This window comes from Marmota flaviventris, chromosome 3, assembly GCF_047511675.1.
Source record: "Marmota flaviventris isolate mMarFla1 chromosome 3, mMarFla1.hap1, whole genome shotgun sequence".
Classification (NCBI taxonomy): domain Eukaryota; kingdom Metazoa; phylum Chordata; class Mammalia; order Rodentia; family Sciuridae; genus Marmota; species Marmota flaviventris.
This window is the reverse complement of record NC_092500.1, coordinates 139,700,142-139,772,230: the sequence shown is the minus strand read 5'-3', so window position 1 is coordinate 139,772,230 and position 72,089 is coordinate 139,700,142.

Here is a 72,089-nt window from a genome sequence, read left to right as displayed (position 1 = left end):
CAGACAGCCTCTAAAACTCTAGACCAGAGATTATATGCATACATAGGCATATACATATGTGTATGTATATATAATCTCCATGTTTGTATATATGCATATGTGTATGTACATGTATACATACAAATATGAATATATATTTATATATATATGGATATATATACATATTGAGTGATACTTTATGCACACATACACATAAGTGTCACTCAATATTTTTATATTGATAAAGATGGTCACAAACAATATAATTATATGATTTGTTTGTTACCTGACATAGGAGTTAAGATAATCCCATTATTAGTGATATAAATTAGACAAGACTTTGGAGAATTATTTCAGGTTGAAGTTCAGGAAATCACAGAATGTGTGCACTCACTGAGAAATGCATGATGCCTTGGAAAATTTCACACTGTGCCTTCAGACCCAGGAAGAATGATACTCCAGCCAAATCTACAGTTCTCAGGCCAGAGTGTAACTAGTTTCACTTCTTCTCTTTCTTTAATTTAATAATTGATTTTCCCATTGATTTCTCATTTCTTAAGAAATATAAGGGTACAACAGGACTGTAGAATGCTAACAAATCTATTTGTTTGCAAAAAGACATTTATTGATATAACAGAATCACTGTGGTTTGGGTTTTGTGTTGTTTTTACTTGGTCTCAATCCATTTGGGTCTCTTGTTTAATCTTTTTTCAAATATCCAAACTCTGAATATGATGACATCCTGGTGGTAGATATTGGAGCTGCTTGGGGAACTGTTCCCATTCTCTATCTCTACTTTTTTTTCTGACAATAGCTATGCTCAGCTCCTTTCTTTATTATGGCCATGAAAAAATAAAGTTTGTGGTAGATGATTATTCGATAATGATCATTGATAAAAAAAAAACCACATCATTCTTAGGCTATTAGAAACATAAAATTTAGCCAATCCTGAAATCATTGCCAAACACAAATTTTTAAAAATCCAAAATTTACCTCCATAAGACTCAAAATTACATGAAATTTAAGTGTATACTCAAATTATTTACCTTCTGGTAACAAAAGCAATTCCTGCTGTATAAAGATATTTTATATAAAATATCCAAAAATTAAGAATATAAAATTTTAAGTATTAAACAATGACCTTTAACATAGCTACTGGGTAAATTCTTAAATAGTTAAAAGCTTAGAAAAACTTTTAAAAATAGTGTACATGAAGACATAACAATGAAAAAACATATTCCATGACTGCATTTTGAAAAATTTATTATTTACAAATTTGTGAAAGTGAAACATCTATTGGTCAGTGAACTTAAGAATTTTATCATTATTGTTATGTATTAATTTTGTTACTCCACTGACTTCAGAAAGAGGAAACAAGAACAGTACCCTCTTTACATAAGGTTTCTTTCTAATAAAGGAAGTTAGGCAGGGAGAATTTGAGTTCTCCTTTACTAGTGAAGACATTCATGTCATTTTGTATTAGAGATCTTGAATTTGTCTTCTCATCTGCATAAAGTAATCTGGCATTGATTCAAGTTATTGTTTGTCTCCTTTCAGTACAAGGTATATTAAGTAGTATGTAAATAAACATGTCAAGCAAAACCTATTTATCCTCACAAGAAAGTCATTTGGTAGACAGACTGTTAGAGACTGAAAAATTAGCATCTTTCCCAAATACTCTTTCTTCTCAACAGGTTGAACATTTAAGACAAATATATAACATATATTATATAGCATAACCTAATTTTACTAAAGGTCTAACTATGATTCCTGTATCTGAAGATTAGTAGAAAGTACTTAAACAAATTTCAAATTTTGTTAGCGCTCTGACACCAAAGAATGTTGTCTTTTAACTTTGATGAATTTAATCATCTCATAATATGTGTTCATGCCAGTTTTTCATTACTATACAATACAGAAATTAAACCTTGAAAAGACTTGTCCAAATCACAGAAAGAGAGAAAGATATCTGCAGGAACTATTCCCACCTTTACTTTTCATTTATTTGGCTACCTACTCCTCTTGTTCTGCTCCAGGAAGGCAGCAGAAAGAGAGGACTTGTTTCAGAGAAGCACCTGCAAAATATCTCCTGGACTGAAACTTTTGGGATATCTTCTAATGATTTGAGAAAGGAGCTAAAAGTTAATTATTTAGTCCATTACCCATTGTCCTATAGTTAATAATAGCAGTAACAGGGCTGGGAATGTGGCTTGGTGGTAGAGTTCCTAGCATGTGTGAGGCACTGGGTTCAATTCTCAGCACCAAATAAAAAAGAGTAAATAAAATAAAAGTATAGTGTCCATCTACAACTAAAAAAAATAATAGCAGTACCAATAAAGACACCAGTAGTAAATACAGAGAACAATGAAGGATAATTTCAGAACATCCAAATTTTTGTCATTCCAAAAGCTTAAAAAATTCTCTTAAGGTAACGTCTATCTTAAGGTAAAGCCCAAGACAAAGAAAATCTTTATTCAACATTTAGTCACATAATACTCACAGTTGCATAATAATGCTGACAGATGCATTGAAGTACTAAAAACCCAGTAGTAAATCTCAAGATATTGCTCTGAGATGATGATGATGATGATGATGATAATGATGATGATGATTGGAAGTATAGTAGAAACAGTTTTGGATTTGGGATAATTCATCAGCACCAGTTTATATAGTCCAGTTTTACATCTACATACAGAAAAGCTCAGGGAACTTAGCAAAAGTTGACTTAATTTCCTCAGAGAACAATTGCGGATTTTCCTCAAAAGAATATGTGCTAAACTAACAAGGAACTCTCTGCTCAAGAACTTCAATCATTTCCCTTTTTCTAACAAATTAAATGCAAAATCTTTAACCTCTGTTGTGGCCTGATCTAAGTCATTTTGGCTTTTCATTCATTAGGGTTTTTGGGGGAAATGATAATCCATATCCAGTAGATAGACATTTCGAGAACTACAGGATGTCTCTCTCCATCTCTATCACTTGGATATAAAATCAAGTCTCAGACCTACTACACACACACACACACACACACACACACACACATTTATGCATGCACAACCTGTCATACATAATCTGTTGGTATTCAATTCTGCTATTACCTAATCGATAATATCTCAAATCTTTCTTACCTCTTAGCACTCGAGCTATGGTCTTATTTATGAGATACACTTCAGGCAAATGGAACACTTTGCAGTTTGCAGAACTTGGCTCTTTCTCATGGGAATTAAGGGGCCGAACAGGCAAAGTAGGATGGAGCCTCAAGCCAGGAATGTGCTGCTGAGCTCCCTAGACTGTCATGCCTTGTCTGTGCAAGCCAATCGACATTTCACTAGTGATAAAGTATTTTCAGCAATCCTTATGTTGCATAAAAGAAGTGAACAGTATTGATCAAAAGAGGAGACAGTGGAACAACTGATGGCAACTCTGCTTATAGAGTGGAATCCATATTAAAGTCTTAAGTGCCAAATAACATCCTCTGCATTGTGTGTATTCATGGTTATTTTCCAGCATTTCAAATATTACTAATATTACTAAGGTTTAGATGAAAGCTAACATCTTTCTAGCACACATTGCCTGTGCTAAAACTGTGTTTGGTTTTGTTTAATCAAAGAAAATATAACATAATCAAAGCTCTCCATGATTGGTTCTCCTTACTTTCTTTACCTTAACTTCTTCCCCTGTGTGTTCCCATTTAATAACTCGCTGAACTTGAACATATCCTGTGCCATTGTTTGTGCTACTTTCACTATGTGCAAAATTTATTTCTCTTCATCTTCATTCCAAAATTGTTATTCATCTTTGAAATCTCACTTTTAAAACAAGTTTAATATCTTTATTTACTAAGCATTTAATAATATTTACTAATAAACTTAATAAGAAATTGCACTAACTGTAATTTTGCTATCTATTCATTAAACACAGATTATATGCTAAGTAATGGGACCATATGACACGTTTTGTCCCTGGATTCAGGGAGCTTTCCAGCCTGCAAGCAAAGCAGGGGATAACAGTGTGATGAGTACTCCAGCTGAGAAATATAAAGGCAGATTTGCTGCTAATACAGCCTGCAGAAGGGATCCTCTAAGTTCGTTTCAGAGCATCTCAAAGGCTTTTTTGAGCAAATACTGCTTGAGGTGAGATTAAAGAAAAAAATAAAAGCTGTTCCATCGAAAAAGGCAAAGCAGAGAAGCAGGGGAGAGAGCAACATCTGACATTACAAGAACAGATTGTACAACTGTTTTTCTGCCTGGTTGCTACTACATAAGTGTGCCATGGTAGGAAGTTTGAGTCTTGTATTGTAGACTGTGGCAGCTCTTGAGATTGGAAATGTCAGGGATGGTTTCAAATAACCATTTTAGAAAGCTCACTCCTACTGATATGTAGAAGATGGATCGGAGAGGGCAGGACAGGAGAGAGGGCAGTGAGAATCATGATTCAAATGAGTAATGATGGGGGGCCTGAAGGAAGGTATTGCCAATGTGGAGAGAGGACAAAAATGTGACCAAATATGACATGTCAGTAAAAATCATTAACAGTAGGACTCACAGCAAAAGTACAAGGGAGAATCAAGAGTCAGTAGCTAAGAAGAATCTCAGGCTCATTGTATATATGGCTGGGCCACAAAATGAGAGAAGAAAGACAGGAGCATCATCTCAGTGGAAGGGGAAATCAAGTTATCCAGATTTTAAATACGCTGATTCTGAAGGGTATATGTAATATCTAAAAGGCAGGTTTATATGTAGTTCTAGAACCATGAGGCTATCGTTATAAAGTAGAAGATGAAAAGAACATGAACAAGGATACCCGAGTAAAACAAATGAATATATGTGTGTATGTTATTATATATATATATATATATGGTCTAGGCTTTGATTCTTGGGAATGGAATATTTAAGAGGTGGGTGAAGAGAAATTAATCTATTGAAGACATATGGGATATATGGGAAGGAGTAGTCAGCAAATAGTTGAACCAAGAGAAATTGAGGAAATGAGAAGAAAGAAAAGAGTTTCAAGACTGAGTGGGCACACTGTCAAATTTTTTTTCAAGAGAATAAGTAAAAAGAGAAGAAAAAAAAACAGAGAAGACATCATAGAAGCATACCATAATTAAAATATGTTCAGTGAATTAGTGAGATGTTATATAGATTTAGTGCTTTTACTCATTTTATTAATAAGTCATAGTGACTAACCTTGGTGCGATGGAGTGAACTGTGATTCCTATGTGGATAGCCCAAACTCTGTGAGACTGCATTAGTATAAAGAGCCTTTAGATAGTAATTAAGGTTAAATGAGGTCATTAGGGTGGATCCCTAATCCCACTAGGATTAGTGCCCTGATAAAAAGAGGAAGAGAGAAGAAGGGAGAGATACAGGGACAGAGCTTCTTTCTCAGCGGGAACACTTAAGAACAGGTCACCTGGGCATGCAGCAAGATGGCAGCAGCCTAAAAGCCAAGAGAAGAAAGCACAGAATGAAATCTCTCTTGCTGGCAACTTTTCTGTAGTTCCCAGCCTCCAGAACTGTGATAAATAAAGTTCCATTGTTTGAGCCACCCCATCTATAGTATTTTGTTATGGCAGCCCAAGCTGATACACTTGGCTTCCACCATAGCACCTGGGGCTATACCTTGTTAAAAAAAAAAAAAAAACACTTCTTTGATTTATTTTGACCTTGTGCATGATATTCAAAACAATAAACTTGTGCAGAAGCCCAAATGGAAAAATTCATCTCCAAAAATATTCTCCTATATATAAAGCCCATGAATTATATTTTCTAGAGAAAAGAAATATAAAAGCTTCATAACCATAATAGGGCTGCTCATATAGTTTGTATTTATACAGAGAAAAAGTCCTGATATAAAGGCCTACTATACCAGGAGGGAATGTGAATCTTGAGTATTCCTTATGGATAAAACTAAAATATTTTAAATTCTTCTATTGTAGGTTTCATAACCTCAGGGACATATAGGAGGCCTGAGGAGTCACAGATTCAGCAGGAGGAGCTAGTGATGGCTCCATGAGCAATTTGAGACAAGAGAAAGAAACGAGGGAGCCAGTTCAATTGCAGTTGTGGTCTGTTATTGACAATAACTGTCTTTGGCTCACTGATGGACTTTGGCTTCTAAGAGCAGATTGAAAAAAAATGCTTTCTCATGACCAAATTACAAAGCATTAGTCTTCTGGCATCCAGACAGCTTAAAATTCAAGACCCTGTAACAATCAGCTGCACAGTTTGCAGTGATTCTCCCAAGAGCCATCTGGAGCCTTTCGGCCACTTTCTACACTGTGTTTGCTGCTCTTATAATTTTATGCCTCTGGACCAGAATGAGAATATACCACCCGTGACTCTGGACCTGAACTAGATAAATAATTAATTCTAAACTCAGCCAGAAGCTACTACTGCTGGCTTCAGTTGACAAAAAGCAACGATTACCCCGACTCCAATGCTGAGTGCACAGCCTGGGAAAAAAGCCCTAGAGTGTCATGATATTTGCAATATGTGTGAATGACGATCTCCTTTTAATATAGTTTCTTACTTTCTGTTTTCCCCAGTGATATCTTAGAAACCAAGAACAGCCTGAGAGAGTCTACCATTCTCTCTTTTTTTTCTTCCTTACTCTTTTATAGAATGATTTATACTGTTCATGTTATGTATTCTTTATTGGTTTTAAAATCAAGGGAACTGTTTTAAATGTATTAAATATTCGAGATTGGCAGAAATTTAGAACTCACTTCCTTAAAACCAACTTAAAATGCAAATCTTTGTATCTAGCCTTAGAGATTCCACCGTATTCAGAGGACTGATAAGACAAGCAGGTCAATGTAAAAATGTCTAGTCCAAGTGTAAAATTGAGAACTTCTCCTTTAAAACTCCAAAACCATGGAATTGATGACTCATTTACATGTTTTTTCCTAGTACACAAAATGTGGTAATTTATGTTAGCAAAATAACCAAAAAGTAATCTGTTGTTTATGATGAACTATCCTCCCCCACATGGATTAGACAACTACATCTGTATAGGTCAAGAATAACAGAAAAGTCTATATTTCCTTATAATTCCTTATTTTTTTTTAGAGCAACGATTTTGACTAAAGTAAAGACAAAAAAAGTCAGGACAACTGATTCAAATAATATAGAGGTTGGAATAATACAGATAGGTAACATGAAATTCACTAAGCATCCATCCAACATATCCACTGATGACATCCTCAGTCACCAAGGCCATAGTGGTCACTTGAAGTACGCAGTGTGCTTTTACTTTCACTCCAGGAATATGTACAAAGTCTGTGAATATCAGGGTCATGGGTCCAACAATCTTAATTTTACCAAAATCACCCCCATGGAAGTCTGGCCACCATTTTCAAATATGCTCTGGAGCTAAGAGCAAGCCCTTAATAGGTCTGGAATCTACCAACAATCTTCCCCTCACCAGCACCTGGGAAAATCTCTACTCCTGCTATACTTAGAAATGTTTTCTTCTCTCTCCTTATGTACAGCTGATTTCTTCAATGTCTATCTTTTCACAAGAGGGGAAAGAAAACCACAAAAGAGCTGTGTCTTTCTGGAATTTTGATTGAGGGAGTAAAGGTTCCCTGAGACATATTTGTTAAATAAATATAAAATACATCTTTTAGAAAAATTAATGTTTTAGTATAAGGTGTATAACCTTAACCCTGTGCATTATGATTAAAATGGTCCAATTGACACATGATAAAGAAAATGATGATCTACCTTACACAAGCAAGAAATCAATTTCATAAATGCATTTCACTCTTACACAGTAAACTTAATGTGTAAGTTTTAAGTTTTATTAAAATAAAACTTAAAAATATATGTATATATACACACACACTTACAGTGATTGAATCCATCATTTTTCTTGTTGTTTTACACATCCTATGTTACTTTAAACAATCTTTAAATTTTGTTCAAGTTCATATGCATTTTCTAAATAAACATTATTAATTTGAAAAAAGTAAACTTAATACAGTTGCAAATCTCTGATTCAAATAGGTGTAGATTGAATTTTAGAAATATATCCTTATTAAAGAGAATGTATGCAGAAGAAATGAACTGCCATCAGATTAAAGTGGTTTACTCCATATCAAAAAGGGCATGAGATCAACATTAAGAATCCTGTTTCATTCATCACTATTTCATGGAATTGATTTTTTGTCCTTTCAACCCAGATGCCCTTCAATAGACGAATGGATTAAAAAAATGTGGCATTTATACACAATGGAGTATTACTCTGCATTAAAAAATGACAAAATCATAGAATTTGCAGGGAAATGGATGGCACTAGAGCAGATTATGCTGAGTGAAGCTAGCCAATCCCTAAAAAACAAATGCCAAATGTCTTCTTTGATATAAGGAGAGTAACTAAGAACAGAGTAGGGACGAAGAGCATGAGAAGAAGATTAACATTAAACAGAGATGAGAGGTGGGAGGGAAAGGGAGAGAAAAAGGAAATTGCATGGAAATGGAAGGAGACCCTCAGGGTTATACAAAAGAACATACAAGAGGAAATGAGGGGAGAGGGAAAAATAATACAAGGGGGAGAAATGAAGGTCAGTAGAGGGGGTAGAGAGAGAAGAGGGGTGGGGAGGGGAGGGGAGGGGGGATAGTAGAGGATAGGAAATGTAGCAGAATACAACAGACACTAGTATGGCAATATGTAAATCAATGGATGTGTAATTGATGTGATTCTGCAATCTGTATATGGGCTAAAAATGGGAGTTCATAACCCACTTGAAGAAAAGTGTGAAAGATGATATATCAAGAACTATGTAATGTTTTGAACAACCAACAATAAAAAAAAATAAAAAAAAAAAAAAGAAATGTGTCCTCTGGCAAGGCACATGCACACAGACTACCTCATGCATGGAATTTCTGAGATTGCACGTATGTGCCTGTAGATATGCATTTGGAAATAAAGGAACTTCCACTCCAAAAAAAAAAAAAAAAAAAAACAAAAGACAGAAGATAAACAGTACTTCTATTTAAGAACCAAAGGGATGGAAGCTCATGAATACTAAATAATTGAATCCACTTTAAGGAGGAAATATGATTTTCCATCAAATAAATGCAAACTCTAAAAATCAAAAAAAAAAAAAAAAAAAAAAAAAAAAAAAAAAAAGAAAAGAGGACATTTGGCAACTGAGCCACCAGAAGGCAACAAGACTTGACTCCAAACACATTTTTATAAAGGAAAAGAATGAAAAAAAGCAGAAAAATTTTCTCCAACTTAAATGAATAATGTTTAGATTAGAACAAAATTTCATGTAAACTTTATGACCTATTGTTTTCTTATTTTCTGTTTATTATTGAACACCTATTAAATGGTCACTTTAATTTTCTAAAAATCTTTACACTTCCCTTATACTTTATGTTTTTGGATATTCAATGATATTGTATAGCCATTTATATCAGAAGACTCAATATCCAACAATTTAGATTTTTATATTTAAAACAAATGCCATAATCCCCAACAATACTTAATTTCAAAGGTATGAAATTGGGAAAATGTTTAATCAACAAACTTGAAAGCATATTGTGTCAAGTTCATAAGTGTCCGTTACAGAAGGTAATTCTCCAAAGTGAAACTCCAATAACTATGAACTATATTGAAAGCCCAAATTTGCAAAGAAAAGCAGCAGCACATATTTGGCAAGCATCCTGTTGTTTGAGGAGATTTGTTATTATGTAACTGGGAGAAAATATTTGGACTCCTTCAGAGAGTAGGCAACATTGTGCCTGGGAATTTTTGCTATAAAACTCATTTAGGTTATTGGACAGGGTGCTGGTTCATGAGCAGGCTCACTATAGAGTCAGATGAGCCTCAGAAGAGCATCACTCATGTGTTCTACTGGGGCCATCTTGAAATTCTCAACAGCTGTTTGAAGAAGGAGCCTCCATTTTTCTTTTGTACTGGGCCTGGCACTTCATATAGTCTATTCTGATTAGAGTGCTGTTCAGTACCCCAGTTCTCTTTTCAATATATATATATACATTCAGTGGGCACCAAGCCATTTATTTCCCTCATGACCATCAGAAAAAAACTCCTGAGCCTGTGTAAATGAGCTACATGCTTTGGTCCTAGTCTCTCTGTGTCACCTGGCACTGTTGTTTATTATTTATTTATTGTCGATGATGTATTTTTTTCTGTATCTTGAGATTCACCCTCCTCCACACTAGTTTACTTTCAAGTAAAACATGTCCGAATGTTGTCCACATTTAGGAAAAATGTGTCTTTTATTAAATGTTTTTCTCTTCAACCTAGAAGCCTATCATTTTACAGCCAAGAATGTGAGGCATGATTTTCTTTTTTGTGAAAGTAATACTCACAGTAAAACATTGGGGAAAAAAAACACAAAATATTTTTAAGACATAAAAATTCATCCAAAATTTTACCACCATGAGAAAATGTTGTTTAGAAATATTATATTTCTTTTCATTTTCCTATATTTTTAACATAGCTAAGCCTATGCTCCAAATCAGTTGGTCCCAAAGTTTATGTAATCCATGAGAGGAACAAAGGGGGTCTTCAAGATTCATAGAATTCATGAAGTCAAAATTATTTTTTTTAATTTTAAGATATTATTTTTTTTTTCAACATGCTTACATTTGCACACATGGTGCAATATCAGGGGTAAGTGAAACTACAGTCTTCTTTTCTTGAGCTCAGCAGTAGCACTTAACCATAGTAGTGCTCACTGTAGTATTTACTGTCACACTCTCAGATAGAAGAAGTCCATTTTTACTCAAGAATGCCCTTGATGAAGCAGTGATTTTTATTAATTCAATTACATTTTAACCCTTAAGTATACATCTTCTAATATTTTGTGTGTTGAAATGAGAAATAGTCACAAAGTACTTACTCTGCTTGGGAAGAGTACTTCTATTGCTTGAAGTATGAACTGAACCAATTATCTTTTTCATAGAGCACCATGACTGACAGGAAACTGTACATTTTTAGACTTGAGCATTTGACATAGTATTTTAAAAAATTGAACACAGTAATTCTATCATGTTAAGTGCAGCTTTCAATTGAAAATTAGCATTTTGAAGAACACATATCACCACTCTGAGCATTAAGGCTTCAGAGTACAGACTTTTCTGATGAGACTGGTGATGTTATTCATAAATGAAATATATTGATACTGTGTGATTAAATGCATTATTTGGAATATATGCATAATTCAATAAACAATATTTTCCAAAATCATGCATGGGTAAATGATCCACTCAAAGTAAAAGATAGAACAATGAATTTTTATATACTAGCATAAAAATAATTCATATGATTTCATATTACATATTGTAACTAACCTCTCAGAAACTATAATTTTAGTTATAATGTAGAATCAACAAAAAGTAATTGAAAATTATCTTCAAATATTACTTACATATTTATCTAATTTCCACATACATATATGTTTGAGGCTAATTTTCTTTATATTTTTCAATACAAAAACAAATTGCAACAGACTAATAAAAAAGCCAAAATAAGAATTTGCATAAGCAAAAGCAATTTGGGCTCCTCAGTAATTTTGATGAATATATATGTTTCTTAAAATGAAATATATTGAGAAAATTTTTAAAAATTTGCTGCTCTATATAATATTTTGAGTGCTGGATTTAATTTTAGTAGAATATGTTAACTAACATTTCTTAATTTTAATTGTGCTTTCTCCAAATTAGACTGGCAATTATTTGAGTCTGAGCCTTATTCATATTCTGAATTTCTAGCTTAGTGATTGTATATATATATATATTCAATAATTTTCATCGAATATATCAGCTACATTGAGTTCCATTAAACTTTAATTAATTTATTATTAATTATTTGGGGTAACCTCAGAATTCAGAAATGATTATTATACCTTTTAAATACTCACCACATTTATGAATTACTCTTTGAGAAACACCCAGACAAATCATTTGGCCACAAGTAATTTTATTGAGGGAAGAGCTCTAATTGGAACATCTATATTTATAATCATTTTTGTGGCAATACTGATTTGAGATATACTCATAAAAACTTTATTCACTTACAGAGTTCTTATACATCACACATGGATATTTTGAGATAACAATATTTAAAAAGCATTATTATAAGACAAAAAGCCACATAGGAGACATCAGTGTGCAATCTTGTACATGAATATGTTGGGGTTATATTTTTATTTTGCTTTCAGGGTAGGTGTTATTAGATCAGAAAGTTAATGACAGAAATTTCAATAACTATCAAAGGGTAGCAATTATTTACAAAGGAACCATAAACAGATTCTATATAGAGTTCTGTAAATAACAGGTGTGGGATATTGTCAACATTCCAGAAATGAATTCAAAACTCACTTTCAAAGAGTATGAACTAAAGTTATTTTTAGACATTTAGAGGCAAAATTTTATTATAGATAGGTCTTTGTTAAAAATAATACGAAAGGAGGTTTTGACCGAAATGGATAGAGTAGAATAGAAAAATTATGAAAAACTTAAGAAATAAGAAAAAATTAATAAGTCTAAGTTGTTATTAATTATAAAATCAGAAAACAATAATAATAAAATTATAAAAAATTAATTGGGGAAATAAAATCTGGGCCAAATTAAAATATATGACTAATAACAAAGATAGGCAAAAAGGATTCCATATAGTGTGTGGAAATTTTATCATCTTTTACACATTAAGAAAATTTAACTTTAAGTCTGTATTTTTAAATGTGAGTAATAATAAAACTAATGTGCAAAGAATGCACAAACTTTGGTAGTAGCACAAGAAATTAAGTTACATAAAAATCATCAAATACTTGTAATAAAAGGCATAAAATGAGAAACAAGAAGAAAAACAGGACTAAATAATATAAAATTTAGTTAAAACAAACCAAAGCCTCCTAAAAATTCCTTGGTTTGTTTCAACTATTTTTTATGTTATTTAGTCCTGCTTTTCTTCTTGTTTCTCATTAGATAGATAGGAAAAAGAAGGAAAGAGAGATATTGATTATAAGTAATTGGCTTACATGATTATGGAAGGTGAAAAGTCACAAAGCTGCAGTCAACAAGTAGGAAATGTAGGACAGCCCCTGGTACAATTCCAAACACCCGAGAAATAAGAGATTCAGTGATAAAATTGAATTGAATGATAAAACTCAATTCAGTGAGTTTTTGCCAAACTCCAAGTCCAAAGACAAGAGAAGACCAATGTCCCAGCTCAAAGATTTCAGGCAGAGGCAAAGAGTTCTCTCAATTAACATTTTATATGATTCAGACCTTCAGAGGATTTGATGAAGCCCACATGCACTAGGAAGAAAAAAATCTGCTTTTCTCCATCTACTAATTCAATTATTAATCACATCCAGATATACCCACACAGACATGCCCAGAAATCATGATCAACCAAATATATGGTCATACTATGACCTGATCAAGTTTATATCTAAAATTAGCCACCCCAATTATGATTAAGGTAATTTAATTAAATTTATCCCTTAAGCAAGAATCTCTGTTAATGATATATCACACACACACACACACACACACACACAAAAAAAAAACAGAAGTAAACAAAAACAAACAAAAAGGCTACCTAGTCATCATTTACAAGTTTTTCACCCTAAAATAATGGCACAAACTGAATATGTGAAGATACTCCATATAATATTAAACAAATGAAAGCATATTTAGTACTATTGATATTAGGGAAAAGGGCATAAAATTAAAGGATATATTATGAACAATTTTATGAAAATTTTAGAAATTTGTCTCAAGTAAAAATGAACTACAGATGCATTTTTCAAAATGTCAAAAGATAGATAAACTTCTATTAGAAGTTAATTCTGATTATTTAAGTTTCAAGTTCTCCAGATTTCCAGATGTTATAGAGCATCAATCTAAATTAACTAAAAACAAAAACCATGACAATTTATCCTTCTAGGAGATGTCACAGTACTACATCATCATTATCATCATAATCATCTTTAAATCAAAACCAATTAATAAAAATTTATCTTTAAATAGCATAAAATAATATCAGGAATTATTAATCTATGCCTTTTGGGTTCAAACTAAAAAGCTTCTTCTCAGCAAAAGAAACAATAAGTGCAGAGAGAGCCTACAGATTGGGAGAAAATCTTTACCACATGCACCTCAGATACAGCAATAGTCTCTAGTATATGTAAAGAATTCAAAAAACTTAACACCAAAAAAACTCAAAAAAACAAATAACCCAATCAATAAATGGGCTAAGGAACTGAACACACACTTCTCAGAAGAAGAAATACAATTGATAAACAAATATATATAAAAAATGTTCAACATCTCTAGCAATTAGAGAAATGCAAACCAAAACTACTCTAACATTCTATCTCACTCCAGTCAGAATGGCAATTATCAAGAATACAAACAACAATAAAAGTTGGTCAGGGTGTGGGGAAAAAGGTACTCTCATACATTGCTGGTGGGAATGCAAATTGGTGCAGCCATTATGGAAAGTGATATGGATATGCCTTAGAAAACTCGGAATCACCACTTGACCCAGCTATTCTACTTCTCGGTTTATACCCAAAGGACTTAAAATCAGCATAGTACAGTTTTGTGTTTCCATCAGCTCAATTCACAATAGCTAAACTATGGAACCAATCTAGGTGCCCTTCAACAGATAAACAAAATGTGGTAAATATACACAATAGAATATTAACTCAGCTTTAAAGAAGAATGAAATTATGCCATTTACGGGTAAATGAATGGAAATGGAGAATATCATGCTAAGTGAAATAAGCCAATCTCAAAAAACCAAACGTCAAATATTTTCTCTGATACATAGATGCTAATTCACAAGGGTAGGGGGGAGCTCCAAGGGAAGAATAAGGTTACCTTAGATTAAATAGAGGGGAATGAAAGGAGGGGAGACGGTATGAGGGTAGGAAGAATAGTAGAGTGAATAGACATTATTACCCTATGTACATATACAACCGCATGACAAATGTGATTCTACAACATGTACAACTGGAAAAAATGAGAAATTACACTCCATATATGTATGATGTATCAAAGTGCATAAATACATTCCACTGTCATGTATAGCTAATTAGAACAGACAAAATCAGTATTTATTTACATTGAATAGTTTACCAAAGATAACGGAAGGTTTTTTGTTTGTTTTATTGGCATCAGGGATTAAACCCAGGGGTGCTCAACCCCTGGTTTGAGCACATCTCCAGCCCTTTTGAGATTTCTTTCTTTCTTTCTTCTTCTTCTTTTTTTTTTTTTTTTTTTTTGGTGTGTGTGTGTCAGGGTTTCACTAAGTTGCTTAGGGCCTCATTAAGTTGCTGAGTCTGGCTTTGAATTTGCTTTCAGTCCTCCTGCCTCAGCCTCGTGAGCTACTGGGATGATAGGCATGTGCCAATGTGTCCCGCAATAATGGAAGTTTAACATGATAAATCTGTAAAAACATCACCATTTCCATTACTAGTCTAGGTTTATTTCCACCCAGGAAAAGGTAACTGGCAATAATTTAGAGTACAATTTGATTAATAATGAAGAGGCCAAGGATTAAATGCATTTAATGATTCTCAAAATGTATTTTCTCCTCCATAAAATAATATATTAAGTAATTGTATTTTTAAATTAGCCATAATGAAAATAATGTATTAGAAGCAACATAAAAGATTTATACAAATTTGGCAGGGACAATTGGACTCTTGTCCACATATATCCCTCCCATGGGACAACCAGGCAGCACAAGGAATTTAGGAGAGAAAATAGAAACCTGGAAATTCAGCATCAGTAGGGTGCATACTCTCGAAGGGTATTGGTGGAGAGCAGAGAAAATTTGTGGAACTTGTAGCTATTATTGTAACCAATTACACAACAGTGTTCACATTCTATGTTCATGTATTACACATAGATTTGCAATAATTTGTCAATAATTTTAAGATGTGACCAATAATTTGAGATATTATCAACCTTTTTGATAAAAGCTCAAAGCCTGTTCTTTGAGTAAATGTTTTCTGACCTAAATTTGTTTTGTTTTATTTTTCCTTAAGCTACATTCACAAAGTGCCCTCTCTTTTCAAGTTTTAAATTAAATTTGATTTTTAAACTGACATATTAAAATGAAAAATTTTGTTCTACCAACTGAGCTATATCCCCAGCCCCTGTGTGATGTTTTGATACCTATATACATTGTATAATGAGCTTAGACATATCTATTTCCTTGAACATTTATCATTACTTTATGGCAAAAACATTAAAATCCTTTCTTCTATTGTTTTGATATGTGTTACACAATCATTATATATATATATATATATATATATATATATAGGTCCCCTATGGCATAATAACACATCAGAAATTTTTACTCTATTTAATTGTAACTAGGTACCCATTGATGAACTTTTCCCATTCCCCCTGTTTTCTACTCTCCCAAGCCTCTGGTAAACACCATTCTATTTTCAACTTTTATGTCAGTTTTTTAAATTCCACGTATGATTGAGATCATGTGATAACTTGTTTTTCTGTATGTGACTTATTTCACTTTACATAATAATTGTTAGTTCTAGCTATGTTGTCACAAACGACAGGATTTCAATAATTTTAATGACTAAATAGTACTCTACTGTGTAAATGTGTGTAAATGTGTGTGTATACACATACTTATATACAGAGAATAAAATTAAAATTATATATATGTATGTGTGTATATATATATATATATATATATATATATATATATATATATATATATATAATCTTTCTTGCTCATTTATCAGTTGATGAATACAGGTTGTTTCCATCTTTTGGCTGTTATGAACAGTGCTATGAAAAACATGGAGTGCAGAAGTATTTTCAACATACTGACTTTATTTCCTTTAGATATATACCCAGTAATAGAATTAAGGTATCATATGGTAGCTCTACTTTTAAATTTTGAGGAAACTCTATTTGTTTTTCACAATGACTCCACTAAACTATATTCCTACCAACTGTGTGAAATAATTTATTTTTCTCCTCAATTTCACCAGCTCTTGTTATCTTTTTCCTCACTAGTATGAAGTGATATGTCATAGTGATATTAATTTGCATTCCCCTAATGATTAGTAATATTGAGCATTTTTTTCATATATCTGTTGCCTATTTGTATGTCTTCTTTGAGATATGTCTATTTAGATCTATTGCCCTTTGTCCAATGTATTTGGTTTTTTATTTTTCTTTTTTTTTTTTTAGTTCTTTATATATTCTGGATACTAACCCCTTTTCAGATGAATAGTTTGCCAATATTTTCTACCAACCTGTGGGTTGTCTCTTCACTCTGATAATTAATTGTCTCCTTTCCTATTCAGAAGCTTTTTGGCTTGATGTAATTTCCATTTGTCTATTTTTGCTTTTGCTTTTGTGTTTGGGATATTTTCTTTTTCTTTCTTTTTTTTTTTTTTTTTGTGTAGCTGGGGAGGGATGAGTTCTAGCTTCACTCATCTTCAGTTGGATACCAAGTTTTCCCAACACCATTTCCCAGCATAATGTTTCATCTCTGACTTCCAATTTTGCTATATTAGGAGAGATAACATAAAGACAGTTAAAAATTTAACAGCCCTAGCACGCATATGAACTTTGCAGATTTTTATTGTTATCTTTTTCTTAATCATCTCCTGGAGATGTTTAAGATCAATTAGCCTTTTTAAGCATTGAACCAGTTCAATTATTTATTTATTTTCTCAGATTTATCAGCTTATGCATTATTAGAAATTACATAATTTTAAATATTAAATGGCAAATACAGGCCTGTAACTGCAAACACAAAGATGGATATTCCTTAGTGCATACTCCACCGACATGAATTGAAGTGCTAAGGTACAAATTAAAAAAAAAGAAGCATGCCTCCTGGCTGTTGGCATGCAAGGATGAAAGTATCAGCCAGTGCACTCACTGAGGAAATGGGAGCTACAAAAAAGTTCAGTGAGTTAATTAAATCAGTTAATAGATCTTTCCACGCATTCATGAAAGCATAAAACATACAGAGAGGAGAACAGATTGATGAACTTCCAATACCCAGGAGGAACCTAAGAATGGAAACCCTGCAGAAAGACTGTCAGAGATTCCCACAAACCCATCGCTCATTCTGTCTCAAAGCTCAGACCCTGCATGATAAGCCAGTCGGTGCTAAGCAGACACTGCCTCTGAAGATGCCACTTCTGCCTACCTACCACAGAGTGATTTCATTAATGTATAATGAGTGTCACAATCAATGATAAAGTGGAGGCATTTTGGAATTAGGATAGAAATCTCGAGTTTGAGAAAACTGAAAGGATAGAATTCTTGGTGCTGCAGATTTAGTCTGTAATTGATACCAGGGGAAGCAAACAACCATGTAAAATAAGTTATTTGCCATTCAGTAAGCCTAAAAGGAAGCAGCACCTGGAACTTCCTCCTCCATTCATTTTAGAGAAGTGGCTGCCACACAATAGAAAGTACCATGGGAGTAATACACATCTTCAAAGTACTAGTTCACCATCCGAGAAAAGGATGCTAAAATTAATCAGGCATAGGAGAATCCATCTCCTCTTTCAGTGAGCAAACACTTGCTGACTATAGACTTTTCCATGTTCAAGGGAAATAATCATAAAATAAATAAAAGCACAGAGCATGGTTATGGGCATGTTGTTGAATGGCATTTCCCAAATTCTTAGCCTAAGAATTTATTCCAAAGCTACTAACAGGAAATATAAGGGGATACAGCTCTATTATAAAGTGTTTTTACAATTTTAACTTAAATATTAAAATTTCTGTATTTTTGATCTCTTGGTACTTTATTTATTCATTACACATCTATGATTAGTGAATATTTGCTGAGAATTCTTCATGGAATTGGTCTTCTCTGGTACAGCTTGGAAAATGTTTCTGTGGTAGTACTTCCATTGATACATAAATATCTGCAACATCTTTTATGTTATTATAAAATCCAGCTGTGAAATTAGTCATACAATAATTTTTCCCTCAGATAGATAGCTAGAGATATACCCCATTTGGTAAGAAAGCACACACAAGTATATACATATATCAATCTGTGTAAGAGAAGGATAGGCCAATGGACCGTTTACATGCACCATTATGAATGGTAGGGCCAGATAGCACATGGCTTACTGTATCCATGGGAGGGTATCTCGCTTAGAGAGGCTTATCAAAAAGTCTTTTGGAAAGAAGAGGACTCTAAGATAAGACTATCAAATTGGTATATGTTTGATAGGGGAAAATAGCAAGGAAAGAGAGGCTGGAAATCTGGAGATAATTTAATTTTACATTCCAGACTAAAAGAAGATATGGTCATTGAACAACAATGATACTTGTTCAATAATGCAGAATATAATCATCTCTCCAATCAACAATAGACAATATCAGCAAAAAAATTACATACAGTATAACAATTAGTCACACAGTATTTGCATTGTATTCAGTATTATAAGTTATCCAGAGATGATATAAAGTATTTGGGAAGAGGTGCATAGATGATATACAACTACCATACCATTTTATTTAATGGGATTGAGTAACTATGGATTCTTGTATCCACGGAATGACTTGGAACCCATTTCCCATGGATCCAAGGGCTGACTACATTTTAGTATGGTTGGAGTTTTGAAGTATGTCGTAAGGAGCAGCAAGATAGCCTCTGGAAAGATAAGAAATTGTGACATTATAAAAAGTCCACAAAAGGTACATAAGTAATGTAAATTTCATTCCAGGGTCAATGGAAAACTAAGAAAAAAGTTACATAGGTGAGAAACCAAATCCCACTTTAAAAAGATTATGCTCCATTATGAAACATAATGAAATGGGACAAGAATGGAGGAAAGAAAACCATTTTGAAAGATGAATAAAATGATAACAGAAAATTCAAAACAGAACTGAAGGATCTCAGAAATGAAAATTAGGAAGGGCATAGATTTGATCAGCTTCACTAAAAATGAAGCATCAATAAGACATCTGGGTTTTCAAGAGGTTTGGAAAATCTGTTGAATTCACTCAGTACCCTGGATAGCAGAAAGCAAGGACACAGCATGGGCCAGTGATGTGGTGGGTCCCATTTTGATTATGCTACATTTTCTGAAAAGTTCTTGGAACTGCAAGTGGATTAGTAGTTAAGAGATCTGGGCTGAGATGAAGATTTGGTTATCCTCTGTGTATAATTACAGTCTTTCAAATATTCAAAAAATAGATAATATCTTTTCCACAGAAATTATTCTAATGTGCACAGAAAGATGACTTTTACCTTATGAACTTTATGAAGCTTGCCCAATGTTTGCTCTGAACCTTAGAAATGCAGCAAAATAAAAGAAAAATCACAAATAAGTCTATCTTATAATCAAAGAAGGAAATATTTTAACCTTAGCACTCTATTGGACCAAATACTGGAAAAGTTTAGAGTAACCTGATTCTAGAGATTCTAGAGGAAACATTATGTGCAAGTTTGTGATGTTTCCAAGTGCATTGTTAGGAACTTGAAGCTGGAGGTTCTCAGGTGCCTTGCTCACAGAGCACAAATATTAATAGGAAAGAAAAAAATGAAAAAGATTTGACATCCCACACATGATCAAAGCAAATAGTGAGAATACATGGGAAATGTTATCACTTAGGCCAAATGTCTAGAGTCTTCGGGGAAAAATAATAACAAAATCAACAGAATATAAAATAAGCACAAGCATAAATGTACTTAAACCAAAAAGATACAACAAGCAAGAGTCTGAAGGTATTAAGGTTTCAAATTACAGCAACTTGCAATTTACCTTGAGAAGAACTAAAAAGATGGGAATAGAGAATTGATTGGCGAGGGTGTGGGGAAAGGGTACACTCATGCATTGCTGGTGGGACTGCAAATTGGTGCAGCCAATATGGAAAGCAATATGGAGATTCCTTGGAAATCTAGGAATGGAACCACTATTTGACCCAGCTATCCCTCTCCTCTGACTATACCCAAAGGACTTAAAAACAGCATACTAAAGGGACACAGCCACATCAATGTTTATAGCAGCATAATTCACAATAGCTAAACTGTGGAGCCAACCTAGATGCCCTTCAGGGGAGGAATGGATTTAAAACACATGGCATACATACACAATGGAATTTTACTCAGCAATAAAAGAGAATAAAATCATGGCATTTGCAGGTAAATGGATGGCCTTAGAGAAGATAATGCTAAGTGAAGTTAGCCAATCCCCAAAAAACAAATACCGAATGTTTTCTCTGATATAAGAAGGATGATAGTGGGGTACGGAGGGGGAGCATGGGAGGAATAGATAAATTCTAGATAGGGAAGAAGGGTGGGAGGTAAAGGGAGGGGGCAGGGGATTAGCAAGGATGGTGGAATGTGATAGACATCATTATCTAGAGTACATTTATGAAGACTCAAATTGGGTATCAAAATACTTTATATACAGAGATATGAAAATTTGTGGTATGTATGTGTAATAAGAAATGTAATGCATTCTGCTGTCATTTATTTTTTAAAAATCAATAAAAAAGAGAGAATTGATCTCCCAAAATCTGTAACATGATTTAAAAGAATTATAGAAAAAGGGAACATGAAGTAACAAAACTCTACCTCCCTAAAATTGCAGAAGTTCTTTCTCTCCACAACACCCAGATGGTTTTTTGAACAAAACTGAAGCCAATAGCAATCAGACTGCTCTATCTCTGTAATAAAGAATCAAAAAGTGAATGGCTAAACTGGATAAGGACAATATTTTCCTGATAATTTGAGGAGTGAATCCAAAACCTAGAGGAAAAATATACAGTTGTAAGAATATACAGAAATAACCTGATAAGTGCAAAATATCTGAAACAAAATTGGCCCCTTAAATTTGTGTGTATATGTATCATAGGACTGTGTGTGAGTGTGTGTGTGCACATATATACAATATAAGATAGAAATATTAAAAAAGGACTGTGTTAGTAAGACAACTACATCAACCTACAGATGTGGAAAATATAGAGATTCACACAGGGTTTTAAATTTTAATTAATTTGTTTTTAATTGACACAAAATTATGCATTTGTGGAATAGCATGTGATGATTTGATACACATATCTTAATGTAATATTTAAATTTGGATAACTATCTCCTCAAATATTCATCATTCTTTTCTTTGTGGTAAAAACATTCAAAAATATTTTTTCTAGCTTTTTTTTGAAAACTAGAGTACAGGCCAGGTGCTGTGGCATATGCTTTATTATCCCAGCAACTCAAGTAGGAGGATCAGATGTTCGAAGCCAGCCTTAACAACTTAGCTAGACCCTGTTTCAAAATAAAAAATAGAAAGGGCTGGGGATGTAGCTCAGTGGTAAAGTGCCCCTGGGTTCAATCCCCAGTACAAAAAAAAAATACAATATAATATCATTACTCCTGGTTACCTTCTCTGTAGTAAAACATCAGAACTTATTTTTCCATATTTTAACTACATAGAACTTTTAACTAATGTTTTTGGATGATGAGACTATACATTTTTCATTTCATTGTTACATTATTTATGCTTCCCGAATTTCTATAATAAATTAATTAAAAGCTTAATTTAACTAAAGTTGGTTAGAACCTTCTATGGATCAGGCACTGCACTAAATAGACACTATGGATGTAACAGTAAGCTCACTGAATAAGGTCCTCACCCTTCAGACACTCAGTAGAAAGCGCTGAGAATTAGAGAAGTATAAGGGAGTATGATAAAGTGTTATCATACACAAAATTGTATAAGGGAAAAAGTAAAATACACAAAGAACCGTTGAGGGTTTGAGAGCAAGAGATAACTAGGCACAGAATACTTTACATAGGAAAACAGTTGTGATAAAGTGAGTTGTTATTTAAACAATAGAGAAACAGAATATACCTATTTAAAATTTGTTATATATGATATGGACTTTTGCAAATAAGGAAGTAGAATGCTACCTGAAGAGCAACATAGAATTTTGTGTATTACATGGATTGTGCAAGAGTGTATTGATTAAAAGAATAAGAGGGAGAAAGAGAGAGAGAGAGAGAGAGAGAGAGAGAGAGAGAGAGAAACCAAGAGACAAGGAAAAAGTGAACACTTTGGTAGTATAAGGGTCTAGGTACTCTCATTTTTTTTTTTTCTGTTCAACTTAATTTGATTTGCTAATGTCTGTCTCACTGAAACACACTTTATCCCAACTTCTTGGGTCTGTTTCTTTTGCCATTTCAATTCACAAGCAAGCTGCCCCTAGTGATTTGTCATTTAGGTCACATAATGTTTCTGCAGTCTTTACCTGGCTAAATTTAACTGCTAATGGCTCTCATTATGGCACAGCCTTTACCTGTGACAATTACACCTGAACAAAGGGACTCTAAATATAGTAGTTTCTTATTTAGTTACATTGAATATTATTTTATATTAATCTCTTATTGACTATGTTGAAAATACAATAACATTTTGAATCAAATATATATTCTGAAATTACAGGATAGTAGAAAAAAAGGAAAAAAAATAATATGTGGTTATATTCAAAGTCTTTTTTTTTTCCTTCTATTTTCTTTCTTTTTTTTTAACAAATGGAATAGGGGTGTCATTTGAAAACAAGTCTCTGTGATATTTTTACCCTCTTTGCAAGGATATTGGTTTTGAGAGCTGAAAGGAGTTTTTAATATGTTCCCAAACCAAAAATTCAAAACTCTAAAAGGATTTCTTGTCCTTTATGATTGCAATTTTAGAACAACAGTCTATGGAACTATTCATTATCTGGTGATCCACAATGATGGTGTTTTGAGCCAGATTCTTGACAATATCAATAAACACAATTTCTATCACCACACTTTTCACTGCCTTGGACATTATGACATAAACACCAGTTGGTTAAACTCGTCTCAGCAATTCTCTGAGAATGTCAAACTTAAACCATGATTATGTGTACACTTACAACACTGCCCCCAGGGATTTGAGTCATTGCACCGCCATGCGGATCCTACTGCAGTTCAAGGATGCTACCAGCAGTGTAGACACAGAGGAGCAGAGAAAGGAGATAACCATTCTAGCTTCCTTCTAGTTTAATGACATTTTATTTTCAAATAAACAGAGATATTTTCTTCTACAATAATATGTTGCCTGTTAACTATTTAATGATAACTTACTAAAATATTAAAACTTATTTATAGAATATAAAACTTCATAAACATGAGTTGGGGGATAGAGAAAAGGAAGAAAGGAAGGGAGGAAAGGAGGGAGGGAGGAAGGAGGGACATCAAGCTGGCCTTATCCTCATAAAAAATCAAATGTTCAAATGCTATTTATCACTTTTTTTTTTACTTTCAATAATATCCTTAAGAAATGTACAATTCTAAAACCCTGAAATAATTTGCATTGTTGTGGTTAAGCACAGCAGTGAGAACTCTTTAAATAAATCATAAGGGCTTTGTAACTGGGACTGTAATATCCAGGTTGTGCTTGATCATTAAAGAGGGTTTCAACTGTGGTTTGTGGGCTCCTGTAAAGGAAACCTCCTGGAGAGAGCCCCTGTTTACAGCTCATTTGTGAGCCTTGAGGATAGAATGCATCAAACTGGCTTTGCTGCTGCATGAAAACACTCTTCTGATTCTTAAATCATCTCTTCCACACATACACCCCATGTATAGGAACATAAAGGCATCCAAAACACCCAATTCTCTGCAAGCTATTTCTGCCATGTAAACTCAGGGATGTGAGCCAAAGTCTCCAATGGAGCTCTCTGGCCTCGGTTCCACGAGCCCGCCTACCTTCTGCCCTGTGTCAGGCCACATTTCTCTCCACCTCCCTCTGCACTTACCCTCTTACCCAGACCTTCTGGCTAGTCCTCAGTCCCTGTTCATTTTTTTTTTTTTTTTTATTTATTTTTCAAAACCTCTGCACTTACTGTTCCTTTGGCCTGGAGGAGGCAGGATACCTGGCTTCTTCTCATCTAACAAGTCAAGGCTTACAAAACACTGCAAACAGGCCAAACAGGCTATTTTTTTTTTTTCTTCATGGAACCTCCAACAAGCAGCAACTACTTAAGATTCCCTTCTACTCATTTCCTTGTTTATGATGGTTTTCCCTCTCTAAACTATAAACTTGACCAAGACAGCCATCTTAACTGTCTTATTTACCATTTTATGTCCAGCATATAGTACCATGTTTGAGGGAGAAGTGGGTTAAATGAGTATTTCTAGAATGCTCAGATGAATATTCCCATATCCATCAAACTATATACTGTGTCTGAGCTTTTTTTTAAAAAAAAATATTTTTGATAGACATAAACACATGTAAATAACTTGATTTTATCATTCTAGCACCATCTGCTAAGTGGCAACTAATGGGCTATAAAGGGATAGAAAAAGTAACTACTAAATGTTATAAGTTTGGTGAATAATATTCTTACAGACAAAGGTTTGAAACTTTCCCTGAAGTTCTCTGTCACTGAAGAATAAGTGAAAGAAAAATACCAAATGGAAAATGTTTGAAGTGACTCAATACTTGGCTAACTGAATCTACTAGTCTAGGTATATAACAATCCCACAAGATCTTGATACTCTGTTCTTTTTAAACATGGACCAAATAAAATTGGAATGACTTAAACTTTCATTCTTACTCCTCTGTAACTATGACTGTGTAGTTACTGTGTAATCCAAAGAAATAAATATTTCTTGAATATTGTATTCAAACTTCTTTGTTACCAACTTTATGTCAATTTTTTATGTCCTGTAATTACCAAGACTTTCTCACTGAAACAGTAACCAATTAGTTTCAATTAGGATTGTTTATTTACAAAAATTATCTAACTGCAACTCTCAGAGGTGCCACCAAGAAGGAGTCTACAGATTGGTTGGACAGAAATAGTTTCTCATGGAAGAATGAAAGTGAGACATTGTTTGCTAGAAAAACAATTATGGAGAGACAGCTAGTGAGAAAGAAATCCAAAATCACAAATGTAAAAGGAAACAGATTTTTCGCTCCCTAGGAACATTAATTGTCTTCTAGACCATGGTGAAATTAGAAACATGAGGAGATAAATATAGATAAGGACTTTGACATTAGGAGAGAAGAATTGTTCGATTTAAATTTTAGTATTCTAACTTTAAAAATTAAAAATGAGATAGCATTGTCTTGACATTCTAATTTCTTTTTCTGAAACTTGACTGAATTTAAATCCCCAAATCTAGGAACAAATTGATGCTAAAATAGGTAGAAATAATAAATAAATGAAAACTGAGGCAGAGATATCAGGGAGATACATCATCAGTTAATAGCCAATGACACAGCATCAGAAGACTGACCACCTGTTTAATCTCCTTAAATCCTGAAACAGCCAGTGGAGACAGAGTGTGACATCATAGGAAAGTCACCTTTGCTAAATTTGCTGCCAACCATTAAATCAGTGTTGGCCTTCAAGAGTTAATTGGGTTAATATTACTCCAGCAAGAGGGTTAATTAAGCAAGAGGATCAGTTAACTGACTAAATATTACTCTAGCAGTTGTTCATATATTCCAGGAAATTTTAGAAGGTAAATGTTTCAAACCAGAAATATTCTATAAACTATCACTAAGGAATGTCACATCAAGTTGAAACAATATAACCCTTTTCCAACAGTGATATTTCAAAATCATTCAAGAATTTTTATAATTCAGGTTCATGGATGTAGAACCTTATAATGAATTTTTAAAAATATTGTTTATAATTCTATTTAACTAATATTCACAGATCAAGGGAAAAGTAGGAAAATATATTTATAATGTGTGCTTAAAAGCTTGGATTTTCATGTTTTTAAGGGACACATAATAGTAAAAAAAAAATATAAATATTCTGGAAATAAGAATAATAAAAGCCTGAATTTCCAAATAGCCATGTTCAGTTGACTTGATTAAAAGGCCATTTAAAGAAATCAAAAGTAGATGGTTCAGTACACAGAGATAAAAACTCCTTAGACTTATTTAGAATTAAGAAAAAAAAAACAGAACGGAAGGGAGGAATGGAGAAATAAATCACAAGAGACAACACTCTCTGGAGCAACAGTAAGTTAATTTGGGGAGCAAATGAATTTCTGGTTCTGGCGGGTACAGGTGTGCCTCTATTTGCTTATATGAATAATATGTGCTAAACAAAACTTGAAAAATGTCTGACATTATGCATAAAAATGAAAATTCATAATTTTTCACTTTAACAAAAAATTTAAATTTCATTAAAAATGAGAAGAGTATTTTATGTATTATTGTAAACCAATTTCCTAAAGCTCAAGTAGTGGTAGAAAAAGTATTGTCTTAATTTGGCCATTCTGTTAAAGACCTGTTACCGATTATTGAGCTAAGAAGTTATAAAATAAATGTGCAGATCATTACAAAACTTTGCACACTGGGTGTTGTCAGGCCTGTCATGATGGTAGCAGGAGGAGGTGACAACGGCCCAGGAACCAGAACTAGTCTCCTCAGATGTAAGCCCTCAAATATAGAAGGTTGATGTCATACAAAAGTGAGCTTCTTGCATTTGAAGTTTTAACAATAAGGTACGAATGAGTAGGTAATTTTGTAGAATAAATAAGGAAATGCAGAAAAATACATAAAAGGCAAGACTGAATTCAGGTCAGAAGATAAAAGATGTGAGTCACACTATTGAGGTGATTTAAAGCCAAGCAAGTTGACAAGGTTCTGAAGTGAAGGATGAACAAGAGGAAAACCAGGGGCAACAAATGAATCACAGGCTGCACATATTTCAGAGACAAAAAGAACAAGAGTAGAGACTGGAAATTGAGGCAAGAAAATTCATAGATTAAATTTTCACAGAGACCAAGAACTGCCTGCCTTTGGATAGGAGAAAATATATACAAGCCGCTCATATCAACCCTTTAGTTCTTTTGCTAATGTAAGTCCTTCTCTTTTTTAACTAGACATTCTGAACAGTTATCAAACCACAGTGGGCCATCATTGATTTATTTTTTCAGTTTTGGTTGAGAGCTCTTAATTGCATCAGATATTAGGATCATCTTTTTGAGGCCTCTGAGGAAATATGAGTCCCACAATTTTTATTTTAAAATGCTATATTAACTAAGCAATTGTGATTTATTTTGTATTTTGAATCTAACATATAGATGAACACTCCAAGGACAAAAACGGTAGCTAATGAGTATAGACCCAAGAGAGAGCAGCACTCATTGGAAACAAAGAAGAAAAAAAAAAAGAAATCTAACTGTCCAGCAGAATTAATTTTGCAGCATTTCCTACCTTCGCAAGACAGCTTTTCTTCAGAGTGCACTATAACCTACTTACCTCTTTTACACCTGCCTTGGCGCTAAGAGCTGCAAGAACAATCTTCCAACTAAACCCTTTCCTCTATGACCAGAATCTTGAAAGTTAAATTGGTTCCTTTAACTGTCTGTTACATGGATGGGAGCCAAAGGAACCATTTGCTACACGTGTTAATCATCCAACACTTGCTACCAGGTCCAGACCTGTTTTCCAACAGAAATACATCATGCTATGAAAGGCAATGCATAAAGTATTTTCTAAGAGTTAGGGATGGCGAGGCGAGGTGGCGCAACCCTGTAATCCCAGTGGCTTAGGAGGTTGTAGTCCAGAGGATCTCAAGTTCAAAGCCAGCCTCAGCAATGGAGAGGCGCTAAGCAACTCAGTGAGACCCTGTCTCTAAATAAAATACAAAATAGGGCTGGGGATGTGGCTCAGTGGTTGAATGCCCCTGAGTTCAATCCTCAGTACCAAAAACAAAAACAAACAAACAAAAAACTTAGGGATGATTACAAATGTACAACTAAAAAGAACTCTTAATGAAGTTTTCAGAAGATAGGAGGATCCTAATAATTAGTCCTAATTTTCAGAAGTTCTCTTAAATCATTTATTTTTTCCCTTTTTTTTCTTATCAAGAAATTCATTTACTAGTAATATTTTCTTTTCTTTTCTTTTTTAATTTTTTAATTTTCAAAGTTTTCTGAATACCTACTATGGGACCCACCTAGACCCTGTTTTGGGAGGTACTGCCTTGTAAGTAACAGACATAGTCCCCACTCATGTGGAGTTTACTTTCCAGTGAAGGAAGAAAGAAAGGTAGCAAGCAAATGCAGGCACCTAAGTACAGATAGTCTTCAGTTCTAGGAGAGAAATAAAACAAGGTAAAGACAGAGAAAATGATTAATACAGGGGTAGAGGGAGTGATTTTAGTGAAAAAAGACCTATTTAAGAAACCAATATTTGAATATAAATGTACACAGTGGGAGTAAACTAGCTAGCTAGGTGTCTAAGGTGACAATTCCAAACACAAGAAAAGCAAGTGAAATCCCTGAGGTGACAAAGAACAACAACAACAGATATTCTGGTTGGCATCAAAGGATCCTTGGAGGAACAGTAAAGATGATGCTGAGAAAGGAGGCCAGGATGGGATTATCTAGAGCCCCGTGGGCCATTTGAGAACATTTCAGTTTTACTTTATGGGCCAAGGAAAATCCTTCAAGTGTCCTCAACAGGGTAATGCTATAAACTGATTGACACATTAAACCTACTCAGTAGCTACATGGATGATTCACTGTAGGAAAGCAGAATTCGGGCTGTTTTCCTGGATTGACTGCAGGGAAAAACAGTACTGATTCCCCACACCCCCGCCAAAACAGCAAGGCATGAAAAATATCTCCATGTTCAATAGGTCAAGTTGTTCCACCTAGGGAAGAGCTTTTCTCTAAAATAGCAATCACTGGTTTCCACTAGACTCCAGATGAGGTCTTTGTTAAGTGAAACATATTTTCTCAATACTTACACCTGAACAGATCTCCTCTTCCTATTATTTTAGCTAGAAGCAATAACAATGTCTGAAGATGTGCAGTTTTAGCAGGAGTGATAGTGTTCATGTTCTCAAGTAGAAGACCTTTTGGAATGATTCAGAAATTGCAGCCAGTTCCGCAGCAGTGAGAAATGGATATGGCAGCCCTCTGTAAACAATAATACATAGTGCAAGTAAACATTATTACTAGGAGTGGAATACCAAATGTGCTTTAACTGGGGCAGCACCTGCACTAAACTACCATTTTTCATGTCTCAGCCCATGCAATCGCTATTTATAAGTGAGTATCGAAAAAAGATGTTTGGTGCTACAGCAATGACCAGTCTATCAAGGTTGGAAGCTTTGAACTCCACATTATACACCAAAATATAAACTGCAAGGTAGACAGAGTTGTATTAACCTGGGGCAATTCTATGAAAATTATTTAAATATTATATAAAAGAGACAATGGAGGTAATCAATATCGAGGTTGGTATATTCTTTTATAAGGACTTTCAAAAGACATTTAAGATATGCACAGATGAATTTTCATCTTGCTTATATTTATGTCACTGAAATTTACTAAACAAACCCTAGATGCAAATATGGAATCAATCATTTGTTCTTTAACACAGAAGTTCAAGGTCATTTCATGAAAAGGGGGAGAATTAAAACTACATTAGAGTAGCAGTCCAATGCCACAGTGACTTTAACATAACTATTCAGATTAAAGCAGCTGTTTCAGTGACTATGAAAAAAAAAAGAAATAAAGGTATGTTTTTTCCATTTAAACTTATCAGACTGATAATGCCCAGGGAAAAACACAGTTTTCTCTTCTGCTATGATTACTATGATGGGTAAAAAAATGTATGGATGGTTTTTCAAGGTTATGGAACCCATAGACATACTGATTCCATTGTACTGCAGGGGCTGAGATCTGGGGTCTGAAGAGGTACTGCAGAGTCTTCTCAGCAAGATGAATGTGCTGATCATGTCTTTGTTTGCTGGCTGAGTACATAGATCAAAAAGGTGGCATGTATTTATGGAACCCAAATTAGACTCTGTTTCTCATCCTGAAGATGCGTCAAAACTTATGATGACAAATATTCTATAATCCAAGGCTACCAAATCCAAAAGTTTACATCCCTTTCAGTTTACCAACTTAGATGTCTGTGCTGCTACTGGAACTCAAAGTAAATGTAGTTTTTGGAAAGATAAATAAGTTATTTGTTTTACAAAATACCCAAGAAGTACTAGGCTTTTTAGTTGCCCGCAGGAAATATTTAAATTGGATATAAATTAAACATTCCATAATTACTGAAGTTGTTTTCCATACAAAATTAGTAACTGACCTTGAAAGATAAAGAATGAATTAGGATCTGGTCAAAGTAGGTAGGCATAAAAAGTTAATGAGAGGAATATTATTTACTATTACATAAGATAAGTATAATGTCAAAATACTCTTGAAAACTTGAATAAGGTGACTTTTAAACAAAAGATGGTATTTATTTGTACTTATTTTTGTAAAATAATATGGATAAATATCTCTAATAACTTATTTATGCACAGTAGTTTTTTAAGCATTTAAAAATTTTACATACATGTCCTAAAAGGATGATAACAAATTTTTGTTCTGGCACTTATTTTCTGGGTTAGCCATCAGCATAAGGCACAATGGGCCTGCTTTTCTCCATATTCCTCTTTCTAAGACATTCAACAGCCCAGGTTTCAAGTAACCGTATAATGTTGTGCAAAGTTGGCATTGCTAACCACTGGTGCAGTTCAAGCAGACAAGATCAGGGCTCCACGGTTGAATTGTCTGGATAGAATCCTGGCTACATTTTCTCTTGTCTGACTTTAGGCAAGTTATCTGAGTCCTCTATTTTGTTTTTGTTTTTTTCTCCTTTAAAGGAGAATATTAATATCACTCACCTTGAAGGATAATGATGAGAATGAAAGGACACATATGTAAAGTGCTCAGCATGGTGGCCAGTACACAGTACTGATGAAACAATGTTACAATGGTGGTTGCCAGGCAAAGTGGTGCATGCCAGTAATCCCAGCGGCTTGGGAGACTGAGACAGGAGCATCTTGAGTTCCAAGCCAGCCTTAGCAACAAGGCACTAAGCAATTCATTGAAACCCTGTCTATAAGTAAAATACAGGAAAGGGCTGGGGATGTGGCTCAGTGGTTGAGTGCTCCTGAGTTCAATTCCTGGTACCCACCCTCCACCCCCCCCCCCAAAAAAAAAGTTGTGGTGGTTGGTGGTGGTGGCAATGATGGTAATAGTAATAAGAGAAGACTCCATCAATCATTCAATACACATATAAGAAATTAGATACTATTTTAAACCTATCATGTTACCTCCAATTTTAAGCGGTATTTAATGAAAATGTATACACTCATTTGATCTCTAGAGGAAACTGGTCATAAATGAATACCCCTATATGTTAGATGAAGATACTAAAATGAAAGGTGATATAATAGTTGACAAATCATGTAAGTTTTGGGTTCCTTTCATATTACTTCTTAAATAAAATAAATATCATCAGTAAAGAACCCTTTTAGATGTCCTCTTATAAATTATAAAGCCTCAATTGAATTTGCCCCTCCCTTTCTTTCTTCCATCATTGTTAATTAGAAGTATTTCTTCTCATGCATGGTTAATTCCTCTTTCTTGACTCTGCAACCTACCTCCTCCTGTCTTCTCAGTTATTTCAATTATATTCTATCATTCTATCTGCCTCTACTATATTTTCACACTCCCAAGGCCCTGTCCCAACATCATTTCAATTGTTTCACGTCTCTCAATTGAATAACCCAAACTGAAACAAGATTACATAACTCTTTTGATTAACTCTGTCCTTTAGTAATTACGCCAACTTTCCCCTTAACCTTCACGAATAAACATATTCAACTCAATTATCTGCATGTGCTACTACATATTTTCACCTCTAAATAAAATGTCCTTAGCATGTTGCAATTAAGCTTTCCCCCAAACATCCTCTGCAAGTGACCTTGCATATGACAAATGGCCTTCGTGTTGCTAAATCATTTTAACACATTTTCTGTCTTATGGTGATTGATTTCTTGGGACCATTTTATGTTGTTTACTAGTCTTCACATTCTGAAACTGTTTTCTTTCCATGATCCTTCCACTATGGGTTTCCTCCTTTACCTCCTGCCAATCTTTCTCAATACCCTCATTAAGGCATATTTACAATGTTTTATATTTAGTTCTTTATATTACTCTCTTGCTGGTTGATTTTGTATTCGTGAGTTTAAGAAATATGTCTGATCATCTTTATATCTCCAGTAACTTAAGAAAGTTGAATCAACAATGAAATAATGAACCAATGAATGAATGATTGTCCTATGCATTCAAGGGCAGAAAAGGAAAATATCATCAGGACCAACATTTTAAAAGGTGTCTATTTACACTCAGTGTCATCCAGGGTAATAAGGGAATTATGAGTTGAGAGTAATATTAATTAATTTCATAAATAAAATATTGTAATGTATATTAGTTTAATAAATGTAAGAGTATACTACAGCACTGTGGAAATAAATAAGTTCATCAAATCCCTTTATTTCCACTATCTTCATGCAATCTTAGCTGTTTAAACCTGCCACTCCCATCCTACCTTCTCTTTACTTAGAAGCAAGCATTTAACTCCTGTCACAGTTTATAAATTAAAGCTGTTATTTGCAAGCACAAGAAACATCATTCAATGAGTACTTGTTGAAACTACAATGCCCCAAGCATTATAGTTGCTGAGAAGATTAAAAGAACAGTGAGACATTGATCCAGATCTTGCCCTTCAAGCATAGCCAACAAACATATTCAAAGAATTACAACAGCACATAGACAGTGAAAGCTACCACTACGGAGTTTCAAGGTGAAAAGTCATTGGTTGGTAATGAGAAGAAAGCTTTATAAAGATGACATTATTTATATGTAGTTCAAATAATTGTACGTTAAATTATGTGTAGAAAAATCTAATTTGGATGGAGCACAGATACATGAGGGTAAAAATGAAAATCCAAACTTGAAAGCAAAAAAATAGATTCTAAAATTTTCATTTCAATCCTCGCTCAGTTAAATGTGTCCCCCAAATATCTTTCAAAACAGGCTCATATGGGTCTATGTCTTTATTTTCCTCTTTAAACAATTAAGCACAGTTTTAGTTTTCAAGTGTTATTATAGTTAATTTTAAAAATTACTGAGTTGCTTTGTTATCTCTCACGTATAATTTTACTAGTAATAAAAAATGATTTTCTGGTTGCACCCAATGGTACATATTTGCAAATCCAGCAACTTGGGAGGATGAGGTAGAAGGATGACACATTTGAGGACAGTCTCAGCAACTTTATGAGATCTGCTTCAGAATAAATAATTTAAAAATATGGAGATGTAACTCAGTGGTAAAGTGCCCCTGGGTTCAATCCCTAGTACCAAAAAATAAAAACAAAATTCTGCCAATTAGAATTAATAACATATTTCAGACTCAAATACCATATTACATTTTCCACTCTAGCATATTTGGCCATCAGCCTTATAGTGAAATTATTTCTCTCTGTGTGTGTTCCCTTCACCACGTGTCAAGCTCTTGATGTCTACAATTACATTTTTCATCTTTGGAATTTACGCAATAGCTTTTAGGGCATTGCACGTAGTGTTCACCCAATAATATTTACTGCATAGAATTGGGAGAATGCAATGGTGAAATGCAACAGTTAAAATGAAGTGGTGAAAAAAAAATACATTCAAATTAAAAAATTAAAAATAAAAAGGCAAACTTTTGTAGTATAACTCATTCATAAAATGGAAATTTCCTGGATCTCAGAAGTACAAAATGTAACTTTGAATCCAGTTGTATGTAGTATCAGAACTGGAGAAATGCCTTCAATATTCATTTAACCTATTTTTACATGGAGATAATAAACACTTTAAAAAATATATTCCCCAAATAAACTTTAGAGGATATTTTTTAAAAATCTCTAATGAGAGTCAAATTGTTCATGCCTCTGTTATGGGAGTCTGCTTCAGATCAATAAACATTTTATTGAATATTTAACTATGCATCAGGTACTGAATTAGACCTTGGGGATATATCAGTGAGTAATATATAAGGCCTAACCTCAAAATAGATGGAGACAACAATTTTGACTACACTCATATGTTACCCATTATTTCTACTGAGGCATTTGGCCTTTGGAGCTGAACACTAGAAGCCAGAATAACTTTTGGCCTGAGAGAAAATTAATACCCAAATTTTGGGATCATACTATCATCACAAACTTGTTCTCTTCCCTGAAGTGTTTCTCTCGAATTATTCATAAAGGTTTGATATCTTGCAGGTTTATAAATAAATGTATCAGAATATTTGAGAATTTCTTTTTCAAAAAATAATTTATCACTTTTATTTATTCCCATATACTTCTGATATTGTATTACAACTATCCAGACATGGTTTTCTTATTTTTGGTTTGTTGTAATTATTGAACACAAATTAGTAATTTCATTTCTTCTTTCTTTCTTTTTTAAATTATTTGTTCTTTTCATATATAAATCAGAGTAGAGTGTATTTTGACATATAAACATGGAGTATAACTAGTTCTAATTAGGATCTCATTCTTATGGTGGTACACGATGCAGAGTTTCACTGATTGTGTATACATTTATGAACATAAGAAACTTATATTCAATTTACTCTACCGTCCTTCCTATTCCCATCCACATTCTCTTCCTTTCATTCTGCTTTGTCTCATCCAATGAACTTCTATTCTCTCCCACTCTTTACTGTGTGTTAGTATCCACATATCAGAAAGAACCTTCAGCCTTTGGTTTTGGAGGAATGGCTTATTTCACTTACCATGATAGTCTCCAGTGCCATCCATTTACTGGCACATGTCATAAATTCATTCTTCTTTATGGATGAGTAATATTTCATTGAGCATACATACATACCACATTTTCTTCACTCATTCTTCTGTTGAAAGGCACCTAGGTTGTGCTCTTATGAATTGAGCTGCTATAAATATTGATGTGGCTGCATTCCTGTATATGCTGATTTTAAGTCCTTTGGGTATACACAAAGAATGGGATAACTGGGTCAAATGGCAGTTCCATTCCAAGTTTTCTGAGAAATAGCCATACTGCTTTCCATAGTGGTTGCACCAATTTATTGTCCCACCAGCAATATATGAGTGACCATTTCTTGCCACATTTTGACAACATTTACTGATAATTATACTGATAATTTCCATTCTGACTGGAATGAGATGGAAACTCAATGTATTTTTAATTTGTATTTTTCTTGTTGCTAGAGATGTTGAACAATTTTTGGACATATTTGTTGACCATTCATGTTTCTTCTGTGAAGTCTCTGTTCTGTTATTTGCCCATTTATTGGTTGGTTTATTGTCTTTTTTGTTGTTGTTGTAATTGTTATTATTAAGTTTTTTGAGTTCTTTATATATCCTGGAGATTAATGTTCTATCTGAGGGGCAGGTGGTAAAGATTCCCAATCTTTATACTCTCTCTTCACATTCTTGATTGTTTCCTTTGCTGTGAAGAAGCTTTTAAGTTTGATACCAACCCATTTATTCATTCATGATTTTACTTCTTTTGCTTTAGGAGTCATGCAGTGGAAGTCAGTTCCTAAGCCATCATGATGAAGAGTTGGGCATACATTTTCTTTTAGTAGGCATAAGGCGGTGGGTCTGATGCTTAGGTCTTTTAATTCACTTTGAGTTGAGTTTGGGGCAGGGTAAGAGGTGGAGGTTCTGTTACATATGGACTTCCATTATTCCCAGTACCATTTGTTGAAGATGATATCTTTTCTCCAATGTATGTTTATGGTTCATTTGTCTAGTATGAAACAACTATATTTATGTGGCTTTGTCACTGTGTCTTCTGTACTGTTGGTCTTCATGTCTGTTTTGTTGACAATACAATCCCATCTTTTTTTATTGTAACTCTGTAGTATAATTTAAGGTCTGGTATTGTGATGCCACTTGCTTTTCTTTTCTCTCTAAGGATTGCTTTGGCTATTCTGGGCCTCTTGTTTTTCCAGACAAATTTCATGACTGCTTCTTCTATTTCTTTGAAAAATGTCATTAGAATTTTAATAGAAATTGCATTAAATTTGTATAACATTTTTGATAGTGTGGCCATTTTGACAATATTAATTCTGCCTATACAAGAACATGGGAGATCTTTTCATTTCCTAAGGTCTTCTTCAATTTCTTTTTTTAGTGTTCTGTGGTTTTCATTGTAGAGTTCTTTTACTGTTTTTGTTACATTTATTCCCAAGGGTTTGCTGCTGTTGTTGTTTTATTTTGTTTTTTTGAGGCTATTATAAATGGGATAGTTTTCCTAATTTCCCTTTAGCTGATTCATCCTTGGTGTATATGAATGCAATTGATTTATGGGTGTTAGTTTCATATCTTGCTACTTGGCTGAATTCATTTATAAGATTTAGAACTTTTCTGGTGGAGTTTCTTGGGTCTTCTGAATATAGAATCATGTCTTCAACAAATAATAATATTTGGGTTCTACTTTTCCTATTTGTATCCCTTTAATTTCTTTCTTTGACTAATTTTGTGGTTGAAGTTTCAGGGACTATGTTGAATGAAAATGGTGAAAGAGGGCATCCTTGTCTTGTTCTGGTTTTTAGAGAGAATACTTTCAATTTTTCTCCATTTAGAATGATGTTTCCCTTGGGTTTAAACACATATAGAGTTTTTACAATGATGAGATATGTTCCTATCATCCCTAGTTTTTTCTAATGTTTGGAACATGAATGGATGCTGTATTTTGTCCATGCTTTTTCTGCATCTATTGACATAATCATATAATTCTTGTCTTTAAGTCTATTGATGTGGTGAATTGCATTTATTGATTTCTGTTTCTTGAGCCAAACTTGCATCCCTGGAATGAATCTCACTTTTTAATGTTTAAGTATTCTATATGCCAATATTGTATTAATTATTATTGCATCTGTGTTCATCAGGGATATTATTTCAAATTTTTTTTCTTGATGTGTCTTTGTCTGGTTTTGGTATCAGGGTGATACTAGCTTCGTAGAATGAATTTGGAAGGGTTCCTTCCTTTTCTATTTTATGGAATAACTTGAGGAGGATTGGTGTTTGTTCTTCTCTGAAGGTCTGGTTAAACTCAGCTGAGAATTTGTCTGGTCCTGGGCTTTTCTTTGTTAGTGGGATTTTGATAGCATCTTCGATTTCATTGCTTGAAATTGATCTGTTTAAATTTTCCATTTCTTCTGGATTTAATTTGGGTAGGTCATATGTCTCTATAAATTTGTTGATGTCTTCAAGATTTTCTATTTTATTACAGTGTACATTTTCAAAATAATTTCTGATTATCCTCTGTATTTCAGTAGTGTCCATTGTGATATTTCCTGTTTCATCATGAATTTTAGTAATGTGAGTTATTTCCCTTTCTCTTGGCTAGTTTGGCTAAGAGTTTGTCAAAGAAACAACTTTTTGTTTTGTTAATATTTTGAATTTTTGTTTCAATTTCACTGATTTCAGCTCTGATTTTAATTATTTCTTGTCTTCTACTGCTCTTGATGTTGACTTGTTTTGTTTTTTTTTTCTTTTCTAGGGCCTTGAGATGTAATATTAGGTTATTTATTTGTTGACTTTCTATTCTTTTAATGAATGAGCTCAATGCAATGAACTTTCCTCTTGGAATTGCTTTCATAGTGTCCCAGAGATTTTGATATGTTGTATTGCTACTCTCATTTACCTGTAACTATTTTTTTTAATATGTCCATGATTTCTTCTGGTATCTTTTGGCAATTTGATAACAAGTTATTTAGTGTCCAGAGGTTAGAGTAACTTCTATTTTTTATTTTATCACTGATTTCTAATTTGAGTCCATTATGACCTGATAGAATGTAAAGTATTATCTCTATTTTTTGTATTGGCTAAGAGTTGCTTTATGGCCTAAGCTATGGTATATAATAGAGAAGGGTCTATGTGCTGCTGAGAAGAAAGTATATTCACCTGTCATCCATCAACAGATAAATATTTTTTAATGTCTCTTAGGTCTAAATTATTAATTGTATTTTTTTAGTTTTATAGCTTCTTTATTTAACTTTTGTTTGGAGAATCTATCCAGTAGTGCAAGAGTCATGTTAAAGTCATCCCATATTACTGTGTTGTGGTCTATTTGATTCTTGAAATTGACAAGGGCTTTTTTTGATGTATGTAGGGGCTCTATTGTTGGGAACAAAAATATTTACAACTGTTATGTCTGTGATGTATAATTCCCTTAAAGAGTATGAAATTACCTTCCTGGTCCCTTCTGATTAACTTTTACTTGAGGTCCACTATATCAGATATGAGAATAGAGACTCCTGCTTGTTTTCAAGATCAATGTGAATGATAAGTATTTTCCCCCACCCTTTTGCCTTCAGTCTGTGGATATCTTTGCCTATGAGGAAAGTCTTTTGGAAACAGCATATTTTTTGGTCTTTTTAAAATTCACTTTTGTTAATTACAAAGATATCAGGCTCTAGATTAATTATAGAGATAATTTTTAATTAGTTTTAATTAGTTAAACATGGCAGTAGAATGCACCATGATATATCACACATAAATGGAGTATAATTTCTCATTCTTCTGGTTGTAAATGATATAGAATCCCATCAATTGTGTAATCATATATGCACATAGAGTAATACTATCTGATTCATTCTACTATCCTTCCGAGTCTCCTGGCCCCTCCTCTTCCTTCACTCCCCTCTGTCTTATCTAAACTAACTCTATTCTTCCTTAGTCCCCTCCCCTTATTGTGAGTTAGCATGCTCTGCATATCAGAAAAAACATTGGGCCTTTAGTTTTTGCTTGGTCCTATTTCACTTGGTCCTGGTTTTTAATCCAATCTGCCAGTCTATATCTTTTGATTTGTGATTTTAGGCCACTGACATTCAATATTATTGAGAAATGGTTTTTACTCCCTGTCATTTGGATTTATTCCTGATTTTCAATTTGAAAAATCTCCTTTAATTTACTATCCTTTTAGTGTAGTTTTCCCTTTGCTGGTTTTTACCTGTATTTTTCATTTCTTTTTCATGAAATATATTATTGGGTATGTTTTGTAGTGCAAGCTTTCTAGTTATGAATTCTTTTGTTTATCATGAAAGATTTTTATTTCATCATCAACTTTGAAATTTAATTTATCTGGGTATAATGTTTTCGGATGGCATCCATTTTCTTTCAGAGCTTGGTATATACTATTCCAAGACCTCCCAGCTTTGAGGGTATGAGTAAAAAATTAGCTGATATCTTGATTGGTTTCCTTCTAATTGTAAACTGTCATTTTTTCTCTGTCAGCCTTTAAAATTCTAACTTTATTCTGTAGAGTAAGCATAATAATGTAACTTGTCTGTTGTAATTTTTTTATATTTGGAGTTCTGTATATATCCTGTATTTTATTTTACATTTCATTCTTGAGGTTTGGGAAATTTTCTGATATTATGTTTTTGAAAAGATTGTGCCTTCCTTTGGTTTCTAAATCTGTCTTCATCAATCCCAATAATCTTAAATTTGGATTTTTCACATTATCTCATATATCTTGGAAGTTCTGTCCATGGTCTCTTAACATTTTTTCTCCATGGTCAACTTTATTTTGAAGATCATACATTTTATCTTTATTTCCTGAAACTCTTTCTTCCAAGTGATCTAGTCTGTTGATGATGCTTTCCAGTGGATTTTTAATTTGGTTATTGATTCCTTCATTCAAGTATTTCTGATTTAATTTTTTTCAGAATCTCTGTTTCTTTATTGAATTGATTTTCACTTCCTGTCCTTTTTTTCTGATGTCATTCCTTACACCATCCTTTACGTTGAAGATAAATTTAACTATGTATATTCTAAACACCTTCTCTGACATTTCTTCCACTGTAGTTAACAATGTAGTATCTTGGTTTTTTGGGTATGATTTGTTCCCTTGTTTTTTTCATGCTGTTTGTGTGTCTGCACATCTAACAGAATGGATCTGAAGCACTAGAGCTTTTACCCTGTGGATTTATAGTGTCCCTGAAGTTTTCCAGTCCCTCACAGTTTAAAGGGAGACAGATAATAACAATGATCAATGCAAACAATTACAGCATTAAACCAAAAAGTTTCTGCTATTTCATCTACAATATTATTTGTCACAATAAACATAAATGATATGATCTGTTTTCCCATTGTAAAAACCATATATTTAGAAAAGGGTTTACAATTCAAGTGATGAACAAGGATAAATAGAAATGATGAAGATGTGATGATTATGAGGGGGGAGGAGAGAAAATAAATGAAAGTAAAAAATGAAAGAAAGGGTGAAAGAGAACAATAGAGTTTGTTTGTTAGCAGAGAAAAAATTATCCTGGAAAACAGTAAGTGAAAGAAAAAGTGTCTAATATAATTTTTTTAAACAAAAATAAAAGAATACAGGAACAAAAGTGAAATGTACTAATCAAATATCCTAGTCCTCAAAATACTTATGCATGAAGAACAACTGTCTTTTAAAAATGCTAGAAATGAAAAAAAAAGAACAGACATGAATATATTTGTGTGTATGTGTTTGTGTGTGTGTTTATGAACCATTTGTGTCATAATTGAACAGAGAAAAGAAAAAAAGATATCAATTAAAAGTTAAAGAATTTTTTCTGTAGGAGTTCAAAAGATTCTGGCTTCTTTTCTTCATTGACTCATCTGAACACAATGGACACCTACTGTATCTAAGGTAGAAATTGTACTGGGCCACTATCATAGATTGGTGAATAGGTACTCACAGTCCCGTCATATGGAGCTTTCTTTAGTTTCACACTTTCCACTAATAGGATAAACAATATTGGAAAAGGGATACACAAAACGGGAAAACATTATGGAGTGGAGAAATTCAGTATTCAGTATGAAGTCTCAGAAGAGACAAGATTTGAGCCCACAAAACTTCAAGGAGCAGTTCTCATATTTTTCTTAGATGTTCTAAGGCATAAAGGTTGATGCAAGTCTTGTAAATCTGCATTTTAAAACAGCCATCAAGGTTGTTTTTTTTTTGTTTGTTTGTTTGTTTTGTTTTGTTTTGTTTTTTTGATGCACACAATTTATGGACCAAACTGTGATCAAAATTGACTGGCAGATGAACCAAATGTAAAAGGGCAAAAAGGAATAAGCAACCTTTACTACTAACAAGGTGATGGTGGAGTGACCAGCAGATGTAAAAAAAGGAAACAAAGTAGAATTTCTAACTTTAAAAATAGAGGGGTTTTGGTACAAAGAAACCTACTTATTCTTTAATTAGAATTTATTTTCTTTTGCTCTGGATTCATGTGAAGAGTACCAGCAACAACAACAATTAACTCATGTAAAATAAAATTAAAAGGGAGATCAAAGTGCAAACTAATTTTATTTTTATATGCTTGCTTTCAAACTTCTTAAAATGCTCTTTGTTTTATTATTGTGCTAATTATGGAATAAAACTCTGAAAACTGACTCAGACCTTTGGTTTTATTTTTCTTGTTTTTTAAGGAATCCTATCAGATTTAGAGTACCTAGGACTATGCTTTTAATCTATCTCTTTGGTTTTATTTCATCTGTTAAATGAGATTAAAAAAAAGTTGCAGCATTGATAATGTAATCTTTAATTGAATCTCAAATTGTTCATATATAAGTAATTAGAACAAATTTATTTTTTTATAAAGTTAAAAATAAATATATCTCAAATCATAATTGGGTATCACAAGTTCACACTATGGACTAATCACACTATGATTATGTGCAACTAAATGAATGCATCTGTTGGAATATTTTCACCTGCATGTAGCAGGACACCCAATCATATTATTTTAGACAGTATCAAAGCACATTATTTTCCTAACAAAAAGTTAAAGGCAGGCCCAAATTCAAGCCTGAGTGATTCAATAGCTTAGTATTACCATCAAAGATCCAGGTCCTGGCACTCTGTCTTGCCATCCCCAGAGAGTCACCTTTGCCCTCAACTTCACTCATTTATGCTTGTAGAGTTGCTATAGATGCCACACATCACTGGATCCTGTTCAGAGAAAGAACCTCTTGTTCAAGAGGGAGAAAACCTTTTTAAGAAGCTCTGCACTAGAACTCCTTCATGCTTCTTTAACCAAAATCAGGATATAATATCATCTCTAAAATAATCCTTGGCAAGGAGGATTGCACTGATTACATTGAGTAGCTTATAACATCTGTACAGCTGTTTGGGAGCCATTGACACTGATCATTCTATTGAGTACCTCTTTGTGATGAACAATCGGTTTTTATTATTTTTAAAAAATCTACTGAGTAAAGTATTAGGAATAGTCTGCAAAAAATATTGAATACTATCTCAGGTTTCACAATCATATATAATATATGCATTTTAATAACACAATGATATTACATTATATATAATATATATATATATATATATATATATAAAACAAAATTTAGAAAATTCTTGTAGCTAATATTGATGTGCAAAATTCAAGTTAAGATTAATTGGCTTTTAAGCTGTATTTATTGAAAAAATTTGATATAAAAATTAACAAAATTTAAACACACCAATTGTCACATTGAATAGATGAGTATTTTCAACTGATACCTAATGAGCATATCATTAAAATAAATAAAATTGAACACAATAGAAGGTATTTTTTATTTTTACTTCATTTTTTTGGGGGGGAGGGCAAGAGGCTGGGGATCCAACTCAGAGCCTGGAACATTCTAGGGAAGGGCTCTACCACTGAGTTAAACCCCCTTCTTCTCTTTGAAGACCTGTCTTTACTGCAATGGATCATTCATATATATTGTTTTATTCTAGAAATAAAAAAGAATCACATATTAATAAGAAAAAAAAGTCAGGTGACTACATGCCACTGGAAAAAAATTATCACTTCAGGCTGCTGTGGTAATTCATATTATGACTTCCTTTAAAACCTCCAACCAAAGATTATCTTCAGAAGAAGTTCAACATCCATTATTTAGGCATAGGATTCTCGATAATAGTTTAAACTTATGAGATTTTACTTTTTAATAAATGATTTCCTGGATATTTTTATTCCAAATATTTCTAAAAATTAATGCATTTTCAATAACAAAAGGTTTAAGATCATTCATTCTTTTGTTTTCTTAATTCTCTCTTGACCTCATATTTCTGTGCCTTAATCATAGAATCTTACTAGCCTGGCATGAAATAGAAACAGAAAGAAGCTGCTTGAATCTGAGTAAGGGATTCGACTGCTGTAAATCATAATTTTCTGTGCTTGGAAAACAGGCATATAATGTGAATGATTAAAAACTATACGTATGCCCAGCATGTTAGCTTAATGAGTCATGGTTATAATTATTGACATATATTGTATCTACAGTGTCTTGCAAAGTAGACATTTAATGAATACTTTTTATATAGATACATACAACATCTCTTTTGCTTGCCAACCTTTATATTTTTATCTATGTGTATGTGTGTATGTGTGTGTGTAGATAATGTTACTATTTGGATAAGTGGTATTCCCCAAAAGCTCATGTGTGAGACAATGCAAGAATGTTCAGAGGTAAAATAATTACATTATGAAAACTTTAACCTAATCAGTGGATTGATCCACTTGAATGGAGTAACTACGTGGTAAATGTAGACGGGTAGGGCATAGCTAGAAGAAGTAGGCTACTGGGTGTGCCTTTGGGGTTTAAATTTTGTCCCTGGTAAGTGGAGTTCTCTCTGCTTCCTGGCTATCATGTCCTGAGCTGGTATCCTCTGCCAAGCCCTTTTGCCATGTTGCTCTGCCTTACCGTGAGCCTACAGCAATGGAATCTGCTGACCATGAACTAAGCCTCTGAAACCTTGAACCCAAAATTAACTCTTTCCCCTTTAAGTTGATCTTGTGGTTTGTTGTTTGTTTGTTTGTTGTTGTTTTGAAAACTAAGTGGATTTTGAGTTTTATATGTTCCTGCAGAAAACCATTCATATGTAAATGTTTGACATTTGAAATCCAATTTCTTCATACTTTATTTTACACACAAATTCCTCAATTTGTGAGACAGACATGATTTTTCAGTTTGGGACTTTCACATGATTGCAGTCACAAAACTGGAACATGATTTTTAAAAATAAACCAAACAGCAGGACAAAGTGTGCAGCTCAATGCCAATTCAAACCTCAACTTGCACCTTCTTCTGTGACTTTGGAAGCACCAGCTGTGAGCCTACCATAAAATACCAACCCCAGCATGCCTCAGGTGACAAATAATTGCTTACAAAATAAAATCTCTTTCCAGGGGCTACTAGTTTTATAGAAAAATATGAAACATAAAAATTAATGCTATTCAAGATGTTTATTTCAAAGTCACATGATACACAAACTCAAGCCATGTCCCCTCACACAGACATCACCACAGACTATGTGAGACTGAACTACTGATTGAAACACCCTGTCTGCCATCAGCTGAGCACCAATACACCACTTACTGTGCTGATTAAAAAGTGAGGGTGAGCTAGAATCTTCAGGTGTGAAGGATAATTGTAATTTGTCCCTAGGTTGAGACAGAAAAAAATACTCTAGAAACGTGACAAAATTTATATATCTTGCTAATACAAAAGAATTTGTCAAAATCTGTAATTACAAACAGATTTGCTTTTTAAAAAGCAATAGCTAGGTGTTTTTCATGGTGAGAATCTTATTCAGAGATGATTTAGATTTTAATCTGGACCCTCTTTTCCTGGAGGGTGGCGAGAGGAGGCTGAGTATCATGAGGCTGTATCATGAGGCTGTTTGACAAGCCCAGGAGGACACAGGACTGCTGCAACCAGCCAGACTGCAGTAGTCTCCTTTCTTGGCATGATGTAAATTTTAAAGAAAAGAGGTCTCTTATAAGCTGTTGAGAGCAGCTTGCCACATGATTCACGTAGGCACATAGGAATTCTCTGGGTGTACTATAGGGGTGAGGTCTTCAGTGGGATCATGATTCTGGATTCCATTTCCTGAACGAGTGGGACTGTGAAATGCACCAATTCTTCCCAGCCATGTTTGTGTCAGGCTGCATTCTCTTTATCTTCCCTAGTCTGGAGATTCTTGTAAGTGCAAAAATGATGCACCATGAATAGCTGCCCAATCTGTGAGAAGACCCTCAGACTGCCTCATGGGTTTTTTTTGGACATAGAGACACAAGGCAGACAGAAATGTACATATAAAAGATGCTCTTTTACTTGTGATGTGATTATGCACCAATTGACATGTTGTAAGTTGAAAATGTTGAGCATCCAAAATACTTTGAGTACACTTAAACTACTGCACAAAATATCTCAGCCTAGGCTGCCATAAGTAAACTCAAAACAACTACATTAGTCTACGTTTGGACAAAATCATCTAACATAAGCCTATTTTACGATAAAGAGGTGAATACCTTATGTACACATGCAGAAGAAAATTTTGCAGACATGATGAGATGCAAAACACAAAATGTTGGCAGCATAGTGCCCTGTAGAGTATCAGTAGTCTACTTCCATGATTGCACAGGTTACTGGATGACTGGGAGGTGCAGGTTACTGCTGCTGTTACACATCACAAGAGAGGATGGTAGGACCTATTACTAGCCTGGGAAGAGATCAAAATTTGAAGTATAAAAAATCATAAGGAAAAAATTGTAAGGTGAGGGTCATCTATGTATATGTGTATAGATGATATATGTATGTATGTGTGCATAGGTGTGTAGTGTATGTGAGAAAGTTTATATGTTTACTATCTAGATGAAGTGTTAATTTACAAATGAACCAATAACTTACAAAATTTGTCCTCAATGTGATCTCGCCCTTGCTTAAGAACAGGCTGTGTTCTTCTATAATATGTCATAGATTACTGGATATTGCAAAAATTTCAACTAAAAATAACAATTTAAAAATAGTCAAATAGTAATATTATAAACCTTCCAAGATATCAGGACTTTATGTATTTAAATAATGATTTTAATAATTGCATTAACCAAATGGAAACAAACAAGTATTGGAAAAGATAAAATTAAAATATGGTTATTTGAATAGATCAAGAAAAATGATAAATCTTGAGCTGGCTAGATCAAGGCAAAAAGGACAAAACACAAATTACCATATCAGAAATGAGGTAAGAGTAATGTCTGCATTATCTCACTTAAAACTATACTATGCAAATTAGATAAGCAACTACATGCAAAAAAAATGAAACACTTCCAAGAATCTGAGCAAATTAGTTAAGACTACAATTTAACAAAGCTGATAAAAGATAAAAGGATAATCTAAATTTATTATTAAAATTTCCCCACAAAAAAAATCTCTAGGACAATAAAATAACAAACAACCCAATCAACAAATGGGCCAAGGACCTGAACAGACACTTCTCAGAGGAGGACATATAGTCAATCAACAAGTACATGAAAAAATGCTCACCATCTCTAGCAGTCAGAGAAATGCAAATCAAAACCACCCTAAGATACCATCTCACTCCAGTAAGATTGGCAGCCATTATGAAGTCAAACAACAACAAGTGCTGGCGAGGATGTGGGGAAAAGGGTACACTTGTACATTGCTGGTGGGACTGCAAATTGGTGCAGCCAATTTGGAAAGCAGTATGGAGATTTCTTGGAAAGCTGGGAATGGAGCCACCATTTGACCCAGCTATTCCCCTTCTCAGTCTATTCCCTGAAGACCTAAAAAGAGCATGCTACAGGGACACTGCTACATCGATGTTCATAGCAGCACAATTCACAATAGCAAGACTGTGGAACCTACCTAGATGCCCTTCAATAGACGAATGGATAAAAAAAAATGTGGCATTTATACACAATGGAGTATTACTCTGCATTAAAAAATGACAAAATCATAGAATTTGCAGGGAAATGGATGGCATTAGAGCAGATTATGCTAAGTGAAGCCAATCCCTAAAAAACAAATGCCAAATGTCTTCTTTGATATAAGGAGAGTAACTAAGAACAGAGTAGGGTCGAAGAGCATGAGAAGAAGATTAACATTAAACAGGGATGAGAGGTGGGAAGGAAAGGGAGAGAGAAGGGAAATTGCATGGAAATGGAAGGAGACCCTCAGGGTTATACAAAAGTACATACAAGAGGAAGTGAGGGGAAAGGGAAAAATAATACAAGGGGGAGAAATGAATGACAGTAGAGGGGGCAGAGAGAGAAGAGGGGAGGGGAGGGGAGGGGGGATAGTAGAGGATAGGAAAGGCAGCAGAACACAACAGACACTAGTATGGCAATATGTAAATCAATGGATGTGTAACTGATGTGATTCTGCAATCTGTATATGGGGTAAAAATGGGAGCTCATAACCCACTTGAATCAAAGGGTGAAATATGATATATCAAGAACTATGTAATGTTTTGAATAACCAACAATAAAAAATTAAAAAAAACAATGGAGGAAAGGAAAGCATATTTAACAAATGTTGTGCACAGGACAATGGATTAGGTACTTATAACAAAAAAGAAAACAACTCAGATCCAGGTTTATTTTATTTTATTTATTTTGTTACCCATGTGATAATAAAGTAAATTCCAAAAGGATTAAGGAGGTAAATGTTTTAAAATTGGCCATTAAAATGAGATGGAAATAGAAATGGATATTCATATATTTAATAATATTTATTAAATCCCTGGATGAGAGAAAACTTTCTTAGTTGATATGCAATGGAGGAAATCACAAAGGAATAAATGAAAAATAGATTTGTCTTTAAAATATTAAAACTTCTTATGTTAAAAATAAAAGGCAAACAGACAAAAAACTAGAACACATGTGGCAAACCATAATTTTAAAGTGTTCCTCCTTTTCATTTATTTTAAGGAAAAAAAAGCTACACTCCTCAAATGATATACTGGTAAAGGATGTGGAACAAAAAATTCACAAATGATCTATATCAGGACCAAAGCTGTTATTGGGCGGGGGGGGGGGGGGAAGCTCCATTCTGAGTCAATTATTTGAAAATAAACTAAGTTTTAAAAATGAAAAAAAAAATCTCTAGGTCCATATACCTTTACTTACAAATTTACTTAATTTCCATACAACTTTACAAAACACAAAGGAGCAAGAGTCCCCAACTCATTTTGTAAGACCAAATCATCCTAATTCCCAAATGGGAGAAAGATGGTACAACAAAATATTAAGGGAAAATATCTTTCAAGCACATACAGGCAAAAATAAAACATCCAGCAAATTTAATTTAGCAACATTTTACAAGGATAATAAAATATGATCTACCAGGTTGAATTTCAAGAATGCCAAGTTACTTTGATATTTTTAAATCAATGTCACAATAGTAACTAACCAAAAAAGAAGAAAAAGAGACACATGAATATCTCAGTGTATGCAGAGAAAGTAAACAACAAAATTCAATATTCTCAAAACACCTGGAATAGGAGAAAACATCTTAAATCTAATCAAAAGTAGCCATAAAGCACCCACTGATGGCATCCCATTTATTGATGAAATACTGAAGTTTCTCTTAAAATGGGTGAAAAAAGAAATATGATCACTCTCTGCAACTCTATTCAATATTTTACCAGAGGCCCTAACTAGTCAGTGCAATATACTAAGAAAAGAAAAGAAAAAGAAAGAGAAGACACAAAGTTCAGAAAGCAATAAACTCTCTTTGTGGATGACATGATTGTTTACATAAGAATTCCTAAGGAATCTATAAAGCAACTAGTAAATATAGAAAATGAATTGAACATAAGTTCAGGTTTTAAGTTTATTTATTAAAAGTCAGTTGCATTTTTATATAAAACAGCAAACATTTGGAAAAAATAAAAATTGTAAGATACTATTCATAATAGCACCATAGCTCATAAAACTTTTAGAAATAATTTCAACAAAAAGTGGGCAATATTTTTACAAGAAACTTGCAACTCTGCTTAAAGAAATCAAATGACTTCCAAATAATTGAGAGCTATACATAGTTCTTCAACTGTTAGGACTCAATATTTAGATGTTAATTCTCCCCAAATTAATCATGGGTTCGATGAAATCCCAAATATCAATCCTATCAATTTTTTTTAACTACAATCAAATTCTAAAATTTACATTTAAATGCAAATGAGCAAATATAACAAAGCAAAATATGGCAGGAGAAGTCATAAGGCTCACTATATGACTCCAAGACTTCAAATAGAACTGTCATCAAGTCAGTGTGGTACTAGCTTAAAGTCAACAGATGGAACAGAATGAAAACAAACTTAAATTCTAGTCATGTGATGTACACAAAGGTAAATGAAAACTGGAAATATTTTTCAACAAATACTAGTAGAATCACAAGATGCCCATAAGGAAAAAAATTAAATTAAATGTTAATACTCATCTTATGCTATACACAAGAAAGTAATACCACAAAAATTTCTGAATTAGAATCCATTAAAATTTAAAAATTTTGCTCATAGAAAACTCAACTATAAAAGTGAATGCACAAGCTGGGCTCGATGGCGCATGCCTGTAATCCTTACAGCTCAGGAGACTGAATCAGGAGGATCTCGAGTTCAAAGCCTGTCTCAACAATGGTGAGGTGCTGAGCAACTCAGTGAGACCCTGTCTCTAAATAAGATACAAAATAGGACTGGTGATGTGGCTTAGTGGTTGAGTGCCCCTGAGTTCAATCCCTGGTACAATACACACACACACACACACACACACACACACACACATACACACACACACAACAGATTGGGAGAAAATATTGATAGATATATATCTTTAACAAAGGGCTGGAATGCAAAATTTTTATTTTCCTATAACTAACAATAAAATGGTAAACAACCTTAACCTCATATGAAAGATCTTAGCAACCATTTTAGAGTAAGATTATAAATGCCTTTGATATCTACATGGAGAAATGCACAGTATTATGTATTGTGACGATTCCATATGTTATAAGAGAAAGTAAATGAAAACTACAAGGAGATATAGAAGGGATAAAAAAACCATTAAGATAGAACATGGGCAGAGATGTAGAACTAGAAGTCTCATATATTGTTGGTGGGAAAGAAAATAGTAGAAAAACACTTTGCAAAATAACTTTTATTATATAAGTAAAATCAGACTTACTCTAGAACCACCCGATTTCTATTGTAGGTATTTTCCCAAGAAAAATAAAAAACATATGTCTACAAACACCTATGTAAGAGTATTCATAAATATCTGAATTTTTCAATTGGTGCTTCATGGCAAAATATTATTATTTTATTAAACCCATACCTATAATTTTTGGTGAGGAAAATAGAATAAAACTACTTACATCTTGACTAAATAGGATTTTTGTGTTAGTACAACATAAAAAAATAAAATTCAAAAATATAAAATTTCACTTATTTTTGTTGCTTATTCTTTGCATAAAAATATATAGGTCACCTTTTTTGTTTTTCCTTGATTTCATCAAAAACCCAAGAAAATATTTCTGTTGAAAAAATTACTAATTAGACTTTATAGCAGAATATAAAATTATTTTAAAGAATAACCCACCAGTCTCTTCAGTTTACACAAAAGAAAAAAAAATGAAGTTTAAAAAAAAAAAAGTAAATGGACTGGTTTATCCCAGCAGAGACAAAAGAAATGGAACACAGAAAATAACAAGGTATCAAAAACTAGAACTTTTTAAGTTGAATCTTTAAATTTTATTTCTATGAGTCCAACAGAAACGCTGTTCATATTTAATTTTAGGATTTTTTCTGTATTTCTGTTGATCACATAGAAAGTCCATTGGCCTTCTTCAACATGCATTATATAAGGTAGCATGCCTGATGGGTCACCCAACTCTAGTATTAAATCACTGCTTTACCCAACACCGCTCACTGTTAAAAGTCTATTATCCTTTCTTTGTTTTCCATTATAATTTTTAAAAGGTTAGCAACTTCCAGTTTCCTGATTTTTTTCAGGAGAGGTCACATTAGACAAAGTCTTTTACTATCATGATTGAAAAGTCTGTCTGAGTACAAAGCAGAGATCTAGTAACAAAGACTTTTGTTTGTTTCTTCCAGGTAGCATGTGTATTGATTATCTTCATAGAGTTGTATTTAGCTTTTCTGTGATGTGGTATTTTGTTGAAAAATGTTTAGTGGATGGTTCCAGCCACCAAGTTCATCTGCAATCAAAGGACAGTTTGACTTGTATTGGGGAACTAACAAGATTTGAACTAAAAGGGCTACAGTGAAGCAACTGATAATGGAAAGGACTTAAATAAACAATCAATGTCTGTTCTTGAACATTCTCTCTGTGCCTTTCTGAACACACTAAACAATTTGGCTTCCATTTCCTATCTGAGTATTTAAAAATCATCAACAAGGTGTCACAAAGTTTCTAATGTGATGCCCAGGTGAATATTTTAAGTGCAATTTTCTCCATCTCTTTATTTATAAAATATACTAGATTCAACAGAGGGGAGTGAAAGGGGGGGAGAGGGTATGGGGTAGAAAGGACAGTAAAGTGAATTAGACATTATTATTTTATGTGCATACATGATTACATGTCCGGTGTAACTTTACATCATGTACAACCAGAAGAATGAGAAGTTATACTCCATGTATATATAATGTGTCAAAATGAATTTCTACTGTCATGTATAACTAATTTGAACAAACACACATACACACACACACACACACACACACTAGAAATGTTTTCTCCATGTCAATCAGTGAACAAAATATGTGTAATTTGCAATTTGTCTTTGTACAAGAGAGTCCTCTGCTTTCTGTTCAGTTGCTCAGCTTGGATGTGCCAGTTCTCTAGAGGATTGGATGACCACATACTCTCTCCAATTCAAATCTTCCCTTCAAACACTGAGCTGAGGCACATTAACTTTTCATTGATTAATAGGATTTTTTCAAGCTCACAAATTATTATCTTGGAATTTTCATCACCTTTGAACAATTGAATGTCAATTATTCAAATTTTACTAGAGGGACTTTGGCCAAATTGATACACTTACCATTGTAGGATCTTATACATCAGTAAATCTGTCTTACTGTCAGTGATGGGAAGGGAATGAAAACAGGACTTCTTCAAACCTACAAGTTTGCGTATCTTACAAATCCAGAATCTCTACTGTCAGCAGCAGACTTAGTTCATTGAAATAAAAATAGAATATTGTTTCAAATAAAATAAGATCATTTCTTATGAATATTTAGGTAATAACATTTAAGAAAATTTATATTGTTATTTTATAATTTCTCTTGACAGTGGATGGTTAGATATGAAATGTTACCCCCATTTTGGGGAAATTTTATCAATTTAAATAAATTTCATTTATTTTTCAAAATACATGTGAGTTTTTTAACCTAAATAATGGAGCTTTCAAAGACATAAGATAGTTTATATCATTTTGTTTCATCTAAATAGATATTTTGTATTCTGGAGATTTATTAAGTCAGTAATGTAATATAATTTCCCAAATTGTGGAAGGTGTTGGAGAATAAAAAGAGAGACACTTATAGGAGTTTTATAATTGTTTTGAGAGAGTATTTTTAAAAAGATGAATCATCTTAAGAAAAATGTCAAGATGTTGTTATATTATAGACTGAATTGTGTACTGCCAAGGTTAAGAGGACAAATACATTGTAAGAAGCATTTATCACAAAAGCAAAAAGAGGTCAACTCACTAAGACAGAAAAGGAGTAGGAAGAAAAAATCGTTAGGGGCAGGTAAAAAAATGAAGAAGCACAGAAAAAATGTTACGAGAAGGAATAACAGGCTAGATCTATATAGAGGATAAATCCTTTCAGTGAATTGAATAGAAAAGAAAAATGAGAACATCAAGAACCTGGGATCACCTGGCATGGTGGCACATGCCTATAATTTCAGCAACTTGGGAGGCTGCAACAGGAGGATCACAAGTTCAAAACCAGCCTCAGCAACTCAGCAACTCAGCAAAGCTTTAAGGAACTTAGTGAGACCCTGTCTCAAAATACAAAGGCGGGGATGCGGAGCGGGGTAGCGGCTGGGAATGTAGCTCAGTGGTTCAGTACCTATGAGTTCGATCCTTGGTCTCTCCCTACAAAACAAACAAACAAACCTGGGGTGCCAGGCCAGAGGTTTTTGAATTGGTTCTGACAGAGAAGTAAGTCTCAGAGCCTAGAAGAAGCATGAGGAATTCATTTGCCCTTCGAGGATATGTTGGAGGATCCCACCAGTTCTTGAAGCATCACTGATGATTGCTGCTCTGTTTTTGAACACTGCATAAGATAGTACCTATAACCATGGCACTTGGATGTTAAAAAGAGATTATGATGTTTATTTGCACAAAGAAAGCAATCAGAATATAAACTGTCACTTGGGCTCCTTACAGCTTATGAACACATCAAAGGACATGGTGTGCTGTTTTCACAGTCATTTCACAATAAAAACTAAGCTGTCCAAACTTTTTAAAGATCATTCTAGAAAAGACCATACTTTGACTCAGTTTCTGAATGAAATTATATATGAAGACAGATGTCTATTGAGGGTTTCAATGTGATGATGGTGGGGATAAATTCTAAATTACAGATGATAAACAATAACTCCACAACACCTTTGGTTAATTTTTTGGCTGGATTCTTCCCTTTGATGTTTAATGTGATCATCCTAATTTAGCCTCTGAAAGTAATTTACATTTTTGTTGTCAGTATTTTCAATTTTAGCAGTTGTTTCTTTTAATTATTTAATTTTTATGCATGTAAAAAAATTTGCATAACTCAAAGGCAAAATTTTTCCTTAAAAATAGACTTAGAAAAGTCTTACTTCTAGTCCAAACTCATCTGCCCTATCTTTACCTATCATTTTGATGACCCCTAGTTTATATTCAGATATATGTCTGGTGCTTGGATATAGTCTTCCTTCCCCTCTTTTAAGCAAGATATATAAAATATCCTGCATCCATTTTTGTGATTACTTACAAAAATATTCTAGTGGTATTTTATTCTATCTGTGTGTGTTGATAGTTGATAATATTCTACTTGGAGGTATAGATAAATATTCCACGTGGGGAACTTTTCCCAAACTTTTTTTTTTTTTTTTAAATAATGACACACCAAATAAACTTGTGCATTTTCCCCATATTTGTGGAAGCAAAACTTCCATCCATATTTCTAGACAATAGATTGCTGAGTCAAGAAGCACATGAATAGAACATTTTTTGGATATACCAAATTAGTCTCTCCGATAGGGGTTTTATCACTTTGTACTTCAACTAACAATTTATCGGAGTAACTGATTCTCAAAACCTTGCCAACAGAGTGTATTTTCTAAGTTTTCTATTTTTGCCAAACTAATATGTGAGGAATAATACTGAGTTCTAAAAGTTTTCTAATTATAGCACATTAAGCATTGCATAAGGAATAATAACTTGTTCTCAATTTTACAGTTTTGGAATTGTCCTATTATTTAGAAATAGCTCTTTAATGTCCTCAATTTGCAAAACAACTTTTAAAATATCAGTAACAGGCATTTTGTGTTGGTTCATTTTCCAGCCAGGGAGAATGCTGAATCTTTTTATTCTCTAAAGGGAAAATTTATAAAGTAAACCTTATATGTCATTTTGGGAAATGAAAAATACTGTCATTTGAATTCTACTACTGCTCATAATATGATTTTTATACAGCATAACAGTCATATTGCTACAACTTAAGTGTATAAATGTTTCATTCACTTTTATAAATAAAATGACTTCAAGATTCTTTTCTAAATTGTCAATCTAATATTTGACACTGAGTCCACCATCCATTCAATTAGTCAAGGAATTCTTAAAAAATATTATTTCTTTTCATAGGATAATGGGATTTAATCTAGATTTTCTTATTAATTTGATATTTTGCCATTAAAATTCAATTCATATAACTTTTCAGTCCATTCCTTGAAGGCATTTTTATCATTCATGAAAATCCAAAATAAAAAGATAAATATTTCAATATTCATTTTCCCCACAAGGATCTTTGTGCTACTGAACTGCAAATAACTATTAAGAACTGGCAATTCCAATGTTTTTAAATGCCAGAAAGCAAATTTCTACTTTTTTAATTTCATTATTTTTATTCCCCATAAAATAAATGAAAGTAAACCCAAATTACTTTTATCATTAGTGAATCCAAAAGTTTCCAACCACAAAAAAGTAGTTAACAATTTCTTGTTGTTATTTTATCTTATGCTAGAAAACAAATTATTATTAATATTCCTGTGAATCAAAACCCTTCGTGTTCTTGGTTACATTTAAAGCAACAGCATTTAGATATCAATTTATTTTATTTCACACTAAGAAATTATTTTATTTCTTAGCAATGCAGTTTTATTCTTACTGTCTTTATATCATTTTTTTCTGAAGAGAACCAGCACTCCACAAAAATGTAGCACATCTTCATCATTATCTTTTTAATGAAAAAACAATGCAGATAATAATGTGTTCTATATGCCAAGTAATTATTGCAATTTTTGCCATAAATCCTTTCTAACTTATAAATTCAGTATGTTCCAGTGAGTCTTTATAGTTATAGATAATGTTTTACTCCAGAAGTAAAATATATTCAGAGAAAAAGTTTTAAAATAGGCAAGTGATGCTTTATAGGCTAATCACTGTAAAGGTTAAAATAATCATGATAGGTAATAAGTATAAATTACCTACAAATGCATTGTAGAGGTAATAGGTAGAGGTTAATTATTTATAATAGGTAAAAATGAGGCGAGAAAATCCAAGTGGGTGAGACCAAAATGTTACTTCCCAAGACCATGTGTACGTGTATAAACACATGCATATGTATTTACAAAGATCTGTAGAGGGTCCTGATAATACTGAAATGATTAACATGATTTGGTTTATTACATGGTCCAGCCCATACCCTTTTCTAGATCTCTGTTTCTTGTCTGCACTTAGCCTAACTCTCAGATATAAGGAGACCCCTAAGTGCCTTCCTCTCCTTTTACCATAACACACATGAGACCTACCTACTCTGCCCATGCAGTAGCTTGGCTTCTGAATATATTTCTCTAAGCCTCATGACCCAATCTTCAACAAGGCCATGATATACATTGCCTTTCAAAATACAGACCGCAAAATATACCTGCATCCCCTTTTCAAGTTCTTTCACAGTTGAGTTTTTCTTATCTGCTAGTCTAATTCCTATCATATAATTTTTATATAACTTTCTATCACATAATTCTGAGGTTGCAGCAGAGGAAAGTAGAACAGACACAATATTTCTTTTTTTCATATTTTATTGGTACATTGTAATTGTGTAATGCACATAATTACATAATGATACATAATGGTGAGATTTGTGGTTACATATTCATACATGTGCACAATACAAGAATATAATTTGGCCAATATCATTTTGAAGTACTTCCCCTTTCCTTCCTGTCCTCCCTCCCTTTGGTCCCTTTCCTCTATTCTACTGATTTCCCGTTGATTTTATTGAGATTCCCCCACTTTTCTTTTCCTTTCTCCTCTCTAGCTTCCAAAATTTTCACTAATTTATATGATAGCATTTCTTTGATAGAGATGAAATAATTTTGATGATGTGTAAACAAACATATATTAGGTGCTAAAAAAATAAATCAAAAGTAAGAAAAAAATCTATGAACATAATGCATTCTATTATGAGTTTGAGTCTTCTTTTTCATGAAAAGGAAAGAAATTCTTTTTTTTTCACATCTTCATACATGTATTTTGTACAACAATGACGGTCTTCTTCCACCATCCATGCAATTCCCCTTCTCCCTCCCTTTCCCTCCCACTTCTCTTCCTATCTAGAGGTAATCTTCTTCCCATGCTCTTCCTCCCTACCCCATTTTGAGTCACCCATCTTATATCAGAGAAGACCTTCGGCATTTGGTTTTGGGGGATTGGCCTACTTCACTTAGCATAATCTGCTCTAATGCTATCCATTTCCCTACAAATGCCATGATCTTATTCTTTTTTAGTGCTGAGTAATATTCCATTGTGTACAAATGCCACATTTTTTTTTTTATCCATTCATCCATTGAAGGGCATCTAGGTTGGCTCCACAGTTTAGCTATTGTGAATTGTGCTGCTGTAAACATTGATGTGGCTGTGTCCCTATAATATGCTGTTTTTAGGTCCTTTGGGTATAGTCCGAGAAGAGGAATAGCTGGGTCAAATTGTGGTTCCATTCCCAGTTTTCCAAGGAATCTCCATACTGCTTTCCAAATTGGCTGCACCAATTTGCAGTCCCACCAGCAGTGTGTGAGTGTACCTTTATCCCGCATCCTCACCAGCACTTGTTGTTATTTGTCTTCATCATGGTTGCCATTTTTACTGGAGTGAGATGATATCTTAGAGTAGTTTGAATTTGCATTTCTCTGATTGCTAGAGATGATGAGCATTTTTTTTGTATATTTGTTGATTGTATATCCTCTTCTGAGAAGTGTCTGTTCAGGTCCTTGGCCCATTTATTGATTGGATTATTTGTTTTTTTGATGCTTAACTTGTTGAGCTCCTTATATACCCTAGAGATTAGAGCTCTATCTGATGTGTGAGGGGTAAAAATTTGTTCCCAGGATGTAGGCTCCCTATTCACCTCACATATTATTTCTCTTGCTGAGAAAAAACTTTTTAGTTTGAATCCATCCCATTTGTTGATTCTTGGTTTTAATTCTTGTGCTATAGGTGTCTTATTAAGGAAGTTGGGGCCTAGCCCAACATGATGGATTGGGGGCCTACTTTTTCTTCTATTAGACACAGAGTCTCTGGTTTAATTCATAGGACCTTGATCCATTTTGAGTTACTTTTGTGCATGGTGAGAGATAGGGAATCAATTTCATTTTGTTGCATATGGATTTCCAGTTTTCTCAGCACCATTTGTTGAAGATGCTATCCTTTTTCCAGTGCATGCTTTTAGCACCTTTGTCTAATATAAAGTAGTTGTAATTTTGTGGGTTAGTCTCTGTGTCCTCTATTCTGTACCATTGGTCTACCAGCATGTTTGGGTGCCAGTACCATGCTGTTTTTGTTACTAATGCTCTGTAGTATAGTTTAAGGTCTGGTATAGTGATACTACCTGATTCACTCTTCCTGCTTAGAATTGCTTTAACTATTCTGGGTCTCTTATTTTTCCAGATGAATTTCATGATTGCTTTTTCTATTTCTATGAGGAATGCCATTAGGATTTTGATCAGAATTGCATTGAACCTGTATAGTGCTTTTGGTATTATGGTCATTTTAATAATATTAATTCAGCCTATCCATGAGCAAGAGAGATCTTTCCATCTTCTAAAGTCTTCTTCTATTTCTCTCTTTAGGGTACTATAGTCTTCATTGTAAAGATCTTTCACCTCTTTTGTTAGGTTGATTCCCAAATATTTTTTTTTGAGGATTTTGTGAATGGAGTAGTTTTCCTCATTTCCTTTTCAGAGGATTTGTCACTGATATACAGAAATGCCTTTGATTTATGGGTGTGGATTTTGTATTCTGCCACTTAGATGAATTCATTTACTAGTTCTAGAAGTTTTTTGGTAAGAGGAAATTAAAAAATTCTTAGAAGTAAATGAAAACACAGACACAACATATCAAAATATCTGGAACACTATGAAAGCAGTTCTAAGAGGAAAATTCATTCTTTAAAAGAAGAAAAAGCCAACAAATAAATGACCTCACACTACATCTCAAAGCCCTAGAAAAAAAACAAATCAGCAACAAATGCAGTAGAAGGCAAGAAATAATTAAAATCAGAGCTGAAATCAATGAAATCGAAACAAAAGAAACAATTGAAAAAATTGACAAAACTAAAAGTTGGTTCTTTGAAAAAATAAATAAGATCGACAGACCCTTAGCCATGCTGAGAAAGAAGAGAGAGAACCCAGATTACTAGCATACAGGATGAAAAAGGCAATATCACAACAGACACTACAGAAATACAGAAGATAATCAGAAATTATTTTGATACCTTATACTCTAATAAAATAGAGGATAGTGAAGGCATCGATAAATTCCTTAAGTCATATGATCTGCCCAGATTGAGTCAGGAAGATACACACAACTGAAACAGACCAATATCAAGTGAGGAAATAGAAGAAGCCATCAAAAGACTACCAACCAAGAAAAGCCCAGGACCGGACAGATATATAGCCAAGTTTTACAAGATGTTTAAAGAAGAACTAATACCAATACTCTTCAATCTATTTCAGGAAATAGAAAAAGAGGGAGTACTTCCAAATTCATTCTACGAGGCCAACATCACCCTGATTCCAAAACCAGACAAAGTCACCTCAAAGAAAGAAAACTTCAGGCCAATATCTCTAATGAATATAGATATAAAAATCCTCAATAAAATTCTGGCAAATCGGATACAAAAACATATCAAAAAGATCATGCACCATGATCAAGTGGGATTCATCCCCAGGATGCAAGGTTGGTTCAACATACGGAAATCAATAAATGTAATTCATCACATCAATAGACTTAAAGATAAGAACCATATGATCATCTCGATAGATGCAGAAAAAGCATTCGACAAAGTACAGCATGCCTTTATGTTTAAAACACTAGAAAAACTAGGGATATCAGGAACTTACCTCAACATTGTAAAAGCTATCTATGCTAAGCCTCAGGCCAACATCATTTTAAATGGAGAAAAACTGAAGGCATTCCCTCTAAAATGTGGAACAAGACAGGGATGCCCTCTCTTACCACTTCTATTCCACATAGTTCTTAAAATACTGGCCAGAGCAAATACAAAGAAATTAAAGGAATAACTATATGAAAAGAAGAACTTAAACTAGCACTATTTGCTGATGATATGATTCTATACTTAAAAGACCAAAAAAATTCTACCAAGAAACTTCTAGAACCAGACCCCATATTTTTATGTCTCTTTCCTTCTAGCTTTGATTTTAATCCTTTTCATTTATCCTGTTCACTCCCCATCCCCCTCCTATTTCTCTGTCTCCCTGTTGCAATTAGGCATGGCCATCAATTAGTTCCAGTCAATATAAATCTTGAGTAATAATTTTGAGTGTCTCTTCTGTACTTACACTTTAAGAGGTAGTTGTGCCTTTCCCACACACTTTTAGTCTTATTGGGTAGATACAGATGTTGATGAGGACCTAGGAAAACAGCAAAGCTATAGGAAGGAAGGAATTTGTGTTCCAGAGTCCCTGTGTGCAGGATAACTATCCATTGATATAATGCCCACATTGATTGTTGCATGTGCAATAACAAAGCATTTTTTAGTAAGTCATTGGCATTTTGGAGTTGATTAACCCATAACATTATTAATAATTAATAATTTCACATTGTTAATGATGTTAGATTACTAAATATTGTAGATCCTAAGAAAGAAGGAGCATTCTGCAATTTAAGCTGGGTAGCTTGTTTCTAATATTCTTTCTGTTAATTCAAGAAAAAATATTTATTAAACACTAATTTTGATTAAAATACTATGTTAAACTCTCTTGGGAATGTTATTGTGACCAAAGTATGGTATTATTCTTAAGAAAATTAATATTATAGTTTTCCCTATGCTATAACAATATCTTTCTTTTTTATTATTTTAACTTATGTATATGTTCTAACAAGTTATACATGACAGCAGAATGCTCTTTGATTCATTATGCACAAAAGGAGCACAATTTTTTACTTCTCTGGCTGTACTCAAAGTAGGGTCACACCATTTGTGCAATCATACATGTACTTAGGATAATGATGCCTGTCTCATTCCACTACCTTTCCTAACCCCATGTCCTCTCCCCGCCTTTTAAGATTTTAATTTATTAATATGTTCTAATCAGTTATACATGACAGCATAAAACAATATCTTTCTTCCTTAATGATTGTCTTAGAAAATATGCTGTGTGTATAAAGAAGCAATTGTGGAGGGTTGTGGCTCAGAGGTAGAGCGCTCGACTAACATGCATGAGGCACTGAGTTCGATCCTCAGCACCACATAAATATAAAATATTGTGTCCACCTATAACTAAAGAATAAATATTTAATAAAAAATGAAGCAATTGTGGATAAATTTTCTGAAGTTAGTTTACACAGATGAAATAAAAATTTCTGTCAAATGTTACGTATAAAGCATTTGTGTGGATTTTTATTAAGACCTTACTATGTGTAATATACTGTGCAAGTTACCATAGAAAATTCAGGAGGAAGTGGGACATGCATGAGTTTGATATAATGATAAGCAGAAAGTTGGATCATTTTATTCTCCTATTTTGGAGAAACATTTTAGTTATATAAACGGAAACTGTTTTTCTTTCAATATCAAATAGTTTAATAGAGAAATCAATTGGATGAAAGCAAAATGGAGATAATTGAAATACAAGATAACAAGGTCTTAACTAAATTACTTTTTTGGTGAAGAAAAAGAAGTTTCTTCACAACTAAAATGATTCCTTTGTTAAGACGCAAAATACAGTTTAAAAAAAATAATTTAAAAAAACAACTTGTTCTCAGAGGCAGTGTTCTCTTATAGTAATATGACGTCAATATAAAATTCACAGAACTCTACTTGAAATTTTTACTTTTATTATGCTGTTTGGGATTAACAGTGTTTCTCTGTCCTAGCTCTGTATCCTACTATTAAATAAACATAACAAAGTCCAAACACATGTGCTAAATAAAAGGTATAACTTAGCTTCAGTTGCCTAACACCCTCCAGATTGGCTCATGGGATTAGGGACACATGTGGCAATGGACAGTAAGGACATTCCTGATTTCCAAAGTCATTCTACCAACAAATCATTTATAAGAAGTTGTGTAATGCCAGGATGAAACTTCATGTTTTCACTTGGGAAATATGGCTCCTGGATAAGGAAATCACTCGTGTCTGATTAAAAACAAGCACCCAAGCAAGTCCCATAAAAAATCACATACTGCACTCCAGAATAACAACTACTTAATAGCTACTCAAATTTTTCCACTGCATTTTTCACCTTAAGTCACATAACACATTGTTTAACGTGAACAATTAAGAAAAACATCCATTGAGGGAAAACGCTTTTATAATACATTTAAATGGAACAGGTGTTTCATCCAGAATGGTATTTCTATAGTGAATGTTCAATATTTGCTCTTGAATTAAGGCTTATTTTTAATCTAAATGATACTCAAAATTAACGTGGCTTAATTTTGAGTTGTTAAAGGGAAATCTAAAATTGTTTGAAGCAGTGATGGCTCTGGATATGAAAACACATTGTGGTTTAGGTTGTAGTGTAGACCTACACATTCAAATATGCCATCCTCCACCAAATCTCTGCATACCCAATGCTGCAGACAAATGGACAATGTCCCCTAATCAGCATGAAAGTCTCACTAGTACATGACGGTCCTATATCATATCCATACAAAGTTTAGCAAAGCAATAAATCCTATTATTCATTGTTAAGAGCTTACTATTTCTTCTGTACATTTAATTTGTTGTTTTTTTCTGTTGGTACAAATACTTCTATTGACCTTAATTCCCTCTTATATTTAAATATTTACATTGAGATAGCTATTCTTGACCGATGGAAACTTTAAAAATACATAAACATACATAAAACATACTGTACACATAAACATAAAAATTATAACTTTAGATAAAATTATTTTCTTTAACATTTTTAGTAATGGTTTTAAAGTCATATAAAACTTTAAATAACAATCAGCATTTATAATAAAGACAAGTAGCTATTAAACTATGACTAGAAAATATATTAATAAAAAGAATAATGGATTAAAGACACAATTATTCTCCTAAGTACTAATATTTTTCAAAGCTTTGCTCTAATTGATTTGTCTTAAAATATACTATTCAATATGAAAAACAAATAATCCATTAAATAACTTTATTAATAGAAACCATTTTTGTAAATATGTATTAATCTTTCTTTTGATGTTCAAAAATCTAACTTTCTAACCAAAGCAGTGACCTTATCTCTTGAGAAGATATTCCAAGAAATAATTCTAGAATGAAATAGGAGGCAAGTATGGTGTTGCATGCCTGTAATCCCAGATAGTCAGACTGCCAGGGGCAGGAGGATCATAAGTTGAAGGTCAGCCTCAACAACTTAGTGAGAACCTGTCTCAAAATAAAAAGTAAAAAGGACTGGGATGTAGCTCAATAATAAAAATACCCCTGGGTTTAATCCCCAGTGTTATACAAATAGAAATAGCATTCTCTTTTATCAATTGGTCAATAACTATACATAAAATTAAGTCATAGATATGCATAATCATTTTATATTTGTTACATTCAAATTTGCAATATTGGATATTAGTATAATATAGCAACATATGGTTCCTTCTCTATAAATTTACAAAGAAATAACTTAAACAAGGCTACTGGCAATAATTTTTTTGTGCATAAGATCATCTTCTTAATGATAAATTCTGTATATTGTGATTTAGTGTCACACTTACACTAACTAAGCCACCCAGCTTCTGTAGAGCTGCCGCGCAGTAAAAATGGGGGTAGGGAGGAGGAATAGTCAGTTTCTTTTTTTTTTCTTTGATTTTTTTGTCTCTGATTTGTACTTATGTTTCTTTCTAATCTCCTCTTGTTCCTTCTATCACATATTGCATTTATTTTGTACGCACTTGCTAATTTTATAATAGTGATTCTGTCAGAGACTGAAAACTCTTCACCAAAATGTATTCCTCCTGAGCACCCATAGACTACATTTCCCATGTTCCTTTGCAGTTAGATGAAACCATGTGACTATTTAGCCAGCAGAATTTAAACAGAAATGATATGTGCCAATTGAGACTGAGGTCTTCAAGATAGTAGAGTAGATGGTGTCTGGTAGCTGGAATGGAAATGAGCAGTATGACCTTGGAGGTGACCTTGGAAACTGTGTACTACGGATTGCTGAGTCGCCAGGCCTGGGTACTTGAATAATCATCTGAAATCAACTTGCTGCTTACCTGAAACACACTCCCAGATTAATGGAGGGTTATCAAATTGTTGTTAATTATCTTGTTACCGAGAAGTTAGTTATGTTTACTAATATAGACTTCAGGAGTCTGGCGCTATAATATTAAACATATATGACATTTTCCTAACAGTAAGAAAATGGGTGCAAGAGTCTAAAAAACCCAATAACCATTTTATGCCATGATAAACTTTCTGGTAAACTGCTCATGTGGACTAAAATTAGAAAGGACTTTATTTGCCATGAAATCTTATGTCACTATGATTTGTGATTAGAAAGAATCAGAATATTAGAATATTAGTGTTTCCACAAATGAGTCTTATTTACATATTTATTTATTTTGATGTGGCAAGTCCTAAGGAAAAAAAAAGAACTAAGTTCACACAAAAGAGCATTTGACAATCATTAGTGATAATAAGAAACTTCAGAAGTAACTTTCTATATAAGATGAGCCAGTTTCTTCTATACCCCAAAAGAGTACAAAATCTGAAAAGTTCTTATTAAAAAATCAAGGCCTGTGCAAGGATTAAGTGTGTTGCCTTCTTACCCAATCATATAATTTAAAAAGTCCTCAACACAGTTTCTATTCAGCTCCAAGCAAACTATAGTTGTACATGAAGAAATATTAAGTGTCACTAATCATCAGGGAAATGCAAATCAAAATCTCAATGAGAAGTCTCTTCACCCCAATAAGAATTTCTATCATCAAGAATTTCTATCATCTGTAGCAATCAGAGAAATGCAAGTTAAAACTACTCTAAGATACCATCTCACTCCAATAAGAATGGCAGCCATTATGAAGTCAAACAACAATAAGTGCTGGCGAGGATGCGGGGGAAAAAGGTACACTCCTACATTGCTGGTGGGACTGCAAATTGGTGCAGCCAATTTGGAAAGCAGTATGGAGATTCCTTGGAAAGCTGGGAATGGAACCACCATTTGACCCAGCTATTCCCCTTCTATTCCCCCAAAAGACCTAAGAAGAACATACTACAGGGACACAGCCACATCAGTGTTTATAGCAGCACAATTCACAATAGCTAGAAGGTGGAACCAACCTAGATGCCCTTCAATAGATGAATGGATTTAAAAAAATGTGGCATTTATACACAATGGAATATTACTCAGCACTAAAAATAATAAAATCATGGCAAATGGATGGCATTAGAGCAGATTATGCTAAGTGAAGCTAGACAATCCCTAAAAAACAAATGCCGAATGTCTTCTCTGATATAAGGGGGGTGACTCAAAATGGGATAGGGAGGAAGAGCATGAGAAGAAGACTACCACTAAACAGGGAAGAGAGGTGGGAGGGAAAAAGAGGGAGAAGGTGAGTTGCATGGAAGATGGATGGAGAACGTCATTGTTATACGGAATACATATATGATGTTGTAATGAGAAAAAAAAAGTGTGTCACATTAGATTGGACAGAGAGAAAGGATGGGAGAGGAGGGGAGGAGTAGGGAGGATAGGAAGGGCACCAGAATAGAATAGACAATATGACTGATGTATGTACATTCCTTGTATGTATTATATGTCAAATTACATTCTACTGTCATGTATGACTAAAAAAATAAATAAAAATTTAAAAAAAAGAATTTCTATCATCAAGAAGACTAAGAATAACAAGTGCTGAAGAGGATGTTGAGAAAAGAGAACCCTTGAACCTTGTTGGTGGAAATGTAAATTTATACAACCATTATAGAAAACAGTATGGAGATTCCCATTAGAACTGTCATACAATCCACTCCTTGTTATATATCCAAAGGAAATGAAATCAGTATGTCAAAGGGATATTTGCACCCTTTTGTTCATTGCGGCAGTATTCACAATAGCCAAGAAATGGAATCAACCTATGTGTCCAATAGAAGATGGATAAAGAAAATGTGGTACATATACACAATGGACAGCTGTGTGCACAGTTGTCAAAAAGAATGAAATCCTGTCATTTGTGTAAACATGGATAGAACTAGAGACCATTATGTTAAGTGAAATAAGCTAGGCACAGAAATAGTAGTACCACACAAACTCAAAGTATATGTGGAATCCAAAATGTTGGTCTCAGAAATTGAGAATGGAATGGTGTTTACAGAAGACTGGGAAGAGTAACAGGGGAGGGAAGCAGCACCTCTAACAATATTCTTTATTTCCTTTTGATATTAGTGACTTTTTCTTTTGCAAGTACTGCAAGAGGAAAGGCAATATATTATCTACCTGTTCAAAGTATCAACTTCTAGTTTCATTGATTTTGTCTACAGATTTTTGTTGTTTGTGTTACAATTTATTGATATGTGCTCTCATCTTTATTTAATTTTCTTCTCTCTTCTTTTTTGAGGGTATGTTGTTCTTTTTCTAACTTGTTGTGTTGTCAGCTTAGATCACTGATTTGAGACTTTTTCCCTTTTCTAATGTTTACATTTGGTGCTATGATATTCCCTTTCAGCACTGCTGAAGGTGTATTCTACAAACCATAATATGCTGTATTTTCATTTTCAATTCATTCAAGGTACTCCCAATTTTATTCACCTAATTTTTATTTTATATTATTTTTATTTGAAAGTGTGCAATGAGTTTTCAAGTGTTTGAAGACTTCCCTGTTGTTTTTCTTTTGATTTCTAGCTTTATTCACTTGTAGTCATATAACACAGAGTGAATGATATAGTATTTTTAGAATTCATTGAGGTTTGTTTTCTGACCAAGACATGGTTTATTTTGATATCTAAATTTGAAATGAAGTGTATTGTTATTGTGGATGGCATTTTCTAAATGTTCATTATGTTGAATAAGTTGATGAAGTTCTTCTAAATCCCTGTTGATTTTCTGTCTAGTTATTTGTTGTGGAGGGATATTAATTTCTCCCATTACAATTCTTTCTAAAACATGCTTTTAACTAGCCATTTTGATTTATCTATGAGGAAATGTGTTATGACTAAAAAAAAAAAAGCAGGATTCTTTCAGAATTTTCCTTTGCTTACAAAACAGCTACAATATTTTAACCAATCTGTTTTTCTCTTAGTAATTCACTTTTTATTTTTTCATACCTTTCCCTATGGATAGCACTGATTATTTACCTCTGAGACAGGAGGTTATATTAAAACTATTCTTGGCTCTTTGTTTTCCTAAATAAACTTGGAATACTCACTGCAGAGACATTATGCATAGAAAACACTGTTTTTCAAGCCTTTTTGAGAAACAAATACTAGAACCCTGAAGGATTCTAGAAATAAAGTGCACTTATAAATAATAGATTAGGAAGTTTGTATGACAAATTGAAAATCAGTTTTCCTGCCCCTAAGGAAATAAAGATTTTTATACTGGGGATGGAGGAAAAGTCATAAAGCCATAGAGTTGTATTGCAGAAGTTACTGACCTCTGTACCTGATATAATATAAAAGACTGGTTAAAGAAAGAAATCAAGGACAGACAAGAAAAATAGTATTCTCTGCTAACATGGAGAATTAGCTACTTCACTACTTCAAATGTTAATAATTTTAGTAAGGCTCTTCAAAATTTCAACAGAATATTAAGGTGTTAAGGAAATTGACTGGATTTATCTAGGATTGCATGAGACTAATTTATAAGCCACCAAAATTGAATCACAATTCATTCTATAAATCAAACTTAATCATGAAAATAAAATCTGCATTTTTTCCTGTTTCTAAGTTTGTGAACTATGAAATATGTAACAAACTAAATTGTATGCATCATCACACAATCAGACCTGAAAATTCTGAATCTTGCTTGGAATCATGTTACCTGACTCTGAAGGATATGATAAGATTCAAAGATTGTGAAGAGAGAAGTAAGAGGAGGAGAATTTCAATTGGGAGAAAAATCAGGTATTCCAAAAAACTTATTTCAAAGTCAAGAGTGTTGATATGTTAATGGTTAGGAACAAGAATATAAAAGTATTTGAAAAGGTTAAAAAGACCTCCAAATTCTTACTCATATCTTAAATAGTACTTGTCAGACAATTCTAGAAAAAAGTTCACATGCTGGGGTCCAACCCTTGGATTTTAAGAATACACAACAACCCATCTCTTACATGGCTAATGAACCCCAAGTTATAACCCAAGTTTATACATGAAAACTTTAACAGCAAAGCAAAAGTATTTTTTAGAAAGAAAATTAGTGAAGATCAGATAGAGATATCTGTGTTTAAATACTGGTTCCATCACTCACCTGGGTAAAAATGCCAATGGGAATAATCATTATGCCAACAGAGCATCACAGTGAGAGATAGAGCCCATAGTACATGCTCAACATACTTCAGTTTTTTTATTAATTTAACTAAGTACCATATCTTTACTAATAGTGAATTGGTTAAATCATACAATCTATCTGAATAAATTCCTTAAAATTATGGGTGGTTGTCATGCTTACATTAAAATGTTTTAGTGTTTAAAAAATAAAATGTGTGGTGGCCTTTTCAATTCTAAAAACTATACCATACAAATAAAATACAATTTTACAATCATCCCCATTATCTTACCTCATCCTAAGTTTTACAATCTCAATTGATGGGAAGCCTAGCTTTTTCATTAAATGTAAAGTTTTTTTGTAGGAAAAATCAGTTTCAAAGTAATGGATTTCATGCAAGAATTGGTACAGAATTGATATATATTGCACATATAAATTAACCTTGAAAATTATAAGGTAGGCAAATCACATGTGATATCCATCTGACTAAGCATTATTTGAAAATGTCAAGAAGTTCAACCTTCTATTTTGAATATATCTTTTCAAATTCTTTTTCAATCATATTTGCACATATTTTGCCAACTGTGAGGTTAAAAGGGATCTATAAATATTTACATTATTTAAATTTTCAGTTCAGTGGTGAAAAAAAATATATATTACTGTTTGCTTCCAACATCAGTGTTCTGGAACAGATTGTAAATCAAACAAGTACATACTTATGGTATGGTCAGTTCCCTCAATCCAGCATTAATTATATTCATCTGCTTTGTTTCTCAGATTGGGATCATGATAACACAGAAAACATAACTCTTTAAGACACATACATTAAAATGTGATAAACATTAATTAAATAGATGCATAAAACACTAGTTTTATTATTTGTACTCTACCTGTGTAATTTATATGTGTATACACCTAAATTAATTAACATAAATAATTGATCTATAGTAATGCATTTTTGGATTGATTATACTATCATCTACCATTAGCTTGTTACCATTGGAAAGTTGTGTTTAACTCAACATCACCACAGAGAATTTTACTAAATACAACTCACACAATTCAGGAAACACTTAACTTCACATGTGTGAACTTTTTTTGCAGTCACTTAAGTTAATGATTGAAACTCATAATCTCCTAGGTACAAAACACATAGACCTTTATCTTCAAAAGAAAAGAGAACAATTAGAATAAAACTTTCAAAGCAAGACTGTGCCCACTATCTTTCTCACTCAGCATATTCCTGGCCCACCATCTGCTGCTGTTTGAAGTGACCATTTGGAAACCATTTCTATACAGTCACCTCTTGTGTTCGCAAATGATTTCACGTTTAGATCAGGGTGTTTCAAACCTAACCACACTTTTCTTCCAGAAGTAATAAAACTGCTGTGGGTACAAATAATGTTCTGTACTACTCATTATTCTGTGAATGAGGCCAAATCCTAAAGAGCTATGCTTGCAGGTGGTGTTGATTTTGTTGTTGTTGTTGTTGGGGTTTTGGGGGGTTTTGTTGTTGTTGTTGTTGTTGTTGTTTTGAGAGACTATAATTTCTCTTGCCTAAAGGGAATAAAAGAAAGACAAATTATATACTAAATGATAGCTTCCACAGAATTACAGATACCTCTCAATTATCCATGCAAAGTTGTAGTTACTGACAGAGTAAGGTTAAGACCCTAAAACTGCAGGACACATGAGCTCTAGGTGGTGCAGTCTTTGTACAGACAACTAGGCACCATAATCCTGACCCATCCATTTCCTTAGTTATAAAACAAAGAGAGGAGGTCTCATTGGCCCTATTTCATATCTCTTTGAAGAAATGCTCTCTCCATTATTAGTCAGCCATAGAGGAGATGGGTTTGGTTTTATTCATTCATTCCAAAAATATTAATTGAACAGTTACTATGGGCTGGTTCATGCTCTAATTGCTGGAGCTACAACACTTAAAAGAAATTACTGCCCATCATGGAGCTTTCATTCTATTTTCCATCATTAAAGGAGCCAGCATTTTCTATACTTATCTTACCCATCAGCCTACGTTCTCTGGAAACAGCCCATCTTTGTTTTAAATAAACTGTTCCAATGCCAAAAACCCTCATAATTTGTTCATCTGGAATCTACACAGAAATTATAATATTTCTCATTAGGTTTATTTTTCTCTTATGTTTATGTAATGGAGATTTCCTCATAATATTAACTGTGATCCAGGATTTTAGACTGATTAAATAGAGATATTGATATTGACATGACACATTTGTTCTTAGGCTTACTCTCATATTTTACATTGTTCTCATTATCAATGATATTTTCTTTGATTAAAGCCATCCTTGGTTATATTGTTTATATTTTCTTCAACTTTTTTCTTTTTATAAGTGAAAAATTTTCATCTAATTCATAACGATTTTAGTGTTTATATTTATAGCTTTATGCAGTAAAAATAAGCATTTTTATGTTGATTTATCAACTTGACACTGTGTCCACTGAGTTTTCACAATGACGCATGCAAAAATTAGAACACAGAAACCCTCTGCACTGCCACTAAATTTGTTTTGGTTATATTATATTATTGTTCTTTTCCTTTTAGATTCTAATATTGTATATTTTGGTATAATGGGTGATTATATTTGTGAAAACATATTCATTATATATTATAAGTTTTGAGATCAGTTTTAAGTTTACAAAAAATTGTGCAAAACCTTTAAAGTTTACAAAAACCTCATTGACGCCCATCCACACATACAGCTTCCTCTCTTCTTAACATCTTATATTTGTGCATTACATGTGTTATAACTAATGATTTTATTAGTATTTATTCTCTATCTGCCACAATTAAAGTCTGTAGATTTTAGCAAATGCATAATATCATATCAATCATTACAGTATCATACAAATAGTTTCACTGCCCTTAAAATCCTCTGTGCTCCAACAGTTATCTCTCCACTCTCCCACAGAAACCTGGCAACCACTGATTGTTTCAAAATTTCTAGTTTTGTCTCTTCCTGAATAATCGGCATCATAAAATATATAGTATGTTCAGATTGGTTGCTCTTGCTTAGCAATACTCAGTTAAGGTTCCTCAATGTCTTTTCATAATTTGATATCTCCTTTCTTCTTATTACTGAGTAATATTTTATTGCATGAATATCATCACAGTTTGCTTACCAAACATACATTGAAAGGCATCTTGGTTGCTTCCTATTTTTGTCAATTATGAATAAAGTAGCTATAGATATTTTGGGGCAGGTTTCTGTGG